The 72089-nt window shown below is 40.3% G+C and overlaps 1 long non-coding RNA gene across 1 annotated transcript; it reads left to right on the plus strand.

Moving 5' to 3' along the window:
• Positions 1 to 38123: 38123 nt before the first annotated feature.
• On the plus strand, positions 38124 to 54650 carry LOC142874362 (uncharacterized). Its single transcript, XR_012922180.1, has 3 exons — positions 38124 to 38287; positions 51553 to 51719; positions 54386 to 54650. It is a non-coding gene; the product is annotated as an uncharacterized LOC142874362 (long non-coding RNA).
• The last annotated feature ends 17439 nt before the right edge of the window (positions 54651 to 72089 follow it).

Consider the following 72089-nt stretch of genomic DNA (forward strand, 5'->3'; position numbering starts at 1 on the left):
ATGATAAAAACCCTTAACAAACTAGGCATAGACAGAACATAACTCAAAATAATAAAAACCATACATGACAAACACACAGGCAATATCATACTGAATGGGGTAAATTGAAAGCATTCCACCCAAGAATTGGAATAGGACAAGGATGTCCTCTTTTACCACTTCTATTAAACATAGTACTGGAAGTCCTAGTCAGGGCAATCAGGCAAGAGAAAGAAATAAAGGGCATTCAAATTAGAAAAGAAGTCAATCTATCCCTGTTCGCTGACAATATGATTTTACACCTAGAAACCCTAAAGACTCCTAGATTGATAAATGCATTCAGTAGTCTCAATTTACAAAATCAACATACACAATCATTAGCATTTTTGTACACTAATAACAACCAAACTGAGAATCAAATTAATAACTCAATCCCATTCACAAAAACTGTAAAAAAATAAAATAAAATATCTTGGAATATACTTAAGCAAGAAGGTGAAAGACCTCTACAAGGAGAACTACAAAACACTGATGAATTAAATCGTAGATGACACAAACAAATGAAAAAACATCCCATGCTCCTTAATTGGAAGAATCAATAATGTTAAAATGTCCAGACTGCCTAGAGTAATCTTCAGATCTTCATATTCAATGCAACTTCTAATAATTCCTAATATAATTTTTCACAGAATTAGAAAAAAAAACCTAAAATTCATATGGAAATAAAAAGAGCATGAATAGCCAAAGCAATCCTAAGCAAAAAGAACAAATCTAGAGGCATTGCATTACCTGACTTCAAATTATACTACAAGGCTATATTAATCAAACTAGCATGGAACTGGTATAAAAGTAGACACATAGACCAATGGAATGCAATAGAGAACCCAGAAAAAAAGCCAAATACCTACAACCAACTGATCTTCAACCAGACAGGCAAAAGCCTACATTGGGGAAAAACACCCTATTCAATAAATGGTGCTTGGATAATTGGATAGCTTCACGCAGAAGAATGAAATGGGATTCCTATCTCTCACCATATACAAAAATTAATTCAAGATGGATTAAAAACTTAAATGTAAGACCTGAAACCATAAAAATACTAGAATAAAACCTGGGAAAAACTATCCTCCACATTGGCCTAAGTAAAGAATTTATAAGACCCCAAAAGCAAATACAACAAAAACAAAAATAAATAAATGGGGCTTAGTTAAACTCAAAAGCTTCTGTACAGATATAATCAACAGAGTAAAAAGACAATGTACAGAATAAAAGAAACTATTCAGAAGCTATACATCTAACAAAGCCCTAATATCCAGATTCCATAAGGAACTCAAACAAATCAGAAGGAAAACCCCAAATAACCCCATTAAAAAGTGGGCAAAGGAAATGAACAGATATTTTTCCAAAGAAGAGAAACAAATGGCCAACAAACATATGACAAAACGCTCAACATCACTAATCATCAGGGAAATGCAAATTAAAACCACAATGAGATACCATCCTGTCAGAATGGCCAGTATTAAAAAATCAAAAAACCATAGATGCTGGTGTGCATGGAGTGAAGAAGGAATGCTTCTACAGTGTTGGTGGGACTGTAAATTAGTCCAACCTCTATGGAAACAGTATGGAGATTCCTCAAAGAACTAAAAGTAGATCTACCATTCGATCCAGAATCCCACTACTGGGTGTCTACCCAAAGGAAAAGAAGTCATTTTATAAAAAAAAAAAAATACATCTGCATTCACATGTTTATCCCAGCACAATTCACAATTTCAAAGATATGGAACCAACTTAGGTGCCCACCAGCCTAAGACTGAATAAATAAAGTGTGGTGTATACCATGGAATATTCAGCCATCAAAAAGAATGAAAATGTCTTTTATAGCAACCTGGATGGAACTGGAGGCCATTATGGTAAGTGAAGTAAGCCAGGAACAAAGAACCAAATACTTCATGTTGTCATTTATAAGTGGGAGCTAAGCAATGGGTATGCTTGGTCATAGAGAGTGACTTAACAGACATTGGAGACTCAGAATGGGGAGGGTGAGAGAGGACTATAGGATGAAAAATTGCCTGTTGAGTATGATGTACACTATTCAGGTGATGGGTATATTAAAAGCCTAGACTTCACTATACAATTAAACCATGTAATGAAAAACCATTTATACCCCCTATATTTCAATAAGAATAAAAGGACTCTGGTTTGAATTAGGATTTGCACTTTAACTACATAAATGTTGTCAGACTTCTCAATCTCTTTGATCCCTAGCTTCCTGACCTATATAAAATGAAAGTGCCAAAAATAATAATAGCCAACATTATTATTATATTATGCTCTCAGGGTGGTTTTTGGAATTAGCAGAGTATTTTGTAACTTTTAGGGAGATGGATAAGCAAATAATTAATCATGTGTGCTTTCGGTTGGTTGGATTCTTTCTCCCAAGGATGGGGTGGAGTCTGTCTCTCACCTCTAATGCCTGGGGCAAAACCTCCTGTACTCTACAGGGGGCTAGCTGAGATCCACGACATCATCTGAGGCAAGTGAGCAGCTTACCCTCTGCCCCACGGGGAGATTTAATTCCTACCCTTGGCCACATCCATGAAAGAGTTGAGCCAGCCAGCCCAGATCACAGTTAAGCTGATATATTTGACCCTCTGAAAAAATGCCCATCTGAAGCTAAATATGCAAAAGTTAGTAGAAATTGGTATCTAAGTTGATTTAATAAAAGTTTATGTCCTGCCCAAATCCAGCAGAGGTGGGGGGGGGAAACGTGCATTTTAGGGTGGGAGAGAAGCCAGTGAGTCCAAAGGTTGTATCAGGTAGACTGCTTATGGCTTGAGAAGTTTTCCTGCAATTTGTGGACTGGTTTTCATTGACCTCAGCAAAGCAGACTATTGGCATCTTTTTGTTAAATTTACCTTAGCTTTCCGGAGAGAAAGCTAAAACCATTTCCTCCTTTTGTTAGTTTGATTCATGCTCCAGCCTCCTCTAAACCATTAGGGGATAAAAATGTTCATTATCTCTATTCCCTTCTCACAGATCTCCTCTGTGGGGTAAATGACTGTTCCTTCTTCTGTTCAAAGGAGAGTATAGGGAAAAAGGCAACACAAACAGCAAAAGGAAAAAATGTGGAGGTAAAAGTCACATGATTAGACCTCATTTAATTATTCAAGTTTTATTTTTGGAATGAAATTTCCCACAACATTTTGCTTTTACTTATAGGCAATAGGAGAGAGACAGCATGTTGTAGACAGCTGATCTATCTTTCATGAACCAGCTTCAAAATTTTTGTCGTATCTGGGACTCCCAGATACATATTTAATTGGGAAAAAAAGCAATGTGCAGAACAGCATGACTAATATACTATACTATCATTTCGGTTTTAAAAATTTATATATAAAAATATATACACACATACATATTATTATGAATATAACATATCCTCCTAAATACCAATAAGAAAGTTATCTTAGTAGACCAAAGTTATCTTAGTAGAAAATTTGGGTGGCTAAATTATACCTTTTTTCACCTGTTGAATGTTGTGCCATTTGTATATATTATATGGTCAAGAAAAAGTACATTTTTTAAATAAAAAGAAAATTTTACATCAACACAAATAGAAGGTAACTGTGAAATGAAACGCATACACTATTATCTGAGTCCCGCTCTGCATTTGTTGAAAGAGAAGATGTGTTAGAGACATGTTAAAAACTAGAACCAAACTGAGACTTTCTCCTTTAGTATTTCAAGTGTTGAAAATAGAAGTTGAAACCTTCCTAACATTCTCACCTTATGACTCAATGGTATTTACAGCCACATCCATCCCTTCTCTAAGATCTACACCTTTTAACAAACTCTAATATCACAGAAAAGGCATTCAACTTGGGAGTCACAGTTTGCAGCCTTGAGTGCTCATTATTTTCTAAATCTATCTAATCTCCCTAGTGTTAATTCTTCTCATCTGGATATCTCTCAAGAATTGAGTTGGGATCAAATAAGATAATGCATGTGAAGATACTTAGAAAAGAATACGGGCCCACCTCAGAGATAGTGCAGGTTCAGCTCCAGACACTGCAGTAAGGCAAATATTGAAATAAAGCCACTCACACAAACTTGTTGGTTTCCCAGTGCATATAAAAATTGCATTTATAGTATGCTATAGTTTATTAAGTGTGCAGCAGCATTATGTCTAAAAAGTATACATACCTTAAATAAAAACCACTGCTAAAAAATGCTGACACAGAGACACAGAGTGAGCACACGCTATTGGAAGAAAAATGGCACCACAGACTTGGTCAAGGCAGCGTCGCCACAATCTTCAATTTGTAAAAAACATAAATCTGTGAAGCACAGTAAAGTGAAATGCAATAAAATGAGATATGCTTGTGTATAGATTAAAGGAATTCTTACCTTTAGAGTGCTTGAAATAGTTCAAACACTTTATATAAAACATATATTTTGTTCTCTGCAGGGTTTTTGTTTCTTATCTCATATCTTGAAATCATTATTCTGAGAAAAGGCTGAGAGTGAAGAGGAGCCAGAGATTAGAAAAGTTTGTCCAAATCCTACAGCAAACCCTCTTAGAGAACAGAATGAGCGGACACACTACATACCCCAGTTACAGCTTCTGCAGAGGCAAGAAAGGAGAATACTCTTGTGGTTTGTGTCACACAGGACTGTCCTTAAATGTGAAAGGGAAAAAAAGGAGGCAGTGAGTGTTCTAAGTAAACAGATGTGGGCCATTCATCCTGAGACAGGATTGCCTGGCCCCTTCTGCTCAAGCAGTTAGCACAGCAGTGAAAACAGCCCATACAGCTAACTTTTTCTCGTGTTGTGTTTCATGAAATGTAGAGATATTCACTGGAAAGAAAGAGGATATTTATGACCCTGTAAGAACTAAAACATCTAGGCTAAATAAACATAAAAACACTTATTTTACAGAAAAACATCTCAGCTCCTTTAACCAATGACTGTTTCCTAGAGTAGTATTAAGTAAGCAGTGTATTCCTAGCACTTGACTATGCGTCTTCTCTATGCCCTCTCCCTCCCTCTTTTTTATGTAATATCTATTAGCAACTGTATTTTTTGAAACTTTGAACTAAGAACATTGAGCAAAGCCAGCAGAGACTGCCTTAGGCTCCACTGCTCCGAATCCCCTATGGTGTATTCAATAAATGGTGGAGGAATAATGAATAATTTAACCATGCCAGAATTAGCTGCTCTTCTGTGACTGTTCTCTTAAACAGTGTATAATCTTCAAGACCCCTCTCAAAAGATTATACAAATATACATCTATTTTTCATAAACACTTTTAAGCAATACTTATGCAAACACCCCCACAGTCTCCTTTTCTTCCAAAGAGGAATGCATACATGGAGTGTCCCCCAAGATTTTTTATGCCACTGCTAAGAAATACATCGCAGGAGCAAGTTAACCCAGCAAGCACTCCACTGGGATCTTTAGACCTCATTATTTCTCAGCATAATTAAATCTTTATTAGATTAAATTGCACTTTTTCTGGACCTCTCAATAAATTTAGTACCCAGCTAACTTTTAATGTGACATTAGATTTAAAAGAAATTTAAAGAAAAATAGTCTTTACCAATGCACTCAAAATTCTTAGTTTTGTAGAAAAGTCTCCCCAGACATATGCTATCCACATTACATGGAATGACTTTCAAGGTGCTTTTTTTACAAATAAGAAAAGGAAGGAATCAATAGAATTAGCACAAGAAGGGCTTTTGCTGGTGAGGAAGTGAAAGGTAAAAATGGAAAGACTTAAAATAAAGAGGATGTGGTTTTTGACAGCCTAGACATATTGGCCCAAATTATGAAGCCAAGCAAAACGGAGAAAAAATTCAGCTCTGAAACTACAAGACTCTCTTTATGATGCTGGGAAGTGGGGAGAGAGGAGGAAGTATTAATACAATAGCCTAAAGGCCGTCCTCATTCATTCATCAACCAACAGGTGTCCACATGCTTCCCCACCCCTTCTCTCCTCCAAATGGGCCCAACAAAGACAGCCACCTCCTCCTATGCTATTTCTGTTTTACTTTGGCCTGAGGGTTTCAGTACTTGAAGAAACAACTTAAAATTTGCCCAGAATTAGTGGGCAAAAAAGGCTGGAATCTAATGAATACTCAAAGTAAACTCTGGCTTCAACCTGCTTGGGTATTATTAGGAATATGGCACTACAGCTTTATTCACCAGAAAGAGTAATTCTCATTGCACACAAGTGTGGAAATAAAAGTTGTCATTGTATCGCCAAATATGTTTTCTTCAACAGACAGAAAATTTAAATTGGCCCAAAACATTGCTGACAACTTTAAAATAGGAGAATCAAAAAATCAGCAACTGTCTCCACTTCTTTTGTAGCTTAGATGAATCTCCATCTTTCATTTATCACTAGCTAAGTCTAAGTCTACCTAAATCTACCCAAGGTGATGGCGATACAACCAGTTCTAAAATTTAGTCAACAATTCTGTGTGTGTGTGTGTGTGTGTGTGTGTGTGTGTGTGTGTGTGTGTGTAAGACAGTGAAAATAACTAGTTTTGTCTTCCTTTATTCCTATGAGTTGACAGATGGTGGGTAGATAGGTTTCCATAGTATTCTATGATTACCCGTCATTGGATTATCACATTGCATTGAAATCTGCATTCTCTCCATACCACAAGCTTCTTGAGAGAAGGGATCACATTTTGATATTCCTTTGTGCCTCCCAAGTATACAGCACAATGCTGGGCATGTAATAGGAACTTGAAAACTATTTGTTGGGCTGACCCAAATTGACCTGAATTTGTTCTTAGAACAGGTAAACACAAGCTGCCACTGATGTATACATACAGGGGCTCCTTCTAGAAGAAGGTTGCTCTCTACCTGACACAGGGTAAGTGATACAAAATCACAGCTTGGCCTGTCTCATGGAATAACTGGTGACTTCCAAATTGTAGTGCACGAGAAGCTCTGAAGATCCACCCAGCTGGCGTTGGTTACTGAGAGCCCTCTTACAGAAAAAGGAATAGTCACCCCATATCCCGCCATCCTGAACAAACCCAGATCACCATCACTGACCCCTGATGGTGCTGGGATTTTCTCTAGAAGTAAATTTTACAGAAGACCTTGGAGCAACATGAGCTACCCCTGCAACCAGTGGTACTGAACTTGCTGAGCTCAGGCTCATGGTCACATCCCTTCCAAGAGTTTGCTGAATGAACTCACACACTGGTGAGTTGAAAATGAGAGCATTTTGCTTGCAAAATATTTAGTCCCCCTTGGAAGAGAGAAGCTCCTTTTTAAGGGCTGGAATCTTAGGCGTAGATTTTTATATAGTTTGGTACAATTCAGTAATGTTCCAGACAGGAGGATGTTTATCCAATCCCATAGTCTGTCTTTTTTTTAACATAAATGCACCTTTTACCATTTATGGCAAGACTTCTAAAACTCAAGGAATGAACAAATTCCCTGTAAAGAAAAAACACACTTCTCCTTGATCCCCTGGTGTTAATTTTATTTTAATGTCATTCAAATCTGTACAACCTTAAATTTATAGATAAAAAGTCCTTAGTTCTTGAATAACTAAAAAGTTTTATGTTAAATACAAACTAAACTTCAAGCCAATAAGTTTTTAATACCTTACTAATCTTAATTTAGTGTGATGGATAGTGGTACGTTGCTTAAAATTAATCACTGTTTGCAGTATGAACCTGGCATCTGTACCTATAGTATGAGTCTTTTCAGGTTCTGCAGGCTTAAAAGAGTAGATGCCATTTGATGACTCACTTCTCTCTATTGGATTACTGCAAAATTCTCATTTATAAAATGTGCATCATTTACATAGTAAATCAGCCTCTATTATTTTCTTATTAGCTCAAGATAATTAAAGTAGTACTACTTGGCACAAAAGATACTAGAAACAGAGACAAAAACACAAACAAGGACACTAAATTCATCCAAATGATCTATGTACCTGTCAGGATTTCTTTTAGTTGCAAATAAAAGAAAACCTAACTCAAACTAGGTCATAACTGAAAGAATCCTGGGCAAATACTCCCCATGGGTTCTGTCCTGGTAACACTCTCACCCCTGAGGCCAACAGAATGAGATGCACTGACTACAATCAGAGGTAATACCAGGAGCCACGGGGGTGGAATTAACCTCACCCAAGCTGTGTGCCTGAAAAGAGAAAGAAGTGGTTTCCAAAGGAAATCGGTAGTGTTGCTATCAAGAAAGAATGGAAATAGATGTGCCAAACAACCAACAATAAATGTCCACTACCCATGTTAATTTTCCTAATTATTATTAAAACATAAACCAAAATGCTAAAAGTTATTGTAAAGACCTTTCAAACCCTACAAAAATGGTCCTTGGTCACCCTAGCATTTCTCAAACTCCAATTTGAGCAACATTGATTTAGGAAAACATAGGCTAAGCAAGGGGTGAAAAGCAAGCTCAAAACTTGACCCTTAAAAGATCACAAGATCACAAAAGAGGGTCCAGAAAAACAGATGGAATCTAACCAAGAAAATATCTAAGCTCATTGAGGAGCTTGTAAGAAGAAGCCAATATTATCTTTTAGATGTGTTGATCTTAAAATTTATATACATTAAAAAGGACTTCTCTTTCTCTCTCTCTCTCTCTCTCACCACCTGAAATGGATGTTTTACCAGATTTAAGAGTTCACATAGGAATGGTTGGATTTGAACTACAAGCTACATGGCATTGATGAAATCCACTTTGGGAGGTTCTGGGAGGCAGTAGTTTATCCAGAGAAACAAGGGAATGGAGGGCATGGGACTGCCAATCAGAAGAGAGATGTCATGGATCAAAAACACAAACAGAAGTATGAACATTAAGCAATATAAGCCTTAAATCAAAAGTTGTAAGAGCAGATGCCCTGTATAACAGGTGAGAATTTGTCCCAAACTACTTACTTCTCTAACAGGTGACATAACAAAACTACAGAGACAATGATTTATGTATTCAATGATGGTCAATTATTCTCTTGAGGAACACAGGGAAGCCAGCTGGACTGTAACATAAGAAGATGTGGCCTCAATGAGAGCATTCATAGCTTCTTGCAGGCAGCCGAGTTGACCTGGGCGGGTGTTCACATCAGGACAGAGGTAGGGTAAAAGTCCTGTTCTCTTCCATCTTTGTCTCTTCAAACCGATCCTCATTCTTAGTCTCCTAGAAGTTGATCTCATGGGGAACTAACTCAAGGTTACTCGGCAGCCTTTAGTTGTTAATATGTTGGCACAGTCTTTACTACATGGAATAACATAGGACTTTGATTTCTATTCAGGAGACCATCTAGGTCATGTTTCCATCCTTTGGCATCTAGGCAACAATGTCCCTAGACCACTCCAGATGGAAATGTGCTATTTAAAGGTTCTATTACTTTGTGTTTGCAACTTTCAACAACATCCATTGCTAGTCTGTAGTATGGGTACCAATCAGGGTTCATTTGCTGATTTTGTCAGTAACTATCTGGGTGACCTGGGACATCACTTAATATTTTGATGGTTTAATTCCTTCGTGTATAAAAGACACTGACCCTCCTTCTACCCTACTCATAGGCTAATGGGAGAATTAATAAAGGAGATCTAAGATAAGAAAATTATGTAAAAAAGTCAATAGCAACAAACTTGGAGCTCTATTCAATTATGCAAGTAGTTCTTGACTACCCACTCTGATCCTGAATTTTGTCCTATGTTGAAGAGCATATAAATTCAAGTTCACAAGACTGTGTGTGGCAAATGTGGCCAAAACTTGAGCTTTCTGGTGATCTGTAGATGTTGACACACATTTCCCATAAGCAGTCTCTTAGAAACACATTTGTATGTACAGCAAACCAGGGGAAAATTGAACTCAATCTCTATTGTTACAATTACTGCTGCAATATTATTATTTTATTGCTATACCTTAATTAAATTTCTCTTACTGGTACTTAAAACCCATGAACACCCAGGAAGACTGAATATATCAGACCATTAAGTCACCTTCCTTTTACTCACAGGATTCTGGTTTAGGGCACAAAAAGAACAATATTATAATGTAATTACTACCAGTAGCAGTGGTGAGCAATACCAACTCATCACCCAAGCACCAGAAATTGACAACAATATTCTGTTAAGCTCTGTGGCTTCAGGCTACTTTTTCTTTCCCCACCCAAGATGAAAAATCCAATGTTTTTCATAATGGGGGTGATGTGGCTTGAGCTATATCTGTTTATGATTCATGCTAAGGAGTGAGTATAGCCTGCTACACACGAGCGAGCCACTTTGCCTTAGAGGAAAACATGTTCTATAGCATTAACTCAGTTCTGAGACAAAATATCATAGTCGCATCATCAAATTATAAAGCCAGAGTAGGCAGCACAATCATCAGCTGGTCCTGCTGTCCCTTCCACACCAAGATCTCCAAGTCAGTTTCCAAATGGCTGAGTGAAAGATACCGTTGATTCCATCTCACAGGTAGGGCGGCTAAAGTAGAGCAATAAGGTGACTCTATCTGACCCAGAGACTTGCAACTTAGAGATACAGAATGAGATTCTAGGAAACTAAGGTCTAATTATAAAATCAAATAGCCAATAAAGGCATTAGCTATGGTTTTGTTTGTTGGGTGGGGGGAGGGTCAGGCTCTCTTCTCAAGGAAATTATGAGGTGAAAAATTTTCATACCTAGGGATCTTCCACTCCCCCTGGACTCCATGGCTTGTTCTTCTAATTGCCTGCCCATGATCACAGCCCTTTATAGGTTCACTCTCAGCTAGCTGCCCTAGAAAGCAATCTGATGAATTATTAACCATTTATTCATTTGTTCATTCATAGAGCTTTTAAAGAGCTATGTTCTAGTCATTAGCCTAGACTCTCAGGGTTCAAAGGCTAATACAGCAATATCCTACCCTTAAAATCTCAGAGTCTTATATAGTATTTAATAGGATATAGCTTGGCAAGGGAAGTGGGGATTAAATTTGAGGTGCCAGTTGGAGAAAAGAACTTAGTAGGTGGCACAGAAAAATTGAAAGGGCCTTTAAGGAGTCAGTAGGGAATGCTAATGACAAACTCTATCAGGGCTGCCCCTACTTGGCCATTGCTCCCATTGTTTGCCAAAGCACCGAAACAACTCTAAGAACCTAAGGGCTTTCCACAGGGTCTCCATAGTCCTCTTCCAACTATCCAGCATTAGGTGGCACCCATTTAGGGCCTGGCACTGCACTTTGTGAGGGCACGTGGAGCCTGCCCTTGAGAAGTCCACTGTATAGTTGGGGAGACTGTCACTAAATATGGAATTACTCCGTCATTAGCAAAATGCAATCAATACTGGAGGTTTGCACATGTGCTATGAGTATGAGAGTAAGTAGGGAGTAATTCATTCTCACTGCAAGACTTAAGAAATGTTTCCCAGAGCATCCTTTAAACAAAGTTTTAAAGGATGAGTAGAAATCATACATGAGTAGAAGGGTATTATAGATAGGATATGGGTATTATAGGTAGGATATGGGTATTCCCTTTCAAAATCAGAAGATTTGGCCATAGTAGGCCCAAATTCCTGCAGATGGCCGTAACTGCCAGAGCTGAGTGTCCTTCTGGATGGGGCATATGTTGAACTCCACCTGCTTCATTTACATACGTGCCTAACCCCGTAAGCAATTGAGATTCAGATCCCTGGCCTGTCTATTTCAGCCTAGGCCCATATGGCCACAAAAAAAATCAATGGAAGTATTCAACTCTATGCAACTATTACTTCTGTTTTCATTTTTTAACAGAATTGCTTATTTGCTATCTTATAACAACTGACTTAACACTTAAACAGGTATATTTTGACTATATGTAGCCATGAGCCAAAAAGAGAATTAAATACTGATGATCAAAGCAGTAATGAATAATTCTGGCAGTTTAAGAACAAATCAGTCCTACAGAGAGAGCGCCCAAAAGTCTACTTGTCCCAATATGCTAAGCACCACCTTCTGTCATGGTAGTCCGTAGAGTTCTACTGTAACTGTGCATGTGTATAGTGGTACTGCATTAACTAGAACTACCAGACTTCCCTTATTGTGTTGGGTGCAGTCTGCAGCAGTTTTCTGGCTCTGACAACGCAGAAACAGTCTCTGAGTTGCCCAACTTGAAACATCAGGATTCTACCAGCCTTGATTCCAAGTCTGCAGCAGGATGGCCCCCTAGTCCCATGGCAGACTGACCAGACTGCACTGGGAGTCCTGGTTCCAGTTTGACGTCATTGCCTAGACTTAGATCTGAAGTTAGATGCATCTGAAAACATCTGAGCAGCTCACTACAGGAAAAATATGTGTGTATATGTATGTGTGCATCAGATATATAAGTTAGAATCCATACTGCTACTTATAAAAAAGATCAGATGGATGTGCTGAAAGCAATCCCACAGAACACCATTCCTATGAAGACCTTATAAAAAGTTACAGTGTCTGAAGAAAGCAGCAGCATTGAGCAGTTGCTAAACCTGGTTTTGCTAGGCTCTGTTTCCTGATTAGGTCTGGCTACACAAACAGTCTGATTGACATGGGTAACTTCCATGCATCCTCCGAGTTGAATAACATGCACTTAATCCACTGTCACAATCTCATGCCAAAAACAACTCAGCGAGTCTCCTCATTTCTTGTTGCTTTATTTACCTTTTTCAAAACCACTTCTTTCATGGAGGGAAGGGATTGCGGGGGTGGGTTTTGGTGTTTCCTTTTTACAAAAAGGTGGAGAGAAAAACAAAAAGAGTAGTAAATTTGACAGTGAGTTGAATCAAAGTAATGGCTGAGAATAGGGGTGTGTATGTGTGTGTGTGTGTGTGTGTGTGTGTGTGTGTGTGTGTGTGTGTGTGTGTGTTTTATGGCCCTAAGAATGGATATATAAGAATACAAGAAACATAAATTGTTAAGACTCTAGAAAAATATTGTAAATAATGGGTTTTTTAAGGAACAGTTTTTAAATTTGGAGGAAGGTGACAGTATGTCTGAAAAATTGTAGAGATTCCAGCAATCCTGCCTGATTCATTTTGCCCTGAGCATACTTGTTCACTGTAATATTAGTCCCAACGATGTGGTTAGAACTGCCAATTTGGATGACTTTATATAGAGTCTCAAACTTCACAGCTGCCAAATTCAACTAAAGACCAAAGCTGTATCTACATGACCAGGTAGAACTGGAAGATAATCAGTTAGTGCATTCTTCCAAGCCCTGTCTATGTTAGGAGAGGCAAGATCCACCGTTCAAAGAGCTATCTTAACAAACCAGTGAACTGGACCAACTCAACAGACATAACCCTAACAGAGCCAAAGAAATAGGTTGATTTGCATCAATTTGAACCAGAAAAATAAAAAGTCATGACCTGAAATACAGTACAGTTATTTGTAACAAAATTTAATAATGACAAGGATGATGATATGACTTTTAGCTGTTTTAATATATAGTTGCTACTAATAATTTTTAAATGTCATTAAAAAATAAATCTCAGTTATGGCACTTCTAAGATTTGTTTTCTTTCTAATACGAATTATTTAAACTCATGCTTTTATGTTCATCAGCACAGTGTTGTGTTTAAGCTTTTGCCCTGGGTTATTATGTTTATTTTTAAAATTAGTTCTTATCTTCATATAGTTTGCACTGAACAATATTAAAAATAACTGTGTTCATCTACAGAGTAGAATGCACTAACCAATAATTAAAATTATATGTTCAATTTTATTTGAACTTGAGAATCATTTCATCTATACTTGAAGAAGTTCCCTTGATAATATAGCTGCCTTATGAAGAAATATGACTAATTAAGAGAAACAAAAGACAGAGATACAAGCTGGAAATTATTTGAGCTCAAATGGTGTTCCCCACCTCTGACTCACTAAATATAAGGGTAACAAAAAATATATATGCTCAGGGATTTTTAAAAACCTTCAATTCTCTTTGTTTTTCTTTTTCTTTTATGAATGTAATGTGCATCTTACACATATACGATCTTAGACTTATTTACAAAAGTACTATGTGTAATAAATTCTTATCTACCAGGAGTCTGAGAAGACCATCTGGAAGAAAGAGTATGCATGAGTCAGTAGGTCCCAACAGCTGGCATCCATGTGCAAACCTTCTGCCACTCTCCTTTGGAGTTTTGCTGCTAAGTTATTATATTTCTAAATCCACTATTGCTTCTTTAAATAAGCTTCCAACTTCTGGCTTTCCAAAACATCTTTGGATTTGTCATATGGCACCCCAAACAAAAAAAATCCAAACTCAAAAAGGAGTGCTAATTAAGTGTAGGAGTTGCAATGTTAAATGATTTTTTTTCTTTAATAAACATCACATTTTTGTATTCTGGAAAGAAAGCATCCAGCCCACAGGAAAAAGCAAGGGTTCTGAAGTGAGAATGCTAATTTGTTGCCATCAGTGTTTGCTAGCTTTGGTTTTCTTTTCTGTAAATTGAGGTGAAAATGCCTGCCTGCAAGAGAGTCCTCAGAGCATTTAATGACATGGGAGATATAAATTGTTAGTGCATCTCTGAAGGCTTGGGGTAGAGACCACAGAGAAATGAATGGGTTAAGCTTTCTTTGTTTGTTTGTTTGGTTTGGTTTTTGTTTGTGTTTTTGTTGTTGTTATTGCTGTTGTTTTTAATGATGTGATTTTCTTAAAAACTTTTTACAATTTTTTTTTTTAAGTTTTGCTTACAAAGAGAGAAGTAGAATTGATGTTGCCATGTTTTTTCTCTCTGAACAGCTCTATTCCTTTTGGTTTCTATTCTCAGATCAAACAAGAAATCCTTAAGGCGATCCTTCCCCCCCCCCCCCCTTGCATTTATTTTTTGTTTGGTTTCCATCATTGTTATCAAAATATCATGTTTCTGGCTGTGACACCCAATTTGAGATGTTGATCAAGAAAGTCGACCTCAAAGTTATAAGAAGTTCTGTGAATCTTCCCTTGTCTCAGGTAAACTTATCTCAAGCTGAATTTTGATAGAGACCTATTTAGATTAGAGAGGCCCCTCTCTCAAATAAACATAGACCACATGAGTTACATGAAGAAATGAAAACTGTTCAGGAATGTGAGGGGGGTCTCGGGGAAGGATAATGTCTGTTAGGAGAGCCCGTCTTGCACCCAGACCAACTTACTCCTGAGCATTCTTTGAAAGCACAGTTTGAGACAATTCAGGAGGGTCTTTATTCCCCCTCCCCATTGGCTGGCAGTTCCCACTGCAGCTCTTCTGGGAGCCTTAGTGTGGGAAAAGAGGGAGGCCATGGCCCTGCACTCTCAATGGGGAGTTGAATTTCCAAACCTGGAGAGGCTCAGTAAGACTCGGTTGGCCCTGCAGGCACGTGTGAATGCCAGCACATCCAGAGTGGCAGAAATAGTTCTCTGTGCCTTCTCTGAAGGCAAAACAACTCCAGGGAGCAGAGGAGGGGCTCTCACACTTTCCCCTGATGACAGAAGGCCAGCCTTATGCACAATAGACCCTCCAGAACTCATGTGGATCCGAAAGGCTGTCAAGTTTCCTGGACTTCCTTGTCAAGTGATGTGTTGAGAGATCACTCTCAGGCAGCAGGTCCAATTGCCCAGAATTTGCATTGGAGAAACCCACTGGCCATTTCTCCTCTTTCCGATGGACTGGGCCTCCGTGGAGCCCAGCGAGTTACATACCAGAGCAGCAGCCAGTACTTGTCGCTCTCTAGAAACAATCTGGAAAATCCTGCAGACCGACTGTCATTGGAGAGTCAGCCGGGGAATCCAGTACAGGCAAGTAGAACACTTTTTTCACAACTGAAGTCAAGAGGAAAGGGAAACGTAACCAAAGAGAAGAGTTTATGTGAAAATGGAAGCAAATAAGAACCCAAGACACACTCTTGGGAAGAGGTAAACTAATAAAGCCTTTTTGGACGCCACCTTTATGGCCAGCACTTTACAGGAAAGAACGGGAATAAAAAATATAAGATGCAGTCTCTGCCTTCGAAAAGTTTGCGGTCTCAGAGAACAAAAGCGCCAAAACCATGGAAAATGAAATAACAATAGATGATTTATGAAATAAGAGAAATGATGTCAGACACACGATGGACAGATGGATAGACAGAAATTAGCTATTATGTGCCATGCACTCAAATGAATACATACGTCTCATTTTAATCTTCACAATAACTCAATTATGTATTTATATTCATTTGAAAGATTCACAAAAACTCAAATCTTAGGGATGTTTTCAAAACTCTGCTAGTAAGTAGTAGAGCTGAGATTTGAATCCCAATATAGCTCCATAAACGAACGCTCTTTCTGAGTTTAGTGGTGAGGGTGAGACTTAACCTCCTCTTAGAGCTGGTGTCTCCTCTTCTTAGTTAACAAGCTCTTTCTGATTTGTCATGTTTCTTTTTTCACAGTGCTGACAGATGGCTCAGTGCCAGGTTCTCAGCTCTATCTATCCCTATGATTAGCAAATTTCTGTTACGTGATTAATTTTGTTGCAACTGTTCTTTTTTATGTTTTTATCATTCCTTTTCGGAAGGAAGCAGGCTCTACATAAATAATAAATTGGATTAAATTGACTCAAAAGCCCATGTTCTGTCTGTTGTATCATGCCTGCATTAAAATAACAAGTCTCAGCAGCAGTCAAAATACAAAGGCTGAACAAAATTTGTTGCCGAATATGTTGATCAGACAAAAAAAAATTGCCATAAACAGTCACAAAAGGAAAGATTCTTTCACCTTCAATGTGGATGGATTCAGGGACACAGAGAGATGGGATTCTGATGAGGCCACGAAAGGCAGGATGGAAGCAGGGCCAAACTTCCCATGTCCTTAGTAAAAGCAGCGGAAAGGATAGAAAAATTAAAAACCAGCAAACGAAAACGGTCCAGGCTTGCTGCATGGTCTTCAAAGTCATTGTTTCAGTTTCATTTTTTTCTTGCTTTAAGGAGGTTTAGGGGGTCCCTATTTTATATTTGCTGAATTGAAATCAATGCCTACTTTCTTTTTAGGTGGGTTCTCCTTTTCTTCCTCTGACAGCCTTGCCTCTAGGCAGAAACTCCGATCCTGAAGGTAAAGTGGCAGGTGGTCTTGCCATTCCCTAGGCAAAGGAATCCCAGCAGTGTTCAGACAGGTCACCCTGATGGTTTTAGCCACCGCGATGCATTTCAAAAGAGTCCTTTCCCTTCCACTCCTTATTGTGAGGATGCTCGAGTTTCCTTAGGACTATAGAATAAAACTCTCCTACCTCTCCTTGCCACTTGCTGAGAATTCTTTAAAGCCAGGGAAGAGCAAAACAGTGCTGACTGCCCCACTCCCTCCCCTCATCCTGTTGCCCAGCCGGACTCAGGAACATGCAGGTGAGGTGAAGAGGCAGTTGGCACAACACAGATGTCCCTCGTATTCCCATAGTCTCCCCAGGAGGCATGGTCTTTAGGGCAAAACTGCTTGCTTAGCCTCTGGGAGCAATTCCAACTGTGAAAAATTTAAGAAAGCCCAGGCTCCGTAAGCATTTGTTTATTTGGCATTTGTCCAAGTGCCAAAAAGTTTATCATGTATAAGTTTCATGACTCTGCCAGCATAAACCAACACCTTCCCTTAAAGTAATACTTTCCCTCTTCATTGCCATCATCAAACAGCATTTATCAAACACCCATCTGCATGTGACACTGGGCACAGTGCAGCCCAGGAGCTGTTTTCTGCTTGAATTATAACTCTGCCTCAACAACCCACTCAACCTTTCTTCACTTTATTCAAGACACAGTGAGTCAACCTCTACCTCCTACAGAGCAGGGGCCAGAGGATAGGGGCCCTGCAAGAAGGGATTTCACCAGGATCCAGGAGAACCGGCCCTTCTCAACCTGGCACCCTACAGCAGCTATGGCACGTGAAGATGTTTTTCATAGTTTCTAAGCACCTGTTCTCCAAGATGAGATTGGAGATGCAAAGCAGCAGGGCAAAGGCTGTATTCAGTCCCTTTCTTCTCTTTCTTTCCTTTTTTCATTGTGAAAAAATTATGGAGTATATGTTACATACTAAAGAATGCATGTAGCAAATATATGAATTATGAAATATAATTAAAAAATGAGCCTACAACAAACTTAAAACTAGAGCTTCCCTCTTAACATCAAATCCACCTGTGGGCTTCCTCCACCCCCACCCTAAACCGTTCTTTCTAGAAGGTGAACACTGTACTGAATTTGGTGTTCATCATTGATTTGCCTTATTATTTCAGCATATATAGTTATAAATAAGAAATATATTATTCGTTTGCTTTTTTACAACCAAATAAAAACCTTGCTTGGTTTCGAGCTTTATAAAAGAAGTCTTAATTTGCATTTCAGTTTACAAATGAAGTTAAACATCTTTTCTTATATACATTTTCAATTCATATTGTCCTTCAGTAACTCCTCTTCCCCCTTTCTTCTGTTGGGTTGTTTCTTTTTAGCTGATTTGTAGGAATTGTTTTGTGGATTCTAGAAATCAATCCTATTCATTATATGTCAGGCAAATGCCATCTCCTTGTGTTTTCATTTACCTTATGGTGCCTTTGAACATAAGTTCCTGATTTAATGTAGTTAATTTTTTTAATTAGGTTAGTGTTTTCTGTGTCTTATTTAAATATATGTTTCTTAACCAAAGGATGCAAATCATCTCATACTTTCTTAGAAATGTTTTGCCTTTTATATGTGTGCATTAGTTCAACTAGAATTGATTTTTCTTTTCAGTGTGAAAATAGAACTCAAGTTTCATTTTTTTTTCATATGGATAATTAACTTTTGCAGTACCATCTATTAAATACTCCCTTCCTTCCTAGTCATTTGAAATGCTATCTCTGCCACATAAAGTTCCATAAGCAGATCTGCAGATCTGTTTCTGGGTTGTCTATTGTCCTTATTTAATTTAATTTGTAACTCCCTACGAAAATGCCACATTACAGTGATTGTAATAGCTATATGCCTGGTTATCTGTAATGCAAGTCTTTTCAAAGTTCTCTTCTTGAGCAGGGTATGAGTTCTCCTTGGGACTTTGCTCTTTCATTTAATTATTAGAATTAGCTCATCAAGTTCCTAAAAACCACTGTTGAGATTTTACTGAAAGTTGTCCTGAATCTATAATTCAATTTATGGAGAAGTTACAAGTTTAAAATATTGACGCGTTCTATACATGAAATGGTATATTTCTCTATTTATTTAGGTCTTCTTGGTGACTTTCAATAGTTTTATTGACATGCAAAGAACAATTTTCTTCATGCAGATCTCACGCATCATTTGCTAAATGTATTCTTGAACTTTGTTGCTATGCCATTAGTATCTCTTTTTGTATGCTATTTTCTGTTTGCTGCTGCTTTTATTGATCCAATCTTTATCCTTTTATTTTATTTTCATATCTACACTGGCAAGGACCTCCAGTGGTGAATGGAAGTTGTAAGAGCTGACAGCATTATCTTATTCTCATTTTAAACCAGTGGTCCCCAACCTTTTTGGCACCAAGGACCTGTTTCATGGAAGACAATTTTTCCACCAAGGTGGGGGTAGGGAGAAGCAAAGCTCTGCAGCCCAGTCCCTAACAGACCATGGGCTGGTATCGGTCCACATCCCTAGGGTTAGGGACTGCAGTTTTAAAGTAAATATCTCTCACATCTCACTTTTAGGAATTATGTTTGATATTATATTTAGGAATATTTAGGAATACATTGATATTATATATCAATGTATTCCTAATTTGCTGAGAATTTTTTGTCACTTACAAGCATCACTAAGGGGTCGCATCACTCCAAGAGCTACCACTAAGCAGCAGCACAAAAGAGACCACAGGTGACAGCAATTGCTTGACAACAGTGAGGGACCTACTTGTGTGGATAAATTGTTGGGTGACTATGTTTGATACTTCATAAGTATTTTTTCATCCAATTTAGGAAAGGCTTTCCTAAGTCTCTCCAAAGGAGGGTCAATACGATTATAGTTGGTCATTGGTCTTTTGGAAAATCCAGTGTGGACCTGGCACCCTCTTTCAACGTAGCAACCCATCCATCCTGAGTGGGCACCAGAACAGTTTGGTGCTAAGTAACCCACACACCGAAGGAATCTAGTCTCTTCCCGCTATCCTAGTTTTATTCTCCCTTTGATTCAAAATGTAATGAACCATTTTCCAAATCAAAGGATGAATCAAACTTTATTTTTTTTAAAAAGGAACTCTGCTGGAATTTTATAGCTATAATAACTTTCTCAATATTTTCATTACCTGGACATAACAGAGAAAATGAAAAGGGCAAGTGGATTCTTGGGTCATTAGAGTCAGCACCAGAGTCTGTTGCGTGTCCCTGAGATGCGTGTAATCGCCTGCAGTAATATGCACCTTGTCATGTTCTGTTGCTGCAGCCATTAGTGACTCCTGACTGTTTCAAAACAGTCTCCCCCCTTGCTACAACACAACTGAGCTCGTTGCAGTCCTGACATTTGCAACAACATTATCAGGTGCTGAAGACAAGACAAGGAGCAGGGCCCCAGAGTTTCAGAAAAGCCACATTTCCAAGCCAAAGAGAAGAAAAGGAGAAATGATGTACCATGAGACCTGCACAGTAGCTTCCCACCCTCAGTACACCAAGGCCCATATTCGGTGAGTTGTCTTCATGTTAGCCCTTTTTCCCATACACTTATAGATTGGCTCCACAGGCTCACATCACGAAAGGGTTAGAAACGTCCAAAGAGCTCTTCTTTCAAACAGGTACACTGTGAAAAACCAACTGGACACAGAGCCCTTCAGGATCCCACGGCACGGGTAAGCATCTCAGACAAGCTGCATATCAAGTGCATTTCATGTTAGGAATGAATCCTGCAGGCACTGAACCGAGCAAGGTGCAAGCTCGGTGACAGGGAGCAAAGCCTTTCCCGCTAGACTCTCGGAAGACTCTGGGGTCCCATGGGCCAGGATCAAGGCGCACACGCGTGCCTTTCTGCAAGAGAGGCTGGGAAAGCAGTGCTGGCCGTTTCCACCCCGTCTTTTGGGAGATAAGTGCTGGTGTCAAGGAAGAAATATGGGGCAGACAACCATATGACTCCTTCTGTGTACTTCTCGTTTTCTTTCTTTCTTGAAAAAACAAAAACTTGCCTGCCAAGATAAAATTAATACATTCCTCCCTGGACTCGTTCTAGTTTGCACATCCTCAGTCAGCTTCACTTATTGCTGTCTCTTCTCCTCTCTCGTGTGTTTATTTCATCTCCTCAACAGTCCTATCCTGTTCATTTTGGTGATGGTGGTGGGTGTTATGTAGGGTGCTCAGAGGATAGCAGAAATAGCCCTAGACTTGGCAAACAAAGTTCTGGGCTCAAGCATCTGCCCCACCTCTCATTGGCCAGGTGATCACAAACAAGGCTCTCGGATCCTGAGCCTCATCTGTAAGGAGGAAATAATAATCCCCGTTCAATTGATTTCTGGAAGTAATTGTGGGGGCCAAATGAAGAAAGTTGTGTAAAACTGTTTCATCAGCTGTCCAATGCTATGCATATATTAAATGAGCTGCTAAAACGTCCTAGGATCCTTGTTTGCACCCAGAAACCCCTAACCTTAATTGTCTCTTCTCATCCAACACATGGAGGTCATTTTGAGAAATAAACTTCTTAATGTGAGTCAGAGATTTCCAAACATTGGCTGGGAAGAAGACAATGCATTCCCAAGTAAAGGGCATTTGAGCAGCTGTATTTCAGAATCAGAAACCAGGGGTATCATGGCCTCTCCCTTCCTGACACTGCCATGGACAGGTCACTGTAAATAGTTAGTTGAATAAGCACTGCCAGGAAGGGAGCATGCTACCGACTTGGAGAAGAGGCTACATATAGATGGTCAGGTATTTGGACCTGGGCACTAACTTTCCAGGGGTTTTCTCCTTCACCCAGCCCTTCTCCATGGCCCACGTAGTTCATTCAGGACACTGGGAGCCTGTCTTAAGCTCCAGGTGCTTTTTATGGCCTCATAAATGGGTGCCCCGTGGAGCAGGGCTGACCCTAAGCAACACCATAAATTCCATTCAAACACTCAAAATGACCCCTGTTCTTTGAGTACTTACTTACTATATTCTTAAAGTAAATATATGTCTATCTAGATCTGTATCCATATCTATATAAATCCACCACGTACTAAGAAGAGTGAAACGCAGGTCTTGCCCCTCTGGGCTCCAGTGCGGGGATTATATGAAAACATGATTCAACTCCAGTTCAAGGTGTGATCCAGCAAGTGCCAAGAAGCCTCCCAGGTACTCAGAACTTTTGTATCCAGTTCAAAACAAGGGAATGAATCCAGGCAGACACATTGAAAAAGACTTGCAATGGTCTAAGGAAGATGGTGTCATGTTTACAAGCTGAAGAAGCAGCGTGAGCCCAGGTTCAAGGTGGAGAAGCAGAATCACGTCCGAGGAAGGGGAGCGTGGGTCGAGTGTATGCACTGATGGCAGGTGGATTATTGGGCAGCCAGGGGCATAGGCGAGGGTGCTGCGTGTCAGGCTCTTGTTTGCACACACCCGCTCTAGCAGGAAAGGGCATTTTGCCTTCTCTTTCTCCTCCCATCCCTTCAGAATCTTGTGTCCCAGGATCCTCTCCCACAGCCTTCCCCACTCACCAAAACATGCTATAGAGGAAAGATATAATACAGGTGACTTATGATTGGGCAAGGATTGAAGGCAGACTAATACTTCATTGTAAACCATGGCTCAGTTATACAGTAAAAGGCATTGTTTCCTATCAAAGAAGTTCTAGGAACCAAGATGAGGGGACACCACATTCCTCAGCAGACTGAAAGCCAGTGGCATTAAAAGTATGTCTGAATGCTGGCCCCGGATTTATGACTCATTTGTCACACAGGTGAGTCATCTAACCTCTCTGCACTTCAGTACCCTTCTCTCTGGTAAGAAAATCCTATCTGCCATGCCTGTATCACAGAGTGGCTGTGAGACTCTGAACACAGCCCACACAAAGATAAAGCTCCCTGGTGATGAGGGTGTCCCACCACTCCTGGAGCCTCCGGCTGCTCCAGGGTACCCTGAAAGACAGGAGGCTCAGATGGGGAGGCGTAAGGAGCTGGGTAACCTTCAGGCACTCCTCCCCTGCCTTAACCCTTCTCCCCACCCAAGGGTTCCCAAATGCATAGGACTCTGTCCTGTGCTGGCCCCATCTAGGCCCCTGCCACTCTGCATTTTCCTAGAGCGCTTTGCGGGGGTGGGGTTTGCATGGCCATCAGAGCCAATGATGCACTTGGACCTTGTCCTTTCTCTCACAGGTGCTGACTGTGGGAATGCACTGACCAAGCAGACACCAAGGAAATCTGCACTTGAACTCTGACCTACTTTCTTAGCTCTACCCTTGCCTGCACATGGGAACTCCAGTAATTTACTGTATCTCTTTGAATGTGGTTTCTTCTATAAATTGGAAGTGACACCACCTATCCTGGGTGCTCACATACCTAACTAAGACATGTTTTTCAAATGTATGCCATTATTTCTGTTTGTGATTCCAACAGAAGAACCTTTTGGACACTCTTGGAAGCATGGGACCTCTTTTGCAGTGTCTTCCAATGCTGTGTCCTCAATGTCAGCTTTCTGGGTTTTTTGGACAGAATTACTCACCAACCCGTGCATCTCCAAGCACTGCATCAGTTCCTCTGATATGCATCGCCTCATATTCTAATTGCATGTGTGTGTGTCTCCCAGTAATTCATCAATGCCCAAGAGACCTACATTTTTCACCTTTGAATCCTCACAGCCCAGCACTGGCCCTTGCACATCGTGTTTGAGCAGAAAATATTTGAACGAAAGAGTTTTCAGACAGTGGTTTTATGCTAGACTTCCTTTTTGCCTCTAGGCCATCCCAGGCTTGTAGACAGAAACTTTGCAAAGGCTCAGTCTGGAGCACCAGAAGGTAAATACAAGAATATTAAGATAGGATGGGGACTGACAAATGCAGTGTGGCCCATTTTATATTCTGCCTTTCTTTGTCCTCAGGGCTCTGAGGCAGAGCTGTCCTTACTCTTTCTTTTTCTTCTGTCTTAGAAACTTTGTCCCGAAGACATTTCTAATTGAAACACTGGAATTAGAAATTAGGCCACATGATCACATTGATGTGTCCACTGCAAAAGACCTGCCAATAAATTACTCAACAGCACCTCGCCACTGCTCGCTCAAGGCTCCACTAAATACACGATACTCTACTCTCAGATGCCAAGAGGCATAAACGAGATACTTTCATTGTAAAGCAGAGGAATGTGAAGCAAAGAAACCAAAAATTTTGCTAAAGTTGTTTTTTTTCCCCCTCCCTCAGTGTGCTCTCAAGATGAAATGCAATTCAGCAGATAAAAATGGAACAATTTAAGAGTGTTTGGTTCCAAAGCGTGAAACATGCAAAAATGTAGTCTGAAGAATGTCGAGCTGGGCTGGCAATCAGACCCACCAGCCGTTCTTGGGTACGACTTTCTAAAGGGAAGTACTGTTGGGATTCAGCTGAGCCAGACAAAGTCCCAGTGAAATTAACATCACTTGCTCCACTGCTTTTCGTAGTAAGAAGAACTCCCTGCAATGGTTTGTAATCATGTTGCACAACCTTGTGTCTAAAGCCATGGTTTATTAAGGAGGGGATGGTCACTGATGTATTTCTCTATGTGATAAAATGCTTCTTGCTAAGAGCAACGAGGACAAATGGAATATTACAAATGATTCTGAATGCCAGGGAGAGTTAAAACAAATTGGATGTCTGTGCCTCCTGTTGGGTTGCCATTCTTTGTAATAAAATTGTCTCCTGAGAGGAATGTGTGCTGTTTGAGATTTGGAAGACATGCCTGTAAGCTTCTGCCCAACAAATCAGAATTCTTTTTATCATGTGCAATTGGTATATTTCAAGAAATAATTTATGACACCACTACAGATGGGGCTTCCACTATTGAGCATTTAGATTGTGCTAACTTTTTTACATGTTATCTCATTTAATCTGCTTAACAACCTTATTTTCAGATACGACTATTATGTCCATTTTATTAATGAGTAAAACTGAGGCTTAAAGACGCTATGTAATGGCTTTGCAATGCCACACCAGTAAATAGCAAAACTGGTGTTCTAACTCAAATCTTACTAATTCCCAAGCCCACAATTCCCATTTAATGGATGAAGACATCAAAGCTGAGAGCGGTTAATAACTAGACCACAACTGGTTGTATTGCAGGGCTGGGATGCAAGATCAGGTCTCTCTGACTCCAAGCCAAGCTCTTTTCCCATCATATGACCATGAGGCAACAGTCTTCCTTAAAATCCTCTGACTGGGTGGGTAGTTGGGGGTAGGTACCTCTCAGCTTTCTCCAAGCTCCAGCCTCGCCAGGTATTTAGTGCCCTGTAAACAGTTCAGCAGAATCCTGACTGCTGAGAGAGAAGTGGCTCTACCATCCCCATGGAGCCACCCAGTTGTGTCTGTGCTGGGGTCAAAGACCTTGTTGCCCAGAGGAGCTGGAGTAAGTTGGCTGTTTGCAGAGCCGCAGGAATGTTGCCAGAGGCATCAACATTTGTAAGGCCATGACTCAGCCCTTACAGAGTTCTCGAGCATCTCCCCTGCATTTAATAAATATGTTTTGGCAGCTTACTCTGTGTCAGCACTGAGGCCTGCTCAAGGGACATATAAAGGATAGATGTGGATCCTGCCCTCAAGTATGAAAATAATAGCTGACATTTGTTGAGCACTTAATATGGGCCAGAGATCCTCCTTGTGTTGTATGTACATTAACTCAGTTAAAATTATTTTAGTCCTCACACGTCCCGTGATCAGCGTACGCAGTGGTCCCATTTTACAGATGAGGACACTGAGGCGCAGATGAGTATAACTTTGCCACAGTCTAATGGAACAGAGACAAGTAGACAAGCCTTGCCCATGGGGTAGGTTATGTGCTGGGCCTGAGGGACAGCAGGATGACATAGGGATCACAGCAGGGCTCTCAGTCCAGCCTTGGGGGTTGGGAAAGGCTTCCTGGGGGAGCACAGAATGGATTGGAATTAGCCAGTGAAGAGGTGAGGCATGAGGGACATCATGTATGAAGGGGAAGACTAGGGACTTTCAGGTTCTGGAAAAGGTCAGTGTGCCTGAAGCATAGAAAGAGCAAAAACTGAAGCCAGAGTGACAAACCTTTTTTGTCATGTGGCTCATTGCCAGGGCCAGAAATCCTCTCCAAATGATCAGAACCAGAGGCTCCTCAAAGTCGTGAATGTGTAGCAAATCAAAAGTAGGGAAGCACGATTAGTGTCATATCTTTGCACAATATTATTTTTTAAAGGGTGGCATATTTTTTCTCCCTTTGACTCAAGTTAATTCTGGGGTATCTAGTTTTTTCCTCCAGCTATGGTGGTGAGAGGTACTGGGTGAAATAATATTCTTGTCTTCCAAAACATCATTCACATCAAGCTTCTCATGACATACTGGCCCACCAGCCTCACTTGGGTAGGCACACCAAGGAGTACTCACCTCTGTGCATACTCTCATTCCCCCAGTAAGATCTTATTACAAGATCATATATCTATATTTCTCTTCTAAAGACATGGAATGATTCACAAAAGCACCATCATTAAAAGTCCAGAGTAAAAAATGTCACGTCTTGATCTTTATAATCCAAGTACTACGAGGCACTTGAAGTCTAGTATTGGGTGGTAATAATCACAGGAAAATCACTATAGCATCAGGGGTTAAACCATCTTCCCAGGCTCAGTTGTGTCCCCAGCCCCATCCTTCCCATGTACTCACATCCCCAGCTTGGAGAAGTTCTTGATTATCCTTGAGAAAGCCCAGGTGGGTTTCTATCACTTCCCCACACTTGGTGGTCAGTGGTTACAATAGGTTAAGCTCTGATTTTTCACCCCAAGGAAGGACTAAAATATGAGAGAATAGGAAAGATGAAATCTACTTGGAGGTCCCAGTGGGACATCTCAAACCCTTCATCTCTGGTCACCTTGTTCCAAGTATATATACACTTTCATAACCTCCTAGATTTGAGGTCCAATGGGACCTCAAATAGCTGGCTGTATGCAAGAGAATAAATGAAGATAGCAGATACTGAAAACCTAGTGTTTTTGCAAGTTGAACTTTAAAGATCCTGTTACTGGGGAAGCACACAACGCAAATGGAGGCTGAATTAGGGTTAACAAATAAAATAAAATATTTTTAAGTTCTTGTCTATTTCTTTAATCCCTCAAAACTGTAATTCAGTAAAATCAAGTCATTAAGTCAAGTGGGTGGGTTTCAGAGTAGGCACTTGCTCGCTTTCCAAAACCCCCACATGATGCCCCTCATATTCTCACCCAGGAAGTATCATTTCAGTGCCCATCTTGCACCAGTCAGTGTCCTAGGAGCTGCAAGATAATCACAGCCCTGCCCTCTGCCACACAGGTGACCTCAACCATCTCAGGCAGTCACTAAAACCAGCCCCAAAGGGAGCCTGTGCAGAAGCCACAGACACCTGAATCTAGCCGGTGGGACTTCTTCCTCCTCCCCTCCCTCGCCTGCTAGAAGAGGTTGTTAAAAATTGGAAACTTCAGGCCGGGTGCAGTGGCTCACTCCTGTAATCCTAGCATACTGGGAGGTCAAGGTGGGAGGATTGCTCAAGGTCAAGAGTTCGAAACCAGCATGAGCAAGAGGGAGACCCCGTCTCTACTAAAAATAGAAAGAAATTAATTGGCCAACTAAAAATATATAGAAAAAAATAGCTGGGCATAGTGGCACGTGCCTGTAGTCCCAACTAGTTGGGAGGCTGAAGCAGAAGGATCGCTTGAGCCCAGGAGTTTGAGGTTGCTGTGAGCTAGGCTGACGCCACAGCACTCTAGCTGGGGAAACAGAGTGAGACTTTGTCTCAAAAAAAAAAAAAAAAGTTGGAAACTTTAGAAGAAGAAAATGGTTAAGAAGTGCTGAGTCTGAGATATTTCATTGGGTGATTTACCTGCATTCCCAGGTGATTTCCCCCATCCCACTTCCCCCCTCCCCAGTTCCTTGCATTTGGATTTTCTCAGCCCCAAACTTGCTAAAAGTTATTTCTTCAAACTTCTTTCTATAAGATTTGAAAACAGTTGGCTTCAAGAGCCCCCCTCATGATTGAATAATGCCTACAGCTATGGTCTCCTAAGGATTTTACTTCAAACTGTTCTAAAAAATGTCCTAGTGGGACTATTTTCTCTCCAATAACTGCCTTTGTAAAACAGAACACATGATGCTCTATCATTTTCTAAACACATAAGCAAGATCTTTGGAGGCCTGCAGCTCCTCTGAGCCTCCAATCTCTCTGTTTTCCTACCTGGTGAGTATTTCTGATAATAAAAAAATTCAGGCCTTAGTGTTTTTTAACCACAAGGACAAACTTCCCTGTAATTCATACCTTCTGCGTCTATGATCACGTCAAAAATGGCTGAGGCAGACAAAGCTCTTCAGACTCCAATCTCAGAGGTGGTGCGGGAGGAATGGGATTCCTTTCTCCTTTCATAACCTCTAGACAACTGGACTCTGCCAGTGGAATTCCTGTTAGCTATTCCCAGAGTTTGACCTCAGCCTGTTACAGAAACAATGTTTTCCATGAGGAACTAACTCTTGGTTAAGAAATTTCCTCTCGCCCTAAGGGTGCAACAAAACAGCGGTTTATAAACCCTCAGCCTCAATTCAAATAGTCTAGGCTGGGCCATCCAAGCTGGCAAGAGCTATAATTTCCTGGTAGCGTTGCATGCTGTGCACTCAGTTGTCATTTTATAGCTCGGAGATTTTTTTTTAAATAAAAAATTGTGCTTGGGTGAGAAGATGGTACATCCTTTTTGGAGCATAGAGACAAGTTGTAGGGAAGAGAGATCTCTCAGGCAGAGGGAAGGTATATGTGCGAGGAGGTTCTCTCTGTAAGAGGAAGGAGGAAGATTTGCCAGCTTTTCAATAAAGAACTTCAAAATAGGCCTCTGGTTATTTTCTTGTTCACTCCCTCTCTGTGTCATTTTCTCCTGATAAGCCGAATTGTTGGGTGAAAATGACTGCTTCATCCTGAAGAAAGAGCCAAGGGAGTTATCTAATGCTGGGCTGTTTTCAGTAGCAGCTGGGAAGAGAGGAAGGGAGGGAGGGAAGGAAGGAGGGAAAAGGGAAGAAAAAGAAAAATCAAGCTACAAGTACCTGAATATGGATGTATACTTATAAATAAAATTTTCTGGTTCTGTGCCTAAAGACCACGATCATTTAGTAAATCAGTATTCACCGGAGAGCCGTGTATTAAATTATGAAATAAGAGGGCGCCCATCCATTCAAGAGGATTTTCATTAAGAAGCATTCTATAACCACACAATGTAATATCCTGATGAATCCGCGGTAAATAAATAACAGGTACTATTTTCAGAAGTAATCACTGTGTCTCTTCCTTTCTGGTTTAGCGTTTGCAGCGAAACTGAGTATCCGTCGTGTTCTTCCACATGCATTGCCAACTACAACTCAGACAGGCTTCCTTACTGCTACCTTCACCTTGCTTCTGAAACATGTGGCCGCCTCATCACCACTCCAGACCTGTTTTTACAGGATGCCAGTCATGCTAAGGCTTCAGTGCTGACCTGCCCATTGGCCGGCCCTGCTGCGGTGTGAGCCCCGATATTAGCATCTGTGGCTCCTCCGTGTTCATCATTGTATAGATGGGATGTCACACTCATCTAGGTCATCCTGGCGGCTCCCCAGTCTCCAGCCCTTATGGCTGTGAGCTCACTTAGGGCCAACATTTAACAGTTGCTGTTTTTTTCCCTCTGGTTTTGCTATAGTGAATCACCCATAAAAATTTGTTCCTGGGAAAGTCAACCCTAGTTCACAACTTACTGCTTATTTTACTTTACAGTGGACACTGTTTCCCCGGAAAGTGTCCACATAGGCAAAATGTAGGGCTATGGGATGTGGAAGGCACTTTACCCGGCAACTATTAGGTCAGGAAAAGGAAAGTTTCTTTTTCAACAAAATTGAAATGCATGCTGAAGTAGGAGAAACGGGTTGGGAGGGGGCCACTGGGCTGATCTTGTCTTCGTTTTCGTGTCCTTTTTAAATGTAGAAACACTTGAGAGAAAAAAGGATTGATCAATAATCATGACAGTAATTCATTCATTTAAAGCTGAAAATTTTTCCCAAGAAAGAAAAATTATTTGAAAGCGGTCCACAATGTTCTATTCAAACAGCCCTTGTTTCATCAACCCAATAAAGATGCTAGACTGTTCCTTTTTGCTTCTCCCTTCCCTGGTAAGGGTGGGTAGCCCTTACAATGCAAAAAAAAAAAAAAAAAGCATTTTGTAAAAGCAGGCTTGAATGATTTTTTTTTCCTTCTTTGTTACTTGTGTGGGCTTTTTACCCTCAGGATCTTTTAATTCAATACAACTCATTTAAAATAGATGAGAATGTTCTATCACCCAATCTGAATGCCTTTGGGAACAGAAGGAAGCTGTCATAATTACAAACTGTATGGCGAATACTGGAAATGGTCACGCAGTCTTTGCACAGCTCGCTCTGGTTGGGATGAGGGGTTGTAAAGACCGAGCACCCACAGCCCAGGTGAGTAATGCAGATGTCGCAGGTACTCCACAGGGCAAAAAGGGATGCCAAGCCCCATCAGGCCTGGTGGCTACTATGGAACCACAGTCAGACCTTGTAAGTTGAATCAGTGCAGTGAAATCCAACTGCTCTCATTTAAGAATCTTCCCTGTTGAGACAGGGCACTGCTTCTCATTTGTGGTCTCCTTGTTGCTGGTGCTCCGTGTCTACTAACCTACTACTCCGCTAAGGTCTGACCCTGTCTGGCACTCTCAGCTTTCCCAATTATTTTTATCTGGATTCCTCCAATGTGTTCAGAGCACACAAATATCCTACTCCTGTGCTATTTGCCAGATCTTTGATATACGACCTTGCTCCTAAGGAATTAGGTCTCCTAGCGTTCAACAACTTGCCTGGTTTTATCTCATTACTTGGTTCTGTGTTGTATGTGATCTGAGTCCGAGCCACTCATTTTGATCTTGACCCCAAGATACACACACACACGAATTGTTTGACTACCTACTACTCACCAGTTATTAGAAATTCAGTGGTGGATACAACAAATCTGTTTCCTACCTTTACAGACCTTACTCTTCAGTGATTAGACAGACATGTATCATATGCCCCCATACACATATAGTTACAAATTATTATATGTACCATGAAAAGAACAAAGTGCTCTGAAATAGACTAACAGGAAAGGCCTTTCCAAGACAGTGTCATTAAACTCAAACCTGAAAGAGTCAAATGGACAAAGAGCTTTCAAGGCAAGAAAAAACAACATGGCCAAAGGTCTGCTGGTGAGAAAGAGCTTGGCAAATGCAAGAAAATTAAAGCAAGTTAATGTGGAAAGCAGTGACCAAGGGGAAAGTAGAATGAGGTTGTAGGATTAGGCAGGAGCAAGAAAACAGAAGGCCTTCCCTATCAGGATAAGAATTTAGTATTCTGGTCTAAGGTTGGGGAAGCCACTATAGGATTTTAAATAGCAGAATGACAGTGGACCCACTTATATTGTCCAAAGGTCAAGGGAAAGATTGGAAGTGAAGAGAGCAGTAAGACAACATTGTCACTAACCATGAGACTGCTAACTTTGACCCTCTGGGTATCCGTAGAGTTTAGCCTGCTCCCAGCTGAGTCCTCAATCCTGGACCACAGCCTCGAACTGGTTCTTCTCATCCTGGCTGTGTGTCTTCTCCTGCTACTCTCAGATGTTTGTGGAGCCCAAACCTCACTGTGGCTTGTCCTCATTCAAAAGAAAAAGCCAGCCCAGAAAAAAGATCAAGGCAACCAAATGTCACATTTTGAAGGAATTCTCTTTATTTCCAACAATTTGTTCTTCTGCCACAAGAAAGACTTTAGGGATCAGTCATTTGCCCTTTTTCAATCCCCTCCCTCATCACGACTATAGAGTCAGGAGCCAGCACTGAACCAAGAATTAGAAGAGCAAATCTCTGGTCTTATTTCAGATGTTGCCCTGATTGTAGAGGTGACAGAAATGTAAATGGGAAGTAGGGTGGACAGTATCAAAACTGATCATGAAAAAAGTAGTAAGATTGACTTTTGACAAAATTTAGAAGCAAAATATTTCTGATTCTGGCACTATGTTGCAGGATAGAAACTTGAACCTCTGAGAGGTCAAATCCAAGAGGATAAATCCTTAAATAGAGCAGAAAAACCAAATGACCTGAACGTCACACTTACAGAAGATAATCCCAGCTACAATCTCTCTCACAAATATTACTGAATCCTTACAGATACCAAGAGGTCCTTGGGTCGGAGGTAGTGAGAAGGAAACATTTATTTATTACCATCCTGGGTTTATAGAGGAGAAATTTAGTGGAAATCCTTTTCCACAGTCAGGAAATTGAATAGTGTTGAAATCAGAGTCAGAACACAAGGGTTTTTGACTAGAGGCCAGAGTCGTCTAGCAAGAATCCCCAGAGCCCCTGGGTAGTAAATATTGGTAGAAGCCCACAGTGAAGGTAGCTGAATTGTGTGGACAGCATTTTACTGACTATATATCCCTTCCGTGTGCTTGGGGAAAGGCGAGGGGCTAACTAATAAAATACGTGTGCGTGTGCACATGTGCACATACATGTTTCCTTTATCTGAAAGAAGGGCAATGATATGCTCCAAAGTACAGAAAAGATAATATTTCTAAGTGACATCTCCTTCAAAATGCTGTGTATTGTCACCTTAGAAACAGACAGATCCAATTTTTTTTCATGCTGAAAAGCATTGGTTTAATTCATCCTATAACTTGTGTTATAAAACCAGTTGACTATCTGGTTAGACAGAAGCAGTGTGAATTGCCTACTCATGGTCAGCTCCCCCTTTTGTTAGCACTTTGGACAAAGTTAAACCCAAAGGAGGAAAGAGACATTTCATCTTTTTAAGTTACCAACTCTTCTGTTTAATTCTTGTGTGACATATCATGTATTGATTTCAAATCTCAGTTCTTCTTGACTCTGGCAGGAAATTGGAAGGAAAAAAAAATTGAGGTTTCTCTGGATTCCATGTTCAGCTCTGATACCGGGAAAGAATCATAAAATAAAAGCACGTTGTTACCACCCCAAACCTAGGAGAAGCAAGAAAGAGACAGGAAAGGCCAAGACAGAGCCGGCAGCACAGCTTGAGCTGGATGCATGGCCTTGGTCTGAGAGTCAAGGGCATTTACTCAGAACCAAAATGGATTGCTTACAAGACAGAATGTGGAACCCAGAAAAATTTCCAGTTCATCCTGGACAAGGACTTCATGCCTCAGCTTTATCATTTTCTTGTGATGTGGTGGCTTCTCATTAGTCAGGCATGCCCACTGTAGCCATAAAAGATACCTTGTAGTACAAGTAAGAATAGTGTTTGATTCATCTGCAACCCAGAAAATTCAGAATAGTGTGTCTAAAAAGTTACAGGGAATGCACCATTTAGTAGTTGAAATTTCTTCTGTAGAGGTAATCATTTTGTCCCTTTATTCTTGATCTAAATGACTCTGATATCACACCAAACAGAAACGCTAACTCATGAAACATGTCCAGAGTTCACTAAATGTTTCCTTTGAAAGAACTGTCTCCAGTAAAAAAACAAAAGTGTGTCCCAGTTAAATAGAGCTCACATTTCTTTTCCCAAAGTCAGCATGGCAAAGATACGAATTGGAAACAGCACTAATATGGCCCTTGGTCCTAGCTCTGGTGTTAAATAGCTGTGCAACCTTGGGCATGTCACTGAACCTCTGTGAGTCTCAATCTCATCACTTACAAGAGGGGGAATGCAGTCAGAAGATCAAGCAATGGGATTCTAACGAGGGCTCTATTACTTAAGTGAGTAAAAACACAGAAAGCCCTTGCACGAAATAAGTGCCTGACACCCAGTAAGTGCTCATTAAATGTCAATACTCTTATTGTTGTTACTCTTATTAGTGTCACCACATGTATAACTGAAACTCTCTTGACTCCTAGTTTTGCTTATTTATAAATTGAGTTAAGCAGCTATTATATATATTAAGTGAGATGACATTTGTGAAAGGGCAAGGTACAGTGCCAGGCAGAGAGAGTAGATGACCAATACATGTTTCTTCCTTCTTGCAAAGTTGTATGAGTTCATGTCTAGAAAGAAGTAAAACAAGAACAACAACAACAAAAAAAAAACTTTCTCTTTTTCATGGCAAGATCTTTGGGTAAAGAAATAAGGATTATGGTCCCTAGCTCACTGGAAACTTCTGTTTACTCATTTTTAAAAAATCCTTCTTTAAATAAACCACCCCAAATTTAAGAAGAATCCGAATCATCGTTCTTAGGGAGTGCAATTCAGACCCCTTGTTTAAGCCCCCACTTCATGCAACAAAAATTAACCCAGCACCTACAACATGCCAAATACCTCTGGTGGGTACTGAGGATGTAGCTGTGGGCAAGAGAGACAGGACTCTGTCATCACGGAGCTTACACTCTAGTGGGAGAAGGTGGACAGTAAGCAATAACTGAATAAAGGAGATCATTTCAGATGGTGACAACGGCCCTAGAGGAATGAGGTGATACAATAGAGAGTGACTGCAGTGGACACGCATGGTGTGGGATGGCATTGTCGGTGAGAGCTTCAGGTCAGGACCAGTGGACCTGTGACCTCAAGGCTGAGAAGGGAGCCAGCAGGCTATGGAGGAGGAACCAAGGACCTCTGCAAATTCTGAGATGAGGCCAGAGCTTGTCCCTGTGAGCAAGAGAGAGGAGCAGGAGAGGAAAAGCTTGAAGACGCAAACAGAGGGAACCGTGCAAGGCCTTGCAGGCACCATAAATTATTTGACTTCGTTTTAAGAGGAATGGAAAGGCACTCAAGGGTTTTAAGTAAGAAGACGACATGATCTGATTTATATGTTTAAGGACTACTCTGGACGCTGCAATGCAGAATGGATTAGAGCAATGGTTCTCAAGGTGGGATTCCCTGGCCAGCAACATCAGCATCACCTGGAAACTTGTTAGAAAGGTACATTCTTAGTCTCCATCCCAGGCATCCTGAATCAGAAACTCTGGGAGTAGAGCCCATCAATCTGTGTCTTAACAGCCTTTCCAGGAACATGCGCACAAATGTATAAGGACCACTGGATTAGGGGGAGATGAGAATGGATGGTGGGAAACCAATTAGGAGTCTCCAGTGTGGATAGATTCTGCTCTTACTGATATTGTTCCCATGCTGTGGGGCTGGATAGAGTTTCCTTGTTTGGGAAATTCTCCCTTGAATCTAGAATTTCTTTCAAGGGGTGGGGGAGAGAAGGAAGTCAATGACAAAGATGGTCTCTTTCTATCAACCAAAACCTGCCTTTGGACAGAGTGGTTAGAGATTTTTTTTTTCTTTTCCCCTTTTGGTGGAGAAGGTGTGGAATTCGAAAGGCTGCATTCACACCATTTAGCTAAGGAAAAAAAAATTGAAACTGAACTCTTTTCGTACCTACACCATATCACAGAAGAAACAGAATAATCCTATGGTGAATATGAGGGACTGGTGCACTTAGAACCTATGCCTCCTGCAGACTGAAGGTGGAGATGTTCTTCCTAAATACAGCTGGATGGGGTATTTATGTGGATCAACAGTGCGATCAGTGAAGACAACCTACTCAAGATCAAATCCCTGAGTATGCTCAGAAGGGCTTTTTATATGTGTCCTCATACCAAAGAGGAGGAAAAAAAAACCCTTCATTTCACTTCCTCTCTTGGTGCCCTGTGCAGGAAGACACGCCATTTTTGACAAGATGGAACCTCCCCCCAGGCGTCACTGGAAATACCCATACTCTTTTGGTGGGCTCACTGAGCGGCACTGATACTATGTTTGCCAGGGTCATTCCCCACATGAAACCTGAGAATTATTATAAAACACGGACTTTATGCTGGAAGAGTGAAATGCAACATCCTTGTCTTCACTAAGTGCTGTGACAGAGATGGATTTATTAGATTGGCTGGCTGCCCAGCTAACCCGACAGGAATAGAGGCAGGGGCAGGGAGAGACTTAGAAATGTTGATCTCTGGGCAAACAGGGCATCAGAGCAAGGAGGACAAGAGTCACTGGCAAAAAAGAGGGCACAAAAAAATGGAGAAAAACATAATAAAAAAGGACAAATACTGTGGTAAGATGAAAAATCAAGGATTGACACAGATATGTTTTCAAACTGTTGCTGCGTTTATTAGTTGTATGATTTGGGGAAAGTTACCTTCATGCCTTGAGCCTCCGTTTCCCCATCTATAAGATGGGATCATAATTGGAGCTACTTCAAAGAAATACTGCAAGAATTAAATCAAACTTTGTGTTGAAACGTCTTGTCTAGTACCCAGAACATGGAGGCGATTAGTAAATACTGATGATGCCCCCAGGCTCTTCCATCTGCCCCTGCTTTTGGCGTGGGGAGGAGAAGAAAGCAAGATGCTTAAAACGGCAAGATAAAGGTGGGTGGTTATTTTCTATTCTTTTATTCTAAAAGTAAAACTATTGAAATTTTAATATCTTGTGTTTTTTTTTAAGGATCACTATTCCATAACCTCCCTGAGGGTCCAAACTGAGAAGGTAAAGTCGCCCCTCTCAAATCCTTGTGTCATGATCTATGTCCTGCAGCCCTGGGCTCGGGAGATCCACCACTGGGAGGTTCCCCTGCAGAGTTGGACCACCCTCAGGAGGGCTCAGCTCCTAGAGTTGAGCAGGACAAACATTCTCTCCCCTTTCTGCCCACAGGTGCCATCAGGCTTAGGACACAAGCCTGCAAGTGTACTGCTCCTTACAGCTGGCCCCACTCATTTGGAAAGGTGAAGAGGACAAGAGGATCCAAACTTTATGACTCAGAGTCCTAAGTCATTAGTACAAACATTCCTAAAAGAATGTTTTCTGTCTCTGTCCATGGAACAGATTTTATGAAGTTCTGAAAAGGACCTTGGGCTACCTGAAGTCCAAATTAAACAGATCAAAACAAAACAAAGAAGTTTCTGTGACTTGACCAAGGTCACATACATGTTAGGGTAGCATCACTGACCTTTTTAAGTCAACATCAAGTCTACGCTCTTCTCAAATGACACAATTCGTCTGGCCCAACACATCATACACAATGTTCCTCTTTGGACAATTTGTACTTGGAAAATGACACTATCTTTAGAAATTTTCCCTGTTCTCCTGAGACCAAACACTGCAACACTGACTTGAAAATGCTTACATTCTAGAAACAACTGCAAAATAGAATCATTCATTATGCTTCTCCGCAGCAAAGACCAGCCCAGCCTTGCCACACTTGCAATTGATATTTTATTTGTGGGGAGGCATTCTGTCTCCTGTTGCCAGCCAAAATTATTTGTTGCCCGATAATTTATTCACAAAATAATCCCACTTATTTGTGTTTCAGATATTTCTTTCCTAAGAGACTCAATATATTTAATGATAGCACCACAAATATATCCAGCAAGACAGGGCAATTTGCAACCTAATAGAAAAAGGTATAACAATACAATATGGTTTCCATATGAAGAACAAAAGCATTTCCTCTGACTATGTGGCACTGAGACACACAGGGGAGAACCGTGAGACACTGCTCACGTGGTCTACAAGAGCAATTTCCCAGCAAACCCTGAGAGCACAGGTCCTAACCCATGACCAGCACTGGTGAAAGGCAAGTCATAACTGACAGCAAGAACATGTCTGTTTCCCCAATCCAATCTGTCTGCCAGACAGGCCATTCTCAACCTTGTTGCATTTTTTTTTAATAGAAAACAGAGAGAACACAGACCAAAAAATAATAATACCTTGAACTATGGGGCCAAAGGAAAAAAAAAAAAATCAAGCAAAGGCTAATGCAGACCCACATAACTGGAACAAATTACTCCACACTCTTATGGTACAGTTCCCATCACATTTCTCTTGTTTTCCCCAAATAAATCTGTCTTGAATCGCCGGCGCCAAATTGTTTAATAATAGGATGTCTGGTATGCTCCCCTTGTTACCCTCTTTTAAATATTTAAAAGGCCTAGGGGTTTAGAGCTCCAAAAAAGGAGAGAGGTGGGTTGATTCCCACACCCGTATCTGCAGAAGAGAGACTCTAGCATCTGTCTGATTGGTCTGAGGCTACCTTTGCTTTCTCTGCCACGTGGCGTCGGTCCTCTGTCATCGCCCAGGCCTGCTGCCCACCCACATCCCCGCAGATCCCACTCCGGATCTCCACGGGAAGATGACCCTGCTCCCGCGAGAGTACATTTCATCCGCAATGTCTTTGGTTCCCAGAATCACAGCCCTGAGTGCTGAGGTTTTCCCTGAACAGCCACCCCTGCAAGGACAGCACCCGCATCCCAGCACGGTGAGTCACGCTTCAGCCCCTGGTGAGCACAGAGTCACTGTCCCTGTTCCTTCCCTGGGCTCTGCTACTTCTTTCCTTGCTAATATCTGGCAGCTTTCCTCATTGATCCCTGATACCAAAAGAGGCTCGCTACACACTTTTGGTGATCAAGAGGGCTACTCATCCACCATCTAGGTGGGCTACCCCACTGCCTCTAGGGGACCCAGTAGCTTCCAAACACAAGCAATCTGATTTTATGTTTTTACCAGCCACCTCCTTAGGTGTATGCCCTGATGATTTGGGACAGACAGTGGGAAGGAGACTCACTCTTTAAGTGTACTAAAGATGATTTAATCTCCTTGGGGTGAGCAAGGTGAATCTTTGTCACTTCCTCTGCTAGAGTAGAAAAAGATAAGAACTAAATTCTGTCAGAAGTGGAATATTCTGCTATAATGAGGTTAAGAGCTAGCAGCACCCCCTCATATACACAAGTAATCACTTAGAATGATGTTTGCAACGTTCTTCCTGCAAATAGTTACTCTCTCCAATGTGCACTATTATTACTTGCTTCATAAATTTTGTGTCAATGAGGATTGGTAGGAAAGACAGAATTGAAAATTAGCTTACATATTGAAATGTGCTAGGTATTCAGTAGATTGCTACTTGTGCTTTCATATACATCTACACTACTTATTTGAAGGTTTATTACAACTTTGTAATATATATATTACTAAATTCATTTCACAGATAAGAGAACTAAGGTTCAAAGAGGTTAAAAAACTCAATAGCAAATAATCAGTAAATTACAAAAGCAGAATTTGAATTCTCACCTTTTCCATACCCCTCATTCTGTTGTTTCTTACAAAGGAGAAAATAAAAAGTAGCTTAGTTTTCTAGCTTATAAAGGTTTGATGAGTTAGAAGGGAAACAGTCAAATAGGCATTGTTTTTCTTAAGACTGCTTTGGAGCAATTTCATTTATGAGTGATGATCTGAGCTCTCCAGAATCCCTGGAGCAAACCCAGACCCTGTCTGCTGCACCAGAGGACTGTCCTGAAAGTCCGAGGCTGGCTAGAGAGAGGCTTGTGTAGGAAAATGGACATGAAATTATCAAACCCAACATCAGGTAATAATCACAGATCAAGTAGCATGAAACAGCCAGAGGGTAAAGACACACCTGGACAGAGAGTGAACTTGTTGAGGGGAAGATGTAATTAAGAGAATTCACAGCCCTTATAAAAAACACTCTGACTTGAAAGATAAATATTGCTCCACTATCCAGGCTTCTACAATCCCCCTCTGCCTATTCCTACTCCAACCTCCCAACTCGCCAGCTGGAATTACAGAAGGACAGAGCAGGCTATAGCAAGAAGTCCTAAATGCATTGCTCTGAGTCCTGGTTTCCTTTGCTCTTCCAGGTCTGCCTCACATCTCATCTGGTTCCATGTCCTGCCCTCTCATCTTGCAAAAGAGGAAACTAAAATACAACAACACTGAGTGATTAGATCCATGTTACTGGGTAGTTAATAGGCTGTAGCACTAGAATTCAGCTCCCCTAATACTCAGCCCTATATTCCTGTTGGACCAATGAAGAGGAGAGAAAAAAGAGGAAACTCCCTTCTTCAAAGCATTTTATGTTTCACCCTCTCACCCTTATTTTCTGTCCCTCTTTACATGACACACACACACACACACACACACACACACTATTACACACGTACTTAAGACAATGGTTCCATGAAGAAAAATAAGAGCTGCTGTGTATGGATCGAGGCAAGGGATGTCTTGCACTGAGAATGTGGTGAACATTCCCAATGGAATGGTTCACTGAGGTCTGTTTGTGTCCTGGAAGAACTCTGGGTCTTTTAGACTTTTTATGCCAGAGGATAGACAAAGGGGAAATTTGGTCTGCTAACATCTAGGCCAATTTTAGAATGAGAAAAAAAGTAACTGGAGCCCTTCTGAAATTAATCTATTGGAAGAGCATGGAGTCTTTGTTATTATCTTTTTATAATAAGAGAACAGTGTGACAGTAACCAGACTTTGCTCAGAGGCATCATTTTTGGGGTCTATTTCATACTCAGAAAAGGGATGATTTTTCTCTGTGGCTTCTCTATGCATTGGTGAAATGTTGACTATTCCTAAGAAGAAACTTTGGATCTTTCTGCAGTACGTCCCTTAAGTCCAGACAGTTGGAACCCTCGTGAGCTCTGTGCCTTAGAAAGCCCCACTGTGGCCCCGTGACAGGGCAAAATCATGGAGTGCACAGGGCCTAGGGTATGTGCTTGCCTGGAATCCATGCCCACCTGGAACCCATGCCCCTGATTCTGGACCACGCTCTGGGTACCTGGGACACTGAAATTACTAACCCAAAGACTCTGGAATAGAGTTCAGGGCCTGAACAGCCTCCTACAAGGGAGCAGCCTTCTGAAAGCAGACAGTATGGCCCATAGGCACACCCCTAAAACTGAGCTGTGTCCAGTGGGTGTTTGTGGGTTGGGGTGGGGCAGAGAGATGGAGCTTAGACATATGGATGCAGATGTGTGAGTGCCCTGAGCAGCAGATGGGAGGAAAAGAGGGTAAGCCTTGGCAGGATGGGAGCCTGGGGGTAGGGGTGATGGTCTTCATTTATACTCCTGCTCCAGGTCGTTCAAATGAAATGACTTGTGGGGAGACTGTCTCTATCATTGCTTAAGAAGCAAAGCCTCCTACTAGACTCATTGCCTGCTTCTTCTGCTCCACTCATCTTCCACGTTGTGCCCACCAACATCCTTTAAAAACATAGACATTATCTTATCAAGTCTTTGAATAAAACTATTTCATGTTGTCTGCTACTGACAGCATCATAACCAAATGATGTTGGTTATTCCCTACTTATCTTTCCTCCCACAAGCTCACCCGACCGCCACTTGTTGCGCCTTATATGGTGACCATCTTGGACAATAGCTTGTTTTTTAAATGCAACCTGCTCACCCAAGACCATGCACCTTTAATCAGCATGCTCTCTTTGTATGGTTAGTGTGTAGAAAGTGCAAAACAAATTTTTGTTGAATTGCGTTGAAATAATGATTTACTGGTATGACAGAACAATTTTTGAGGTGTTTTATTTGTGTTTCTTCTCTTTGTATTTCTCGTATCCCCCATTTTAAGGAGGTTGCCAACCTTTTCATATTTCATTGCCTTTGGAATTCTTGTTCAGTGTAGAAAGCATATGCTTCTCTTTCAAGAGATGATGCTCCAGGGGGAGTGATTGTGGCCATGGAAAGGTGCTTTTGAGGGGAAAAACATAGAGGAGGAAAAAAAAAAAAGAGTTTACCTGAGACTAAGAGGGACGGAGATTGGCAGGTCTCTAAACTTGGTGTCAATGTCCTGGAGTTGGCAAGTCTTCAGAAAGGTGGAGGAACTGCACAGTGGAGAAGGTACAGAGATACAATGGGTGTTGAGACAATGTCCACAAAGTTGGCTAGACAAGCTCTCAAGACGCCAGGCAGCAGCTCTAAATCGTCCACAGTATTAGCCAAGCAGTGCTTCCTCTCCCCTAGCAAAGTGCAATATGCTCACGTTGCCCTTTAGCGAATGGATAAATGCTAGAATAATCACACAAACAGCCATCTGCTTCTCAGAAAATGGGTGTGTGGCTCAGTCAGGAGGGGTCAGGATCTTGTCTAGCACTTTCACTGTTACCAAGTTGATGTACTCCTGGGCTCCAGGTCATCTGAGAGAGTTTGAATGGGATTTCCTCAGGCCATGTTTATAAAAGAAAATGTTTTCCAGCCACTTATAATTTGTTCTCTTTATCACATGGTATTTTTTCTACACACTGTCAGCCAAAGCGATCGTGTGAGGCCAGTAATGGAAAGTGAGAGTCCCAATTTCCCTGAAGCTGCTCTGCTGGCCTAAGGACAGACATTTCCCAAGGGACACAGCAAGCGCTGCCTACTCCAGGGGTCCCTAGACCTGAACGCCTCACTCTCAGAAGTTGAAGAAAGTTCTAGTTAGGATGAAAGAGGATTACTGTCGACAACTGCATTGCAGGTTTCCCAGAGGCACAGGGGTTGGCCGTGAGAATCAATACAAGGGACAAGCAATTACCTCCAAGGCCAGTGTCTCCCGACCACTTGCCGCTGGTGTCGTCCTCTCCTAGGTACCGTTGCTTTAGCTTATTGCTAAAAGCAACTTATAGGTGTTTCACAAGGGGCCTGCTGACAAACAGCACAAACCTCATGCCTCGGCTAGAAAACCTGCCATGGGTATATCAAAACATTTGCCTTGAACTCAACTGTGGCGTCAATTCAGAACAAGGTGAGCTGAGACTTAAGATTCACCTTCCTTCCTTCCTTCTTCCAAATATTCAGTTGTGTTAAAGAATTTTAATCTTATTAACAAAGTGAGTTTATTTTGATAGTCTACCAAACGTTATTTTGGCAAAAATAAAAGGAAAGAAAGAACGAAAAAAATCTTCCCTCAATCCACAATAATAATCTGGGAGACAGCAAAGTTTTCGCAAAACTAAAGCAATCAAAAAGGTTAGAAGAGTCTAGTCTGAACATTAATGCTGATTTATTATTCCTGGGTCTATTACTTCCAAAATGAACAATCTCCATATTCAGTCTTAGATATTTAGAAGAAAGCCAATAAATGGTAAGGAAACAGGGCTCAGGGCCACAGAATCCAGAAGCACTTAGCAGACCCCACTTTCTAGTTGCATGTATATTTTCCACTTGAAGAAGAGACCCGCACCAGAATTTCTCCAAGCTTCCTCATCCAGTTTTAAATTTGATAAATCCTGGTGAAGATATGCAAGCTACTTTGGGTTGTTGTACTCCCTTTCTTCCAGGGAGGCCAAAACATCTCACCTCTATGCTAGTATTGATCTCCATTGAGACCGAAAGATAGGACCAAAACCATCACTCACTTGTAGGCTCTCCAATCCCTTCTCTGTCTTGGACTCCTCCTTAGCCAGTGTCTGAGTCTTGTCTTGGGATAGGAGGTGCAGATTCTCTTAAGTCTCCCATCTGCAAGGAGCCTCATTTAAATGTAAATCGAAATCATAACACTTCCAGATTTGAAATGATCGCAATTCAGTCAGACTTCGTCCTATTGTGACAAATTTGAAACCATTCTTTTCAACTCAGTGAGTTCAGAAAGCAAGTGGAAATATTGGAGAAATTAACATTTTAATATCATTTTAAAATTTTGCCTGTGCTGTTTCGGCTCCAGTACTATTGCAGGCAAGAGTGGAATACAGAGTCCCCTACGCTCAGCGCCAAAAACTCAAATGTTTTTAATTTAACCTTTAAGATTGTTGGGCTCCCTAACAATTTGGTGTTTCTCCTGTATCTGAGAAATTAACTTATGAGAGTCACACTTTTGAGAGCCCTGAAAAGTTATAAAAGCACTAAATTTAAAAATTTTATTGACAATTCTAGTTGGCACTGCCTCCACAGAACTGTTTCTCTAAATATAATTAATAAAATTATGTGATAATTTTGACCTCCCCCCCCAAAAAAAAAGAAGATATAAAAACAGACTTCTTTGGTAAATGTTTTTTAAGTGACTTTGGATAATCTACGTTCTTAAATCACATCTCTCTGTTGTTTTCCCAGTACTTGCTCAGACAGTGACAGAGGGACAAGTTCCCCATCCTGTACTGTAGGGGATCATTTGCCATTTGCAAGTTAAACAACAGCAATGAAAAAAACACTAATGGAACACACTGACCCTTCTATATTTCAGGAAATGTTTTGGAGCATATTGACGTTCAGAAGTTAGCTTGGAAAGCCAGGTATTAGAATGCTTTTCATTTACATAAGGAATTAATGAGCCCAATTATCCTGTAAGGGACGGAGCCTGTAGGGACATTGAGAGGGCCTTCGAGGACATGGGAGTTGTCCTTACGTGCCCCTGTGCCTGTGCTGCTGCTACAGAGCCTATAGAGTAGACAGGTAGCATGAGTGTGGAGATAGATAAACCTTAAAGGCTTGCCCCAGCACCTTTGACAGAGCTGCCAAAGGATGTCAGCATTTGAGTCTACTGTGTCACTGTGCTTCCTATTTTTTCTGTTCGGTTCAAAGAAACAGCCTGGGTAATATCACTTCTAGATTTTGCCATCTCTACTACCTTCCTTATGCTGTTCCCACTGCCTGGAAACTCCCCGATTGTTATCATCTTTAAAAAAACTACACATCCTAACCAACCATTTCCTACCAGAAACCAGATCTCCCCACCAGATACAATTGAGTCTGCTTCTGAGTCACCACCACTTGATAGTTTCCACATTCATCACACATTACAGGATTAATTAATGAAGTATGAACCTCCCTCATCCCCCCTTCCTAACCATAAGTACCTAAAGGGCAAGGATTGTACACTTTTCCACTCTTTTATTCCACTTCTTTAACAGCCAGTGCAATGTCTTGCACATAGCAGCTATTCGATAAATATTGACTGAATGGATGCATAAATGAATACTTTAAAGAGTCTCTAGAAGTCAGGGTTGATTTCAGAGAGAAATAATGAATGATTGCAAGAACGATTCAGGTAGTGAGGTGGTCCAATTCAGCCCCAACTCCTAATGTGCTATAATTGGAAGGTCAGCTTACCATGAATAAAATTGTATAATTTGTCACTAATAGACTGCCTTTGCTTACAATAGGCAGCTCTTTGACTAAGGAAGCAAAAGGAAATTTCCATACTACCAGTTCTATGACTAAAGAAAAGAATGACATAACTCCGGGGGTTTGAACTGTAGGACCTTGGGACTCAGTCAAGAAGTAGGATAAAACTATTGTAGATCCTAGCTGTTGGATTCACGAGTGTTCTAAAAGTCCATGTATCTTTTCATATATAAATTTATTTTTATAAATAAAAATATTAGAAAATTTAGAGTATATTGGGGCAGGGCAGTGGTAGGGGAGGTGGTCAGCATAACTCTTAATGATTTCCAGTTTTTCCCCAATATCCATTCTGCTCTTTTTCCTGAGTTTTTTCTGGACACATGGTCACTCAGCTGAACTCTAATTTTCCCAGCCTCCCTTGTGGCTTGGTGTAGTCAAACAACATAGCTCTATACTATGGGATATGAGAAGAAGTAACCTGTGCATCTTCCAAGTTATGTTCTGGAAAGGAAACTGTCTCTTCCACTTTCTCTTTCCCCTTCCTCCTGGCTAGGCACAGACAGGTAGTAGCAAGACAGCATTGCCCACACTAATGATGGTGACACCCTAGAATATGGCAGAGTCACAAGACAGAAAGAACCCTGAGTCTCTGGATAACCTCATCAACCAAGGCTGCCCTTCCTCTGAATTTCCTGCCAACCTGGACCTTTATATATGAAAGGAATAGACTTCCATCTGGTTTAAACCATTATTATTATTGTTTCTACTGAAGTAGCCAAACCAGTATGCTGACTATCATAGCATTTCAACAAGGTACTATTTGACATCCTTATTTTTAGAAAATTCAAGTAAATTTAAGTGAGTGGTTAAGAACATGTGTTTCTGAGAGAGAGAGAGAAAGAGAGAGAGAGAGAGACTCGTAGCAACCCAGGCTTTGCAGACCCAGCACTGGGAATCAGCCATTGAGCATTTGTTAGTGGCCTACTAAGTCTCTAGACTGTCAGGAATCTTCACAGTCTTTTATAACTGAAATCTAAGCCAAGACATAAATACATAAGAAAGTGAAAAAAATAGTCAAGGGTCTTTTTTTAATTACTAGCACCTAGAATGGTAGTTTATTGATAAATGAACAAGTGAGTTTGTAGGCATACCTGGAGCAATTCTATACACCAAATATACATTTCTTGAAAGAGTTCAAATTTTGATTGAATGAAATAAGACAGTTCCCTGATCCATTATAAAAAATGACAGCTCATCTGAGTGTTATATTCACTGTGACTTCTTTCTTACTTAGAAACCAAAGATGAGGTTTTGCCATCATAGTTGAGCTATATCTCTCAAATCAAAAACAAGTATAGTGGTCATCATTTAAAATCCACTGTGAAATCAGGAGTCAAATAATGTCCCTGGAAACCTTGTAGCTAAGGCTTAACTAATACTCTCTGAGTAAAATCATTCACAGCAAATGCAATGAGACAGATTATAATTGATGTTTTATAAGTTTTGCTTAAATTGCCTGATGAATAGAGAATTTCAGAATTAAATGGGCATAAGAAAAGTAATCATTAACATCATAAAAGAATTCATACAGGTTTAGAAATTAGCATATAATTTACAAAAGGAAAGGAAAATCAGCAAAGATATGAAATGATGTATGACAAAAAGTACCCAAAGTTGATGCAATATTCAAAATCATGAAGATCTAAGAATTTAAAAATATAGATAACATCTGCTCTCAATTGAGTGAGATTCATTTGCTAGGAAATTTCCCAACGATGGATGCAATCTAAAAATATACATATTATAAATCCTTTATGATTATTTTGATGGGTTTAGTTTTTCTCAAATAGTAGAATTTAAAAGGTTGGACAACAAATTTCAGGCTGCTGTGTTAATTTACCAGTGACTTCTTGGCTATCAGTCATTCATCCCTTCTGATTCTGACTACCTATCCTTCTTTTCTTATTCTGCTTTCAGACATAATTTTTTATTTAATAATGACAACAATATAAATTTGTATAAATATTTTAAGGTCCCAAAGCACTAGTATAATGACTTTCTCATTTGATTCTCAAAACCCTCTGGGAGTGAAAAAAAAAGAGTATTAAGATTCTTTATTTTCCTCAACTTACCAATGATAAAAAATGAGTTCAGAGAAGTTTAGTAACTTGCTTAAGCTCTGACAGATCTCAAATCCAGGGTTCCCAGTGGGTTCCCAGTAGACTGTCATCTCAATGGAAAATTCCTGAATCTTCTTAGCTTTTTGATCATACTGTTATAATTACTGGCATTCACTTATCAAAATTTCTACGTGCTAGATACTAATGCTCAGTAATGAACAAAACAGGCATGGTCTCTGTTCTCCTGGATCTTACCATTAACTGAGAACAAAAACTATTAAATAAACACACTGCTATGGTCTGAATGTTTATTTCCTCCCAAAATTCATATGTTAAAATCCTCACACACACCCTCAGGCTGATGATGTTAAGAAGTGGAGCCTTTGGAAATGATCAAGTCGTGAGGGTGAAGCCCCATGAATGGGATTAGTGCCCTTATGAAATAGGCCCAAGGAAGCTCACACCCCCCATCCACCACGTGAAGACATGGTGAGGAGTTGCTAGCTTTAAACCAGGAAATGGGCCCTCACCAGACACAGAATTTGCTGGTACCTTGATCTTGGGTTTCCCAGATTCCAGAACGGGCGGGGGGTGGGGGGGGAGTTATTGTCTATAAACCTTCAGTCTATGGCATTTGGTTATAGCAGCTGAACAAACTGAGACATACAATAACAAATACAGATGTATTTATACATTCTGATATATGTGCAGTGAGTCAAAAGCCAAGAGTGCTCTAAGAAGGAACAAAGGAGAGAACCTTATTTAGATAAAAATATGTGTGAATGCATGTGTTTGTCTGTATTTCAATGGAAGTATGTGTGCATGCGTGTGTGTGTGTGTGTGTGTGTGTATTTAGATGGGAGTATGTGTGCATGTGTGTGTGTGTATTTAGATAAAAGTATGTGTGCATGAGTGTGTGTGTGTGTTTCAATGGAAGTATGTGCGCATGGGTGTGCGTGTGTATTTAGATAAAAGTATGTGTGCATGAGTGTGTGTATGTATTTCAATGGAAGTATGTGTCCATGCGTGTGTTTGTGTATTTAGATGGGAGTATGTGTGCATGCATATGTGTGTATTTAGATGGGAGTATGTGTGCATGAGTGTGTGTGTATTTAGATGGGAGTACATGTGTATGCATGTGTGTGTATTTAGATAGAAGTATGTGTGCATGCATGTGTGTGTATTTAGATAAAAGTATGTGTGCATGCGTGTGTGTGTATTTAGATAAAAGTATGTGTGCATGCATGTTTGTGTGTGTATTTAGATAAAAGTATGTGTGCATGAGTGTGTGTATTTAGATAAAAGTATGTGTGTATGCGTGTGTGTATGTATTTAGATGGAAGTGTGTGTGCGTGTGTGCATTTAGATGGGAGTATGTGTGTCTCTGTATGTGCACATGTCAGAAAAAGTGTTTGCGCTGAGAACACAGGGGAGTGAAGGAAAGCAAGCGTGGAGACGGGGGAAAGGTGGTCCTGTGAAAAAGATCAGCACGTGCAAATGCTCTGAGAGCCTACTGCTTTCCAGGAACTAAAGAAAGAACTAGAAGAAAGCCAGTGTGGCTGCATCTTCCCACACAAAGGGGAAATTTTTTTGAGTTCCTGCAAGCTGTTCTAGCCATGTTTATGAGTTTAGGTTTTACTCTAAATGCAATAAGAAGCTACTGGAGGCAGGAAGAGACAGGATCTCATTTATATTTTAAAAGATCATTTTAACTTCTTGGTAGAGAATTGATTGGAGTGGGGCAAAAGTGGAAAGACAAGACAGAAGTCTCTTGTAGTAGTTCATGTGAGAGATGATGGCACGTAGGCTAAGACAGCTGTGAAGGCAACAGAAAGAAGTGAATGCCTTTAAGATGTATTGGAAGTGGAGATGAAACGGCTTGATGTGGAGGGTGAGAGAGGGATGGGAAGCGAGGCTGGCTCTCGGGTTTCTGGAGGAGTCATTCAGGGAGTAATTATAGCCAGTTGAATGTTTTCCTTGCTGCCACATTCACAGTGAAACCCTCCGTGTACACATAACTCGAAATAATCAGATTCATGTTCCAAGCTTATTGACATATCATTTCTTATTCCAGGCACTAGCAACCTGGTGGTATTTTTAATAGGAATTTATCCTTCTCATATTCATATTGAGATTGTGCTGGAGCACATAAAGTTGTATTTATATCTGAAAGCGTGAGGAAAAAAGAACTGGGGTTTTAACAACTTTCTGTGGAAAGCCACAGATGTGATGTTTGGTAGTTACTGCAAAGGGATAAAAAGACATCTTCTATCCTAAGACGCAGAAGCCAAATGTCTTCTAGCAACTTTCTTCCAACTTCCCTAGATCCTTTCAAAAATAAATAAAGATGTTAATACTTGGAGGAAAAAGAAACAATTAAACTGGAAGTCCTCCTGCCTCATTGTTCACCAGTATCTATGCCTCATTTCTTTCCATTCTCCAGTGAATACTGGCATGGCCCCCATTTCTTTGTATACCTCCAGTTGGATGAAGAGGTTGTTATGAAACAAAAAGTAGATATAGCTAATGACCATATAGCTAATACATATACATGCTTTATAGTTGACATATGGCTTTTCTCATATGCCATCTCACTAAGTTTTTTTTTAATCTGATGATCATGCCCACTTACGAGCTAAGAATGTTAGGCATTGTCCTTAGGTGTTTTTGTATATTCATTCATTTAATCTCCACTACGAGCTAATAACCTAAGGGTTCGAGGTAAACACCAGATGCATCGCTTGGTAAGGCTGGAACTAAGGCAACAGATGTGCAAAGCCTTTGATTTCTTAGCATTCTGCAAAGGGCCCTGTTTAAGCCCACGTGGAGCTGGGGCACTTTGCTCTGATAAAAGGACTGTGCTCTAGCAGAGGGAAGAACTTCCCAGTTCTCTTTCTTAATATGGGGAAAACATGAGACTCATCTGTATAAAGGCCTATTTGGTTGTCAAGTAGTCTCAGCTTAGGTGCCAGCTATTTACACCAATGGCTGAGAAAGCCAGCTACCCAGTGTGTAAAGACCCCAGCATCCCAGGGGAGGTTGTAACTCCAACTGCTGAGAAGAGGAAGCCACCAATCTCATGAAATTTTGAGATTAGAGATGCTGTTTTCTCCCAGCTGGGGCGAAGGCAATGGCTTGCAGTTTCAGCCAGTTTGCACCAGCTAATCTCGGATAATCACTCAAGGCCATTTTGGGGAAATCCTGTTTATCCTTCTACGTATCCTGACTCTTTAGACACAAATATTAATATCATCCCCATATACAGATGACAAAACTAAAGTACAGAAAGATGAGATGGTTTGCCTAAGGTGGTTTCACACACTGGGCAGTGTCCCCATTTTAATATGTGCCTTTCTCCCATGCTTAGGGAGTGTAGCAGGGAAGCCACAGCCAGCCCCCATGGTCAATGCTGAGGCTGGGCATGGCCAGGGCTGGCGATCGTGCTGACAGCCAACCATCATCAGGTCCTAGAGTTTGAGAACTGGGACATCAGGTCCTGCTGTGAAGTCAAAGCATCCAGCTCCTCACCAAAAGGAAGCTCAATTTGATAAGAACTAAACATGATGCAAACCAGTTTGCTGCCTCAAAATTTACTTGGAAGTTACACATCAATATACCCTTAGGAACTGACACATACACAAAAAAAGTTTTGCTGCTGTCTTTGCAGTGATACCTAGATTAGTTGTCACATGTATGACCCAGGATCAGATTCCAAGAAAGAGGGTATCCCAAGCTATGTATGTCTATGACTGATCAGCAAAAAAATCTCTGAACAGGAAAAGTCACACTTTGAGAGCTCTTCAAAATCCCATTTCTACATCAAATGAAGCCTTCATTAAAGCATAGAACTTTCCCAAGTTCTATACAAGTTCTACTTGTGCGAAAAATTGTACAGAATTTTCCAAGATGTGGCAATGTAGCCTCTTACAAATTTCAAAACACTAAGAGATCTGAATTCTATTTCTAGCTAATAGTGGCCTTCGCCAAGTAATGTCCCCTCTCCATGCCTCAGTTTCCTAGTGTAAAATAAATATGTTGAATTGACTGATCAGGCTTGATGTTCCACAACTGTTTGCTAGAAAAACAACAACAAAAAAATAGCATCTTACTCCTTCCTGTAACAAATATGTGTGATCAAACAGACCCGGAATGATGTTTCAGCCTACAAATGCCAGCTGACAAGATGCAAAGAGGTCTGTTAGACATCTGGGCCCATCTGGTAGTCCTTCAGAGTATCGCATTAGTGGCCTCATTAGCAGACATAATGATAAGAGGAAGCCCTCGTATTAGCTTTAGATGGTAGAGCTTGCTTCTGACAGGCAAAGCCTCCAGGAAAAGTTACCTTAATCAAAAAGAAAAATAGTTGATTGAAATTAAATATTACCAAGTGGTAGCCCACAGGACACGGGAATGTCTCCACTCACATTTTTGATTAGGAGCCAGAATAAAATAAATGAATAGTTAGCGTTTTCCTGCTCACCTCAGTGAGTGTGCTCTCTTAGTGCCAAAAGTGATCGTATATTCCTTTAATCAACCCTTTTCCTTTCCAGATCTCTCTCTAAACCTAAGCGTGCCCACAATTCAAACAGCAACATCAGGGACTCAAGATGGTTTTACGGGAGAGATGCCTGTCAGATACATTCCACCTCATTTGGCAAGCCACTCCCAAATTCAATGATTGCCTGATCCACCCTTAGCGGTCTGGATAACTAGACAGGTTGGTTCTCTTATTTCTTGATTTTTAAGAAAGATGCCATTAGAAACCTTTCAAAGTTAATAAGCCTCTACCTCAAGACGAGTTCAGAAGAATCTACTCAGAAATTCATTAACTGTCAATCTTTTCATATACATAATAGATCAAAATTGATAGCAACAATTAAATTTTAATTAGGAAAATTTCTAATGATAGATCTCAGTCTCTTAAAATGCCATATATATGTATTTATTCATGTATTCAACAATATTCAACAAACATTTTTGAGTGCCAAATAGGTGCTATGCTCCTCCATACTAAGCATGAGGTATTTAAAGACAAAATAAGTTTATAAAAATATACCTATGGCCTACCTAATTTATTCACAAGACAAAATGTGGTTCCTAAGAAAATGTTGGAATAGTTTGCTATTCACAAAACATCTCATGCCATCAGGGTATTCTTTGTCTGCTTTCCAAAGACTAGGACCTGGAAAATAATATCCAGGCTTGATCTCAATCTCATGGACCAAGCAAATACATTCCCTGTCCAGAAAAATGGGTTCTGGCTTCTGATAGTCTGTGTGATTTGGAAGATTTTGAGTTGATTAGCAGGAACTGTATTATTTTGAGGCTGAAACCACTTTTGTTTCAAATAACATAAGGTCTTACCCCAGGAATGATGAAAATGCCAAAAGTCATTTCCAGCATTCCAGAAGATTAAGAAACTGAAAACCAAATCTTTGGGGTGAAAGCACGTGTATAGTAAGTGTTTATCCAAATTTTTATGTAACGATATTATTGCCGGGGCATGCCAACCTCAGATGTCTGGGTTTCACACTCATTCTTCCTTCGTGGATATAATCAAATGGCACATATAAGTCTCAAAACAAATTATACAAAGAACTGTTTTCTTTTAAGCATCTTCATTATGTTAATAAATATACATTCCTTTTTGTCCACCTTTCTAGTAGCTCAAAAGCCAAGAATGGGCAAGAATCCCAGTGGTCGTATGCTTTCTACCTTTTAACATATCAGGGAAAAGAAGGTTCAGAGGAGTTAAGGCTTAGCCAGAGTCACCACATTAAAGGCAGAGAAGTAAATAGGCTAGGCTTACAACCTCAGATCCTTGACTGTCCCCCCAGAGCTGTTTCTATGGCAGTGTACGGTCATGGTCAACATACCGCTATGGAGGCTAAAGACTCCAAAGAAGAATGGACTCAGTCTCTTCCCTCCTAGAGCACAAGCAATGGTTGTAGTAGAGAGTATATTCACATAACTTTCCTTTCAAGGTCTCCCTTTTGTTTACTTTGCTCTTTCCAAAAAAGTACTGATGTTCTGATTCATTCTCGACAGTTCCCCTTATGGTGTGTCTTCCAAATCAGCCTCCCTCTAGCGTTAATAAGAAAAGCAAGGGGAAGTACAGATTCCCAGAACCGCTGGTTCTGAGCTTCCTTGGGTTTTGCCTCCTCCTTCAGGAATTCTTAGCTCTCTTTGACACTAGGCTGTAAAACATGCATCTTCAATCACCACCATCTCTTTTAGGATTTCAAAGGAATCTCCCAGCAGTTCATCTTGGAGATACAAACATTTCCCTGACTTGCTCATCTGTCTCAGTCACATGTAGAAAAAGGTCTTCCGCAGCTGCTCAGGGGAACAAAGGTGAAACCTCCAATTAAGAATGACTTATGTGTGCTCTTCCAGCCAGGAGTCACCTGCCTTGTTAACCTCCCTGTGCTCTTCTTTAAAAGGTGTGAGCCTATGCACTCAAAATTTATTTATTCCTGTTAAGGGTAATTATCCCAATTTTTGATGATGCCTCTAGCTATTGAAAAGTGATGATATGCCAGTGAGATGCCTTATCTCCATTCAAGAAGAAAATATGAGTGAATATATAACACAGATTAGGTCTCAGTTCATAAACACAGCAATTTAATATGCCTCTTTAAAGCACAAGATTCAAATTTAAACTTTCTCACCAGGCTCTGCTTTTTATGTCTTGACTGTGTTGTTTAAATCTAAATGACAGCAGGGACGCAGAGTGAAGAACCAGGAAGGCAGATTTTGTGATACGGAGGTGTCGCCTTTATTTGAAGAGACAATTACATTACTCTGGGTGAATAGACAGCCTCAGAGATGAGATTCCATCCCACCAACACTGAAACTTGCTCAAACTTCTCCCATCATAAGATAATCCTCCCTCCCAGTGCTAGCCTCCTCCCTTCAGCTATTCTCCCCTCTCTCTTTCCCTCTCTCTCTCTGTCTCTCTCTGACCCTCCCTCCCTCCCTTCCTCCCCCATCTCTCCTGCCTTTCCTAGCCAAACTTCTTTAAGAATTGTCTCTGAACTCATCCACTCACTTCTGAATGAACACATTGCCTATTTGCTCTGCCCACATCACTTTATTAAACTGCTCTCTCCAAGATTAGTAGTACCATCCTTTAGCTAAATCTCAGAGCATTTACAATCCTTCTTTGATATAATGCAGGCATCCTTTAGGAACTTCCCTTGACCTTGAGCCCTGAGAGAAATTACTTTAATTCTCCTTAATTCCATGGTCTGTGAAAGCCCAATGCCCTTCCAAATGGCTTTGTGAAAATTTGTGAAATATCTACTAAGCGCTATCATGTGTTAGAAACATGTGGATTACAATCCTATTTAGTAGAAAGCATTATTGTCTTTATTTTTGCAGATGACGAGACTGTGGCTCAGGATGGCTCCACAGCTGATCAGTGGGGGGCCTGGATTTGAACCTGGACAGCCCAACCCCACCTCTGCCTGACTCTGCCCACCCTGGTCACCAGGCCTCCTCTGTGCCTCACCACACCTTCTCCAGCGTGAAATTCAGCCCCTTCCTCATAATGAAATAAGAATGATAACCACTTAAATCAAGCACATATTTATTAAACTTTACAGGATTTTTGTGGGGTTCCATAAAAGTGTCACATCACACAGAGATCGGGGGCCTCTGCTGTCACCCTGGCTCTTTCCCTTCCATCTCCCTTCTTAACCCTTCCCTTCCAGAATTACTTTAAGGGCCTCAAATTCTCCTTCTACCCTGAAGGTCAACTTTTCCTTCTTTTGTAACCTTGATGAGGGTGGTTTTCTTATCAAGTGTTTATCAAATTGTTTCCCCAACAAGCCCATATCTCTGCATAATAAGTATTCTGGTACCACCTGTTACAGACAGGCAGTAACAGCAACTTCCCCCAACTTCAACAGTTCTTGATCCTAAGTAGCATTTTTGCCTCTTCAACACCCTCCGCTTGACAAACTCTCTAGTTTAGGTGTCTGAGATGCCATCCTCCTCTGATTTTTCTTCTGCCTTTCTGGTTCTTTTCAGGCTTCTTTTAGAGTGATTTCTCCTTTACTCATCCCAAAATAAATGTCTCCTTCATTGATCCCTTAAATATTGGTATTCTTCAGGATTCTGCCCAAGCCCTCTTTATTCCGACCTAAAACATTGACTCCAAAATATCTCATCTACAATTGCAGCTTTATTTACATTCCTGTCTCCTAAATTTATTTCTCCAGTACAACTCTCATTTTCCTGAAGTAGGGACCAGAATCTCCCACATTCCCCTAAAACATACCAAACATCTCAAACACAAATTCTGCAACACTGAATTCATCTTCTTTCCTGGATTGGCCAGGTACCCGAGCCAGGACTCTCAGCATCTGCCTTGATGCCCCCCCTTACCCATCACCGCCCAGGCAACTTCAAAAGCTTCTTGACTCTAACTCTTAGCCATCTCTCCGATGCATTCATTTCTCTCTAGTTCTGTTGCCACTGCTAGGAAAGGTCACCATCATGTCACACGATGTGGTCTTCCTGTCTTCAGTCTCATCTTGCCCCTCTTCAATCAATTTCCTGCATGGCTGTCAGAGAGACACTTCTGGGGTAGACTCGAGATTTTGCCACTGCCCTAATTGAGACCTTTCCCCTTGCCTGGAGGATAAATTTCAGCACTATCTGACCCTGTGTGACCTCTGCAGGCTCGTGTCCCCCAGGTGTACCTTTGCACTGTTTGTTCTTGCACTCTGCGTGTCAACCAGATGGACCAGCTTTCAATTCTTCAAACAAGCTGTGCTTTCTTTCAACCTGCAGTTTTCTAACACGCTGTTTCCTCTGCTGGAAACACTTTCCTCTTCCCTCTTAGCCTGACTTCCTTTGGGAGATAATTTAAATGTTCTTTTTCCAGGAAGCCTTTTCTAACTCCCCTGGACTACATTAGGTGCCCCTGTTATAAGCATTTTAGTTGCAGGTGAAAAAAGCCACTTCTCGACCTGATTTTTTTAGAGAGAATTTATTGGCTCATAGAACTAATATCCATAGGCCTAGCTTTAAACCTGGTTGAATTCAAGTCTTCAAATGGTCTAATCAAAAATGTGTCTTCAGCCAGGTGTGGTGGCACATGCCTATAAACCCAGCTACTTGGGAGGCTGAGGTGAGAGGATTGCTTGAGCCCAGTTGTTCAAGTACAGCCCGGGCACCATAGTGAGATTCTGTCTCTAAGAAATTTTTTTTAAAGTTTTAAACGTGTCTTCTTTCTTTCGATCAGTTCTTTTTCCTCTGTGTTTAGCTTCATGTGCACATAATTTCTCCATTTGTGATGACAAGTTGGCCACCAGCAGCTACAGGATTAAACTCTACCAATTTAGCAACCCCAGATGAGAGTGCCTTCTCCTGCAATATTCAACTAAAATCCCAAGACTTCCTCCCACCGGCCAGACCTGGGTCCCATGTCCTCTCCTGAAGCTGAGGTGGACATTCAGCCTCACTCAGCCACATGGGCTAGCAAGGAAAGAGGGTCAATTCCTCAAGGAAAATCAGGGTACTGTGCTGTTTCCAGGAGAGAGGGCATGAGGTTAGAGGCTAGGCAGGCAGAAGAGAGATAGATAAGTAGACAATAGAGATATGATATATAGATATAATAGGCATATATTTAATAGGTAGATAAAGGATAGGCCGGTAGGTAGAGAGATAAATGCAATAGACATGATAGGTAGATAGGTAGATAAATAGGTGGGTAGACAGGTAGATAAGTAGGTGATAACAGAAACATACATATGTACAATAGATATGGTACCCAGGTAGGTAGGTAAGTAGGTAGATGATAGACAAATAGATGAAAGGGAGAAATGAAATGAAATGTTTATTTATTTAAATCATTCTTTAGAGTAACTAGATTTGTTGGATGTAAGAACATGGCTTGTTTTCTTGTTGCCTCCAAAGGACACCATTGAGAAATACACAGGGTGAGCAGGAAAAAGATAAAGGAACAAGGAGAATAGTGCTGGCCCCATAAATTTTCCTATGTGGGGTCACTCTGTACTCACTCCAGCTTCTGAGCTTCATAAGCACTTATTTAATAACTAAATAAATGGGTTAACTCAGGGGTAGGTAACCCCTCCAGGGTGGAATCCAGAACATCCAACCTCCATTTTCTATCACAGGGTAATAAATCTACTGTCTCATGAGAGAAAAATAAAGCAGCAGGAGGCGGCAGCTCCTGAAGATGTCACAGCAAGTTGCAGTCAGGGAGTCTCGGTCCATTAATACCAAGCAACGTAACTCAGGGCCCCAGAGAAGATAAATATGTGGATGTCCTCAGATGTAAACAGAAATTTTAAAAGAAAAACATATTTGAAGAAAAAATTTTTTAGAAGGTGAGAAGGACATGAAACTAAAATTCCTTTTAGAGAAGTATTTCCCAAGTCATTTCTGAGTTTTCATTTGTTTGCTTGTTTTTAATCTTCTTGTAGTTTCTAAAGTGTATAAAGGAAAGCTAAGTGACTCGTACGATTTTATTTCTAAGCTGTTCACAGCTCAACTTCTAAATATGACAGATAAATCCTAGAACAATCATGGAAGGAGCTTCAAAAATGGTCATGATGAAACTGTGTGAGGTTGTAAAATCTCAAAGAATCACAACATAGGGAAAAATGAAAATGTTTGGGTTCATCAATCTTTGAACCCTGATTCAGATACAATTGTTTGGTTGCACTTTTTAGAAGTAGTTTTTGCAGTTATGCTTATGGTATTCTCAGTATCTCATATGTAAATCAAACTGACACAATCCTCTTATGGGAAAGGAAAAAATGGCTTTTTATAAAGCACAAAATTCTACATCATATACATTCAATTGTTCATGCCTTAAAGAAATTTTTGTGCCAGAAACTGTGTCAGGGACTAAAGTATAAAAATCTGGAAGGTATATACCTGCCTCTGAGAAGTCTCAGTCAAATGGGACAAAGAGATGTTTAAACATCATTGCAATCACTACACTGGGGGAATGAATGTCCCAGAGCAGTGGGGCTAGAAAGGTGTGATCAGTTTTACTACATGTTAAGTTTAATGAGAAATCAGCTCTATTTTTAACAGAAATAGCATCAGTATTTTCATAGCTTATTATAATGTTTGTTATTGGTTTTTGGTTAAAAAAAGAATTTATTATATCTAAATAGTTTGCTTTATTTCTAACTTACTTAGAATTTTTATTAGGAATAGCTTTTGAATTTTATGATGCCTTTTAGGCAACTATTGATATAATCATCAACTTTTTCATTCAATTTATTGATGTAATAAATTATATTGATAGATTTCCTAATACTGAGCCATCCTTAAGCTCTTAGAATAAACTTTACTAGGTCATGTTACACTATTCTTTTAATACACAGCTGGAATTGGTTACTATATACTATACAGAATTTTTACATCTAAATCATATAGGAAATTATAGATTTTTTATAACATATTTATCAAGTTTTAGCATTAAATTTATGCTATTATTGTGAAAAGAATCAGAAACCTTTGTTCCTTTTCTATGGTCTGCAGTAATTCAAATAACATTGGATTTTTTTTTTAATTTTAAAGGATCAGCACAATTTTGAAAAATGTATACATGTTCTTTCTTTTATAACCTATCTCTCAATTTGGCATAAAAGGAAATTTGGTCCTATAGAACGCATACATTCTTTCTGGAATTGTTTAGTCATTCTATAGATACATGTTGTCACAGGTTGAATTCCCTGTGAAACAGACTGTGAGATGGAGATTTGAGTGCAGGGAGTTTACTGGGCATGTTCTTGGGAGTGTTGACCCATAGAAGAGAGAGAGGGAAGGAGGATTGAGCACAGGGAGAGAAGCTAAAGGGGCAAAGGGAGAGAATGAAATCAATAGAGGCTTTAGCCCACTTCACCAAGAGCACTAGAGCTAGAAAGAAAGAGACAGAGAGATTTATTACAGGAACCGTCTCATCAGATTATGGAGGCTGAAAAGTCCTACATCTGCCATCCACAACCTGGACACCCAGGAAAGCCAAGGGTATAAGTTCTAGTCAGAGGGCAGGAGAAGACTGATGTCCCAGCTCAAGCAGTCAGGCAGAGAGAGAGACAGAATTCTCTCTTCCTTTGCCTTCTTGTTCTGTTCAGGCAGGTCCTCATTGGATTGGTTGGAGCCCACCCACACTGGGGAGGAAGATCTACTTTACTCAGTCTACCCATTCAAATGCCAATCTCATCCTGTACCACCCTCTCAGACACACCCAGAAATAATATCTAATCAAATATCTGATCACCCTGTGGCCCAGTCAGGCTGACTCACAAAATCGACCATCATGTTCCCTAATGAGGCAGGGGGGACAGGACTTTGTATTCTTGCATCAACTAGTCATTGGATGGGAATTGCCTCTGGACGGGGAACCTAACATTGGGTGAGGCAGTTCTCTTGGGCCAAGGACAAGGCCTTGAGACAGACTCAATCATAAGCTACCTGCAGCGTTGAGGGAATGAACATATGTTGGTCCTGAATGGGGATATTTGGGTGGTATGCTGTTACACCCACTACTTTATTTTTATTTTAATTTATTTTAGCCAGTCTGTAGTAGTTTTATTAACATTTCCATGATTTGGTTGGTCTAAATTTTGCACTTCTTCTCCTTATCATGGATCAATACCTTCCAGATTTTCTAAAACCTCCTTATGCCTTTATGAAAACTACTGTTTCACAACTTCATCTAGAAATTTGTATGCTCAGTGGATTTTACCATGATAATTTTCAAATAGGACCACCAAATGTAAATGAACAGTTTTTTCCATTTGGCAAATATAATGATTTCTGCATTCAGAAATAAGTTGTGAGTTTCTCAGATTAAAATTTCTCTCCTCACAATTTTATCACAATAAGAGTATATAGTAGTCATAAAATATCTGCAGTTTGTTACGCTATTGCTTTAACATTTTCTGTTTTCATTGATTAAATAATGTCCTCTGGGGTTATAGAATTTCACATAATATTTTTATCCCAGATATACTCATTTTTAAAGTAAATCCCATGAAAATGTATTAGCATGAAAAATTATTGAAAGATTATTGGTAAATGTAGCACATACCCTTGTCTATACTTCCCCATGATATCTTCATTATTTCCTCTTACGCTCCTGTGCTGCAGCATTGATTAATAGGAGGTCCAGGGCCCTCCAACATCTAGTCTCAATCTAATTTTATAATCTAATGTCCTAACCTGTGCCTTCCCACCTACCTACTGCCAACCAAGCTAGATGCAATGCACTTACACATACTGTCATCTAATATTTCACAAAGGTTGTCTTGACACAGTTTTGAAGTCATGGCTAGAAACTCTCAATTCCTCATGAGGGCAATTTGCTAAGTCCCCCCAGTACCCTCCAAAATTACTTCCTTTATCAGGTTCCCACCCTCTGGGGCTACTAAGCACATACCCCAACAGTTCCTGGACCAGGTACTAAACTAGAGACAGCCTGTATGGCCTAGAGCTGCGTAATTATTCAAATTAGCCAATCCCTAGGATGGCCCAAAAGCTAGCTACCCCACCCTGCTTGCCATACCTAAGGTCCCTTCTATAGCTCCAGTTTGCTGCTAGCCTGTCCCCTGGTGCAACCCTGTGTGTGGGTCTGTGTGGCAGCCTTCTCTAAATTGGGGCTGAAAGTAGCAAAGAATTCTGCCTTTCACCTATCCCGGTATGGGTGTGTTGTGTCTGGTCATCCAAAGAATCTTTAAATTTTATAAAACACGCACTTGCTTGCTTGTGCCTGTACTTCTCTACCTCCAGACACTTACTTACGCTGGCTTCCCTTTTTGTGGTGCCCTCCTATCTGTCTTCATCCTCCATTGTGAATAGGTTGTCCTTTTTATTCAGAGATTGACCTAAAACTCTTTGCCTTCGGGGATCCTTTTCCATGTCTGTGCTCTCATCTGTCCTCTTGCCATTCTTTGGGCCACTGTGAAAGCACACATCCTCCGTTTTATATTACAATGCTTTGTGGGCAGACCTGTTGTCCCACAAATGGAAGACCATTCAAATGGGCAGCCCATTTGGTAAGGTCTTTGAAAACACTACAGTGTTTTATTTTCTTTGAATTTCCTCACAGTCTGTGGCACAAGGTCTATTGCAAGGAAGCCCCTTCCACAGATATTTATTGAATTCGATTCACTACAGCACTGCCATGAAACTTCAACCCTGCCTGAAAATGATGGGTCACATTTTTTGTTCATTTGATGCACTTTTCCTCTGCCCTCTGGTGCAGAGAGAGGAAGGGTTGCAGAGACAATGAACAGGATGGAGGAAAAGCAAATGCTGATAAGAAGATTTGCAGTCCTGTCCCTGCAGAAGTGAGTAAAAAGAAAAAAGGCAACGAGAACACTGCATTTCCAAAATATTTCAGGGGAATTTAGGGTAGGGACACATAGAAAGTGGTTAACAAATATTTGTTGAATGCAACAATCAGATTTCAGAACCTTAAACTGACTGTTCCAGGGTAAGGTCACATTTAATTTGAGTTGCATGAATATAAAGGACCACAATGGACCACAATTTTTCTGATGCAGTTCATTTGTCTCTCTGAATTATTCACGTGGTAATTAAGTTCTCTTGGCTCCTAACTGCATAAAATATTGTTTTAAAAACAAAATCCTTTTTTATTTACAATTCAAGAGTTGTGGTATTTTTCCCCCTGCAAGATTCTTTAAAGTCTTATCCTAACATACTTTCTTGAATTTAAAAAAAGAAAACATTTAATAAAATTTTCTGTCTTGAACTACAATTAATTTAAGATACAGGATGCTTAACAGATATCTCTAAGGAAAAGATGATTTGGTTTTGTTTTTAATGCAAAGTGCTGTTTGCGCTGGCAGATTTGTGTAACTATCATATGGCTAATTAAATGAATTTAATGATAACAAAAAAGTATAAGTATCCAAAGGAAAGCCAAGGACAAGCACTAGAACTGGAATAAAAAGGCACAGTAAATGTGGGCGGTTCTCAGCCTGATTGTCCCCCCTGTTCTCAATCTTTCTCTCTCTCTCTCTCTCTCTCTCTCTCTCTCTCTCTCTCTCTCTCTCCCTCTCTCCCTCTAGTTCCACCTTTCCCTTCCTGTCTCCCTTTCCCTTTAGTTCTACCTCTCAATGGTATCTCTATCTCGTTCCCAATTTGTTTCCTATTGGCCAATCTTCTACACATACTATAGACTGATTCTGGAGGCGACCAATCAAATAGGCTCACTTCATGGCCAGGTAACCCACTGAATCCTACCCATATTTCCAGGTCACCTCCTGGGCTTGGGCTGCCTTGGGTCTGATGCACACTCTTGCTGGAATTAAGGTCTTTCCTGCACAAAGAATAATCCAGTCTCCCTCCCCTGAGCTATGAGCCGTTGATGAAGCAATTGAAATGAGAAAGGGAGGCTGAGTAACTGACAAATTCAGTCAACACAATCATTTTTATCTTTTCTTTTTTCCATGAGGGGAGATATGAGGTAAAAGCTTACAATGATTCTAGGCTTTCAAAATTCCTAATCAAAAGGCAGAAATCCTCATATTGGATTTATTTCAGCAGAATTTCAGAATGCCTTAAACTGATATTTATGAGGCATCTCTTTCTTCCCAGCACTGTGCTGTATGTTCTAACATCTAGAAACATGACAAAACTGCAAAACCAGATAAGAATTTAGGAATTCTTTGTCCTGTTAGAAATGAGAAAAAAATAATTTATTTAGAATATCTGGTGCCTGCCTTAAAGCGCTTTTAGATCCAATTAATGATACAAGATATAGTCCTTGAAATAGCTAAAACAACAACAACAACAAAACCCCAAGAGCACACTTAAATCAATTTTTACATTAACCAACATGGACTTTAATTTCTACAGGGGTTCAGAGAAGGGGAAAATTATTATAAAGTGGCCCAGGCTGAGTCCTGAGAGGAGAGAATTGGGAGTGCTGATGAAGGCACAGCTTCCAGGATTGAGCCAGAGCTGTGCAGGGAGATGGGCTGAGGGACAGGAGAGGAGGGGTGAAGGGCAAGGCTGGACAGGTGGGGTCACTTGATGGACAGCTTTCAGTGTCAGACCAAAGAGTTTGCAATTCATCCTAAAAGTCAATCTATTGATCCTAGAACAAGTCATTATAGGTTTTGAAGCAGGAAAGAAACATCACGAAAATAGCATTTCACATAAGGAAATCCAGCATAGCTTGGAGGTTTAGAGCATTGGCTTTGGAGCCAGACAGACTGGCTCTGAGTCCTGGCTACACCATCTTCTCCTTCTGTGACCTTGGCAGGTCACTTAACCTCAGTGTCCTCAATTGTAAAATGGGAACAAGAACAGTACCCAACTCACCAAGCTATTGGGAGGATTAAGTGAATAAATATTTGTAACATATGCAGAGCAATACTTGCTCTTATTAACAGTGTTATAACCCCAGATATCATTGTGCGGTGGGAAATTCTGTTCACAGAGAGACAGTTCAATGGCATCTGGCTTAAATCAGAAGGCAGGTGATGGGGGCTGAATCTAGAACCACAAAGCAAGGAATCCCAGGCAGTGCACTCAAAGAGGGATGCAGCCTTGATAACTGAGTGGGTCTCGGCTGAAATAGAATGAAGGGTTAAAGGCAAACTCACAATGATGAGAATATACTGCATTCACCAAACAAGAAACAAATGGTAATCATGAGAAAATGTGTTTTTTCACAACTTTGGAGTAAAAAATTCATGAATCCTCCACTTCTCCTTATCTCCCACAGCCTCCCGCTTTCAGGTTATAATATGTCTCTGTTGTTTTCATTCTTCACTTGCACTTTCAGCCACATCTTCACCAAAAGTTTCCCTAAATGTGTTTTCACCTCCCAACTTACCTCTTACTCATTCCATTTCCCTAAAGTTCCCACCTCACCTGGAGAAATCCAAATTGCAGGTGTCAGAATAGCCACATATGGGGCCATGACACTTGATCCCATTATGAGCCAGAATAGAGATTTCAAATCCAGTCTCCATGCTCCTTTGTCTGGTAATGAGACTGCTGTGCATACCTGCATGTGAGTAAGATGTGAAGGAGGCCTTGTTATCTCCAAGCACAAGACTTGGAGCATGAGCCACTACCTGGACGCTTCCTCCGGCTTACCTTACCAATCCCCTCTGAAGTTCTCCTTCAAAGAAACCCACTGGGAAGTGGGAGCACAGCCATTGCTCTGTGGGGTTCACAGTGGGGTACAAAGCTGGGGTTTGCCTGCAGCCCTCTTCTGTAGTTAAAGGGCCAGTTTCCCATAGGCTTTCTTTCTCTAGCCCTCTCTTTCCCTACTTCCTGAATTTATTCCTATATATGTAGAAATAGACATGTGAATCTGGAACAAAATGAAAAAACAGGAAACATCTAGTCCAAATCTTTCCTAAGAGGCCGGGCGCAGTGGCTCACGCCTGTAATCCTAGCACTCCGGGAGGCCGAGGCGGGCGGATTGCTCAAGGTCAGGAGTTTGAAACCAGCCTGAGCAAGAGCGAGACCCCGTCTCTACTATAAATAGAAAGAAATTAATTGGCCAACTAATATATATACAAAAAATTAGCCGGGCATGGTGGCGAATGCTTGTAGTCCCAGCTACTTGGGAGGCTGAGGCAGGAGGATTGCTTGAGCCCAGGAGTTTGAGGTTGCTGTGAGCTAGGCTGACGCCACGGCACTCACTCTAGACTGGGCAACAAAGCGAGACTCTGTCTCAAAAAAAAAAAAAAAAAAAAAAAAAACACAAATCTTTCCTAAGAAACATAGGTCTGAAGATGTTTAAGTGACTTTTTAAAAGGCTTCAAGAGCTTTTCATTTTCATCACAAATTTGAAAACAACTTATTATCCACTTTTTATCACTCATAATCTGGTGCATACATGATAAACATACCATATGTTATCTCAAATTATCTCACAACAACCCACTGAAGATGATATTATTGTTCATTTTTTATAAATAAGGAGTCTGGAGCTCAGAGGGGACTACTAACAGTCTCTTAGCTGGTGGTACTGGAGATTACTTTTAAATCCAGGTCTTTCAACTCTCTCTTGCTTCTGTATTGAATTTCTATCAGTTCTATTGCCTGAACTTGGCTAGACTTGAGTTCAGTATCTATATGTCATCTTCTCCCATATCTGTACATCATTAAGGGCTCTCCTTCATTTGTGTAATTTTTCATGTGAATGTCATTGTCAACGTATGGGACAAGACTGCCTGCATACTGGCCATTCCCTCCAGTGACCCTTTTCTCCTTTACAACCCACCCAATCTTTGTTGAGATTTCTGTTGGCATTCATCAGGACTGCTTTCAGCTACAAGTAACAGGCACCCCAGCTCTGGAGGCTGAAACCATGAGGATATTTGAATTAGGCAAGATCCCAAAGACTGATATGGGTTCAAACATTGATGGGAACAATTCAGAACTGGCTAAAATAGTTTCATTTTACTAATCCCTTCACCTACTACCAAACTGGCAAAACATAAAAAAGATGTACTGGAAGTCGGGGACACAAGTTTGTTATTTTCTGATGCCTTCTCTATTTCTAAAGAATGTGTCTACATCTGATGTCAAAGATTGGTGTCAACAGATGCAAATGTTTGCATTTTTATCAGAGCAGGAAAATCTTTCAGATACTCCCTAGCTTTCACAGATACTCCATTAGACTTTCTAATGACAGGTGATTGGTCAGAACTGTGTCACCCCTGGCTGCAAGGGTCGCTGAGAAAGTATAAATCTGCCCAAAGAGAAAGGTAACTCCATGACTGACTTAGACCAAGGCTGATTCAGTCGTTGGGGCAGGGCATTTTGCCTCTGTAACCCAAATGTGGGTTTGGTAACAAGGAAGTAGAGAAAAATGGCTGTTGGTTTGACACTAACAATGTCTGCCGTGCAAACATTCCATATAATATGTATAACATTTTTTTTTTTTTTGCATGACTTATGACTTAGGGGGAGAACCTGTGTGTTTACATAATCTTAAATTAATCAAAACACTTCATCCTGTCAAATGTTTGCTCTTGATCCAGCAACCAAACTCTGTTCTTGTTTTCATGTTTTGTTATTTCTTTTCAAATCTCTAAGGGGTCTACAATTTTATTGCCCAATTTTGTATTTAATTATGAATCACTCCACTGGTTAGAAAAGGCTTTGCAATCAAATTCCCAGACACATGCAATTCCACACACAAACTTAAGAAAGCTCAATTCCAGATGTCAACTCTTACCCCATTCTTAAGCTAAATAATTGATGGCTCTTGTACTAAGCTTGTAGATAACAACTCTTCCAGAGACTTCCCCCCAGCAGTGGGTGAACACCTAATCCAAATCAGCATCAGCTAGACTGTTGCTACAATCCAGCCTTTCCTTATGGGCCTACGCTCTTGAACTTTTCTTCCATCTGACAGTTACGTCACCTTTAGACCTTTATGTTCCCTGCTAAACAATAACAACCCAGAGTGAATTCTCAAATATGTCCTTGCTTCCCTTCTTTCTTCTCTAAATGAATCAAAAGAATAAATGATTTTCATCATTTCTAACTTATTGAATCTTATCATTTCTATGTATTTTATCTCTCTTCTATCACCTGATTATTTCATTATTCAGTGATCCTTCCCTAATTGAGAAGCCCCCCTATTCAAAATTCAATTATACAGAGACTGTAAATAATGAATTCAAAATTGGTGGACTTTTGTTGTAGTCATTGTGTTTTGTAGCAAATATTATACATACAACATTTCATTACTTTTTTTTGTCTGCACCTCTGTATAAGCATTTAATGCAATGCATTACAATTATGATGGTGGATAGAAAAGAAAGGCATAGTAAGAAATCCTGAAGAATTTATAGGAAGCAAAGCCTGCTAAATGTAAATTAATGATATACAGCTAACAATAATTTAAGATATAATGAAAATAGGATTTGCATCAGTTAGTATTGGGTACAGCTGTGTGTGACAGAGACCTTCAAAATACAATAGCTTAATGTAAACATTCATTTCTCTCTCACTGCTTAATTGGCCATAACTTGGTCAAGTGGCCAAAGAGAGTCTACCAGGGAGGCTAAGAAATGTAGTTGTTCAGCTCAGTGTCATTGTGCTCAGCCAGCCGGAAGGAAGGTGTCTAGGAAGGCAAGAAAATACAGTCCTCTAGTTGGATGATAATGTGCTTAGCTAAATATTTGCAACTGATCACTTAAGAAGAAAGAGCATGGATATGGGGAGATAATTGGCCATCTCTGCTGTGTCACCAGATCTCTATTAAGTAAACACCAGATATATTTTAAGTGCTTTCGCGGTTTTACTCATGGTGTTCCTCCTTCTAACTTACATATTCTTAGCAGGTAAAAGTCACTCCCAAGGGGCCAACATTGGCTTTTTCGGGAGGCAAAATGATCTTACTCTTACTACATATAAAACACAGAAATATATACAATACATAACAGGCTTACTGTATTAACTGTGGTATTAAAATTTTATGGGGGGAGTCTTTTACAGAAAAAAAAAAACAACATCTCAAAAAGCTCTTTGGGTGGTGGTAGAACAGATACTCAAGAAAGGTCGAGAAACACTGGTCCAGCCTCACATGGGAGCTTTCAGAAATATATCTCAAAGCCAGGCAATAAAACACATGTCTTTTGGCAAAGCCTCTTTTTGTATTCTACAAGCTCTGTGATGCAATGAATAGGAAGAACAAGTAATTTCCAGTTGGGCCAACTATTCATTCATTCAACAATTATTTATGAGTACATATTATGTGAAAAATATGCTGGTGCCGGGGACACAGCCAAGAATGGATCAGGCACCCCTGCTCTGGTGAGGCTCACAGCTATTGGGGAACGCAGACTTTGGACATTGGGTACTGCAGTGATGGCGGATCACAAGGCCAAGTGTCCAAGCCATCAGTACTTGACCTCTGAATTTGATTCTTCTTCACCACTTCCTTGCCACACGACATGGGCAAATTATTACCCTCTGTAGGCCACAGTTTCTACCATGTAATACCCATTTTTAAATTTTAAATACCCATTTTTATGTCATCTCATACAGCATTTTTATGAAGATTCAATAGGATGGGAGTACATATATTATGACCATATCTGGCACATATCAGATGCTTAAGAAGATGATATTATTCATATTATCCAGTGGTTTCCTCTTATACATTTCAGCTGAATCCAGCTTTTTCTCCCACCTTAAATTGCATACATTGGACTGACTATATTCATTCGTTGCTTCCTCCTCCTTTTCCCCTCAGTTCATCCTGTTAATATTTTCTGATGGCTCTAGAACTAGATTTTTCAAACCAATTGGGGTTACACATGGTCTGAAAGGCTTACAGTTGAGAAAACCTAGAACACACAATAATCCATACTATGTCATCTATTTATTTAAAATGTTCATTGAGCACCTACTAGACTAGCCAGAATCTGTGTTGAGTTAGGTGCTAACAAGGCTGGAAAGAACAGAATGGACCCATTCCTGCACTTGATAAGAGATCAGCATTTATAAGTTTAATTAATAAAAGATTAATAAAAGGACTATAGGCCATATGAACATTTGATGAAAATCTTACCTGATGAGAAAAGTATCTTCTGAAAGATGAAGGGGCCTAGTGAAGTTAAATTAAAAAAACATTTCACAAAAAGGGCAGCAGGTGTACACATCCATGAAATGAGAAAGGACAGAAAATGTTGGAATGGTGTTCAGAAAGGATGGAGTAGAGAGACACTAAACAGCTCAGGGCACCGATCTCACTCTGATTGCTCCCATGTTCCCACTCTTCCTGTCCTTCTTTCTGTGTGTTTTGTCTCTCATCAAAATCCCAAAGCTTCCTTAGAAGGAGTTCAACTTTGCCTCTGTCTCTTTCTCTGTCTCTCTCTCTCTCTCAGACACACACACACACACACACACACACACACACACACACACACTCCTAAGTCTCCTTTCATTCTTCCCAAATTCACATATTTTTTCAACTGTCGCCATTGGCACTATATATATGATCTACCCTTGCTACTCAAAGTGTGGTCCATGGACCAGCATCTCCTGTATCACCTGGTTGCTTGTTAGATATATAAATCTAATATATAAATCTAATTATATAAAAATCTAATTATATAAATTTATATGATAAATCTGCATTTTAACAAGATCTTCAGGTGATTCATATGCACATTTAAGTTGAAGAAGCCCTTATTTCATCTTCCTGCTTGGTCCAAATAAAAGATCATTATTGTACCTTACCCCTGCTCTGTCATGACCACCCTGACCTCCTATATGTTTTGTATCATAGCATAATTCCTCTAAGAACTAGACAAGCTGATGCTTTGATGAAATGTTTGCCCAGGGAATGTTCTAGCATTCTGAGAAGTGGTATGATGATGTGAAATCACAAAGCATTTAGATGACATCTCTTCCCATCTCCCAAACCTAAACACTTTTCCTCTGATACCTCATATTGCTTAGATAGTTTTTCTTTGGGGTATTTAGATTTTGTCAAGTTAACTTTCTCTCTCGCCCTTCCTAAAAATGAACTTTTTAGCTCTGCGGTGTTTTATATAAGTTTGACATCTTCATTTCTATATTCTTAAATCAAGTCTTGAAATTATTTTGTTTTCTGTGTGTGTGTGTGTGTGTGAGTGTGTGTGATTTCCCAAGTTTCTCAACCTTCTCGGCAATGTGGTAAATAGTATGACCTAAAGATATTTTTTTTTCCTAATATACAGGAAGAGCCCTATAACTCCCTAAGTGTATTTCTCTGCTTTTGGTTAAAGTGTCAGCTCTTATTATCTTATCTATTTAATGCCAGAAGTTTTACTCTCCCCTGCTGAAATCATCTCCCTTATCTTCCTGATGGAATTTCCAAGAACTTACTCACCTGCAAGATACATAAACACATAAAGGATAACAAACCAGGTGGATTTTCTATTCAGGGATTGGAACCAACTCCCTTTCCTTACTCTATACCCATCCATTTGGCACTTCTGTCATAGAAATCTCTTCCCATAGCTGGTGTATTTGAATGAGAGGCTGGGATCCTATTTTCATACACCCTTCTCTTTCTTCCATTGGCATTATATGCAGAAGATGCAGAGTTGCCACTGCCTCTATAGACTTTACTCTACCTTAGCCTTAATCAAAGGTCGTAAGCTTCTTGCTTCTTTATGTGTAAGAACTGGATTTGTTTAAATCTTCGACTCTCTACCCAGGATTCACTCTTGCATTAAAACCTTTCCCAATTAAGATGTTCTTATTCCACTTGGTCCTCTTTCAATGTGTCCCTTTGCAGTCTTCAACAGGTGTTTGTGGGCTTCACAACTCCTTCCTTGAATTTGTCACAAAGGGAGATTAGTTATGACCAGAAAAAACAATTGGCATCTATAGCGTGCTGACTCTGGTGCAGCTACTATGCCAAGCACTTCACATTTTTTATCTTACACTCTCCATAACCCTTTGATGAGGGCAGTACTACCCAAAAGCACTAACTCTGAAGTCTAGTTGCATGGGTTGAATTCCAGCTCTACCACTTATTATCTGAGACTTTGGGTGAAAAATTTAACCTTTCTGTACTTCAATTTCCTTGTCTATAAAATGAGGATAATAATAGTAGCTACTTTGTAGGATTGTTATTGAACATTGTTACAGCTTGAAGGTTTGTCCCCTCCAAAACTCACGCTGAAATTGAATTGCCATTGTGACAGTATTAAGAGGTGAGAACTTTGAGAAGTGATTAAGCCAAGAGATCTCCGCCCTCATGAATGAGCTATCACCATTATTGAGAGAGTGAGTTCATGCCCTCATGCTCTCTCTCACTCTCTCCATCTCTTTGCCCTTTCACCATATCATGCGTCCCATGATATTATGATGCAGCAGGAAGGCTCTCATAAGATGCCAGCACTTTGGTATTGTACTTCCCAGCCTCTAGAACTGTCAGCCAATAAATTTCTCTTCATTATAAACGACCCAATTTGTTATATTCTTCTGGCATAGCAGCACAAAACAAACTAAGACAAACATTAAAATCTATTTAATGAAAATGCTTAAAATACGGCCTGGCCCAACCAATTTTAATTATTGTTGCTATTACTATCCTCATTTTACATGTGAGAAAAAGAAGGCAAGACAAAGTTTTATAACTTGCTCAGTTTACCTAGATATCGATTAGTGGCAGAGCAGGCAGTTCTGGCTCTGTAATTTTACTCTACCTAGAAGGAATTAAGGTTCTAACCCATATAACTTCAAAGAGTCAGTAAAAGAATCCAACTGTGGAGCCAGGGCTAGACATTTAATGGTGTGGCATAGGAAGTACCAGGAAAAAGCAGACATAATGTCTGAACAGCAGGAAGCCATTTTAGGAGTGCTCAACTCAGAAGTTATCTTCCTCTTACCAAAAACCAGAGAAATATAAAAGCCCTCCCACAGAGGGGCACAGAGAAGAACACATTTATAGGAGGTATTTGGAAGTACAAAATTAGAAGAATGCTACACACTCAGAAATCCCAATTTGCATAGACGTGTGCAGTGTCAAACAGGAAAAAGAAAATAGCTAAAGCCACATAAATACATTCGTCTATTCAACACATATTTGCTAAGTGCCTACTATGTGCCAGGTAAGGTTCTGGGTAGTGGGGAAACTGCAAGGAAACAAGTCCCTGCTTTCATGGAGCTGAAATTTAGGGTGCAATAAATAGACAAAAATTTGAGATAGAGATAAAAGCTATGGATGAAATAAAAAGGGTTAATGTGATATGATAAAATTTTTATCTTTTAAACATCAAAGCAGAGACTGAGAATTCTCTGCAATGAATGAGTATAGCTGTTCTGAACCAAGGAAGTGACTAGTGTCACATGGACCAATATGAATTAACATAAAACCAGAAAATAAATCAGAAACCACTGGAAACCAGGACCTCCATGGAGGAGAGGATGCAGACAGAGAAGGAGTAGTATAAAGACACTTTCCTTGTTTACTCTTAATAAGGGGTGATCTACTCCAAAGTTAGAGTTGTATGTGCATCAGCGCTTAAGTTAGTTGTTTAGCGCATTGTATGTAGGAACTTTCTCAACAAGTCTTTTGTTCTTGTCACTT

The sequence above is a fragment of the Microcebus murinus genome, chromosome 12 (genome assembly GCF_040939455.1).
Source record: "Microcebus murinus isolate Inina chromosome 12, M.murinus_Inina_mat1.0, whole genome shotgun sequence".
In the NCBI taxonomy this organism is placed as follows: Eukaryota; Metazoa; Chordata; class Mammalia; order Primates; family Cheirogaleidae; genus Microcebus; species Microcebus murinus.